Consider the following 58,836-nt stretch of genomic DNA (forward strand, 5'->3'; position numbering starts at 1 on the left):
ATACATCTCATCTTGTAAACAATTTGAACGCAACAAAACAACTTGTTTAGTAAATGGCCACAAAGGATTGCTGCAAATACGTCGAAAGAATTCCTCTGACAAAAACTGTACTTCACAAAGCTCAATATGTGGGGTGTTTACAGACAGGGAAAGTCACAAGTGGGCACTAATAGAAGCAAATTTGCTCTAAGTGGTGTGAAGAGAGGCTAAAAGATCCGGTGATTTGAAAGGGTTTCGTAACTTTGCTCTCCTCTTGGATCTTCATAAATTTATTCCATAAACATACAGAGGCAAAGGAAAGAAGGCGACTCTGGAGGGAAATAACAGACAGAAATTGAGTTAGTTCTGAGATCAGTCTGTCTCAGCTGAGCACAAACACACACACAGTTGGTGCACACATGGCTAGTTAGCTGCGGCTAATGTCTGCACAGCCGGCACGCTGGCTGTTTGGGGGGGAATAAACCCCGACTGCACAAAAGACTCCGTGCTCGAATAGCACAAGATAAAAATCAGCTTCCTGATCCGTCTGTGCAGCACAAATGTCAAAACTGTAGGATTGTTATCGGTCTTACTTTATGGTGGCACAACATCTGTGTCCACATCTGAAGTTACTTCGTGACATATCACTGTAGAGAAGCCAAAGGTGTAAATTCTACATGAGTGATGGCTGGATTCTATTTGGCTGCTTCAGTTTCAGGGTCCTGTTATAGTTCCTGCTGAGTCACTGTCACACCTCAGGACTCACTGGGACACTTGACGCTGGTCGGACAATAGCTGTCGGTCTTTAATTGCCGATGCCTCAGCTGCAGGGGGATGATTTTGGTTTGGCCTAGTTTCTGGTGGTTTACATCAGTGTAATTTATCTATTTGTGTCGACGTTACTTTTTAACATTACTGCATTTTTTTTTTTCTTAGGATGTTGGGTTTTTTTGTGCTTTAGATTCATGTCTGTGGAGAAATTTTATCAAAGACAGTGAGCATTAAGGAATGATTTGTTGTTTGATTTCTTTAGAAAAAATGCATATCATTAAACTTGACTGCGAGTCTCTTTTGACCGGTAGTGCATTTTTAAATATTATGGATAAACTTTGCAAAATAATTCACAAAAAAACCCCACAAAAACAACGTTTCATGTCCGTTTCACAGACATCTACATCGTCTGTGGTTTGTGTGGTTCCTGGCAAGTCTTCACACAACTTAGCGTCTCCAATTGTCGCTGTCCTTATTTGCACTCGCCGAGTAATGATGATGGCGAGCATGTCAGAGGATGTCCTCATGTGGCTTCTTTCACTGCTGCCTGTTTGAGCTTATTAGTCAGTGCCCGTCTGTACAGTCATTGATGCCAGTCCCCAGGACAGATGGTGGTAAGACAGGGTGAGTGAGAAAACCTGTGGCGCGCACACACTCACACATGTACCCAAATACACAAACTAGCTTCACTGTGCGTGAAAAAAAACAAAAACACACATACACCTAATTTCTGTTAAAAATTTGTCTTTACTGTATCTATTGTGTTTGTGAGCTGTAATTTTGACAAATAAATAAAACTGACTGTGGCCTTTATAACTGAGTTTTGTTTGCATCACAGGACATCATCAAAATTAATGGAGATAATGTTAAGCCTTAAATATTAGAGGGATACTCTGCTATAAATCTGTTCCTATAGGAATACTGCAGCAACAGTGAAGTCTAGATTGTAATGTAATGTACTCCGGTTAGACATGAGGGAGAGGGAGTGATTTTGTTGGGTTTCTTGTGTCCACGTGTTTAAAAGAATACAAAAGGTTAATATGAGGTTTGTGTGCTGACCAAAAAACTAAATCCCTCGGCACTGCTGTCCTCATGAGGTCATTGTGCACTCAACAGTGTTTAATAGGATGTGTTTTCTGCCCTGAGTTGTCTCTGCGGGACACTGCTAAAGCAGTGGGACAAACATCAACTGGCAGCATTTGTGATGCTGGACAGGAAGGTGAAGCAGAACATTAAAGGCTGCGATCTTTGGGCAAGCGGAGTAGGTTAACAAACGGAGAGATAACATTACTAAGATGTTAAACGTGATGAGCATGGATAGTTGTTTTTTTAATGAGGGGTTCCAAGATCCTGGTGATGTCTGGATCAGCAGGGTGAATGATTCCTTTCTCACATTGTGCTTGATTTGACAAATTGAACACCAACCATCTGGATTCTTTGAAGAATGGCACTCAGAGCATAAATCTCCGCCAAGGCCCAACAATCCTACACATGATTGTCTTATTTTAATGGTAGAAATACAAAAGAAAAAAGTGGTCTGTCAACCCATATATTTTATTTGTCATAATTAAATAAAGTGAAAAAAGCTATTTCTGGATCTGCCCCTTCATTTTTTTATTTTTATGTAATTGGTTCCTCCCCAGCCCAGGCCCTGATTCCTCAACCAAAATTAGTGAAGGCCTGCCGCACACTAGAGGATTTTCAACTCTTAACTGATTTTTTAAAAAAACGTGAGAGACCACATACATAATGAGAGATTTAACCGATCTTTAATAATAGAATTGTCAGAACACACACATTAGATGATTTGGCCAGAACGCAAGACCACACACTTTGTGGGAAACAATTTCACAGTGACCATCGCAGAGTCTTGGGATCTCACAGAAACTTGTCTGTTTTCTTACTGCGGTTGGCAAACAACTTTTAGGTGCATTACTGAACTGGAGTGCGAAAAACTTGCGTGATTATTATTATTATTATTATTATACATTTTGCAACTGGGGCTGAGTTGGAAATTTATTGTTGTTTTATAGTCACAGTTCTGTTAGTACACAACAATTGGTTGGTGACGCTTCCTGGTCAGCTTGCTCTCTTTGGCAATTGCGGGTTTCTAACGGAGCCGATTATCACAAGTATAAAATAAGTTTGTTATTCACAAGTCAAGAACAGTTAGGCTCCGACTCAATTGGTGGCATTAAGATTATTTTGTAAACCCCTCACACTTAATTGCCTGCGACTGGCTGCGACCCACAATTGTCAGAAGGGGCGAATTCGGGTCAAAAAAATGGATCCTGATAACAAATTAACAAACAAAAAGACATGGGTGAAAACATAACCTCCTCGGTGAAGTTAGCAAGTAATGAAAAGCTTTGCAACACTCCTCTCTGTCAATGTTATACCTTCAGGAATTGTTATACATTATATTTTTAAATAACATAATCCTATATTATTATTGCTTTGCTCAGCAATCCTCAGATTGTTTTTGATATAGTCGGGAACACTTAAATACCTATAACCTAAACTGAGGAGATCCAACTTGTTAAGACGTTTATACTTTAGTTTATCTTACTTGTGTTTGCACAAAATGATTTGAGAATCTATGGTGGCTGGTGAGCTGTATAGATGAGCTAGGTTGTTTCAAGGATAGAAACAAACCTCTAGACCTATGGACTTACACACATATTGTCATCTTTCAAGGAAACTGTACGAATTACATTTTAAGACTTTCTAATTATTTCCTTCAATCAATTCCTTTTTTTCCTGAATTGGCTTCCGTAGAATTTAAGTAATGTTAATCAGATTTTCTACAGTACATGAAAAAAAACAGAAAAGCACAAATTCCACATAAGTGATGTTCATGAGATTATAAACTCTGGGCATATTATTTCCAATGTAAGATGATGGATGTTTTTTTTGTGTGCTATAATTGCAATACATTTTTGGGGGCATTTATTAAAAAGAACGTCATTATGAAAAATATGCCCCCCAATTTCTATTAACTTTTGGGTCACATTTGAACATTGCCGAAATGTGCCATTATGTAACCAGACTTCTGTAGATGTCCTCAGTGACATATCTGAGATGGTTCTCCACTTTAGTCAGAGCCATGAACACATGACTGGAGGGCGTGTTGTTCCACGTTCCTTAATTATGTTATTAGTTTAAGATTGTCAGCTTATTCTCAGAGTTTGGGATCTGTGTGATCTCGCTTGTAGTGGAATCGTAATCAAGCAGGAGATAATTTGTTTTAAAGAAATAAGATATGTAGGTTTGTGTGTGTGTGTGTGTGTGTGTGTGTGTGTGTGTGTGTGTGTGTGTGTGTGTGTGTGTGTGTGTGTGTGTGTGTCCAGAGTTATATTTAAAGGGACATCAAAATAGAAATTAGGAAGGCAACATGGACCCAGATAATTTACTGTGACTCCACTTGCTTTTGAATTGTCTGAATCGTTTAATCAATATATTTAACCTGAAAGTAGATGGGGGAGGTTGTTTCCTCCAGAGTTACTTCAAACGATTTTAAATTTCTTTTAAAGGACTTAAAAAAAATAAAAAGCCAGGACTTACAAGGACTTTCACATTACTGACTGTTATTGCACTTTATTTCATTTACAGTCATCTGCGGCTCCGAGTGATGCCTTTCATTTTCTTCTCCATCTCCCTCCCCATTCGTTTCGTTTTCCTTATTTCCCCCTCTCTCTCACCAATCTGCAACTACACACCTCCTCCCTCCCCATAACTCTCCTCTTCATTATTGCCTTGGCTTTGTAAGACCCCCTGGTGAATCCTGGCATCACACTATACTCCCATTTCAAAGGAATGAAAATGCAGCACTGGTCTGTGCCATCAGTTTGCTCTGTCCCCCCTTTCATCTGCCTGGACATATTAAGACAAGAAATGCGAAGCTCTGCAGCAGCTCCCACATGAATCAGTCCAAGCCCCCCAGTGGGAACGTGTGCTGGTCATTTCAGGTCCCGATTCAGACGAGGGAGGGAGGGAGAGAGAGAGAGAGAGAGAGAGATTAAGTTAGAACAAGTATGAGTGACAGAGAAACAACTTAAAAAGAAACTGAAGGGGAGAGATAGACCACGTGGCACGTTTTTTTTGAGGACACTGCGTTTGTTACTTTGGTGTCCTTGTTTTCTAAGGACACTGTTTTATAATCAGGTGTCTGTGATCCACTGACCACCCAACTGAAGTAGGGGCATCCTAGCGCAAGATAAAGCTACAGTGTAACAATATTAAGGTTAATACAGAACTAATTTGTTTTCCCAATTACGTTGTGACGACAATCGTAATCCCTGCCTGGATTATGTTCACATAAAATGTTTTTTTTTGTGAGCAAAGTGCTACATTTGCAATCCCCTCCAGAACTATTGGAACAGCAAGTCAAATTCCCTGGAAATTCGGGTTTAAGACAAAAAGAAAAAAAAGAGTTCAAAGGTTTAAGCTTTTTAACAACCTTTTCTTTGAATCCAGTCATATTTCAAGTGAGTAAAGATGTTAGTGTCTAACAGGTTTTTTCGTTTAAACAAAATTGTTCTGAATGTTTACTCTTGGTTGTAAACTTTGCATACACCTGTGAGGACTGTAATTGTTGGATAATCCAACATGAAGAGCAGAGAGCTTTGTATGGGAGTAAAGCCATTCTGAAGCCGAGAAAAGAGGGAAAATTTATCAGAGCCAGTACAAAAACATTGGACACGGCCAATACAACAATTGGTAATATCCTGAAAAAGAACACGATGCTACAACAAGGGACAGCAGCAGTAGACGACAGACACATTGTTATGGTGGGAAGAGAAACCCAAAAAACAACAGTCAGTGTCATCACCACCTACCTCCACTGGGAAGCAGTGAAGGCATCACAACCCACCTCTCAAGAAAAAGACAAGAATTTAGAGGCCTTACCACTGATTTTAATTTATAAAGTTACAGTCCAGAGATGAGCCACAAATACGTTTTCTGGATGAGACCAACATTAACCTTGAACTCAAAAAAAATGATAGAAAGGCGATAGAAAGTGTGGGGGGGAAAAAAGGAGAAAACCCTCAGGCCCCATTTCAGCATGGGGCCCTGAACAAGTTAATCAGCTAAGCTTAGACAGATCTCTTCATCCAAAATGAAAGTGACCAGGGTGGGATTCTTCCAAAATTAAAACAGATAAAATAAAACAGCAAAACAGAACACTGTGGTTTAAGACACTGAGCTCCGGGAGAACATACTTAGTTTTTATAGTACCCTACCATTAAGGCAAAGGGCAAGGTGTTTTGGAGAAGGGTTTTGGAGCTGTAAAACGAAGGTTAAGAGGAGCCAAGTCTAGCTGAGGCTTTTAAAGTAGAGATAACTGGGGAAGAAAACAGGCAAGGAGTCTACAAAAAGATGCTTGTATGGGCAGGAGGGAAGGATGCCAATGGTGCTCACAACATCCAAAGAAAATTAGCAAGGGGCTCTTAAGAAGATAGTATCACTGGACACAGTTATGCAAGTAGGTCTATGGATAGTATTGAAGTATTGTACACATGAAGAAGTAGTAAAGAAAAGCACATTAAGGATTGAGACTTCATAATGGATTATGATGAAAGATCAGGATTAAAGGTGAAGTTGTTACACTATATGCTATGAACCATAGTACAAGCCACTCCCACCTTACACAAATAAAAAGTAAATTTTTTCTCTTTGATTTTAAATGTATCCCTTTCTCTCTCCACATTAGAGGATGATTTAAATTCAACTACTCTTCTAACCTAAAGTAAACAGGTAGATTTTCCAAATTACCCATGAAGCATTTGCTGATTTGTCGTCCAAATATTTAGATCGATATAATTTGTCAGAACCTTCCCAATTAATGATAAAATTATGTATTGGAGCATTTTCAGTCTCCCTCCATTTAGGGTTAAGGCTTGATTAAGTTTAGGCATCTAAAAACAACTTAATTCAATTTCATTTTAGTGAAAGGCGACCACATGGTTGAAACTGTGACTGCTGGGAGTAGTCTGGTATTGGAACAGTGGCAACAGTGAGCATCAAAGTCAGATGCTTGAGATTTTGCAGCACAATAACACAACACGACTTGATCTTCTGAGAGAAAACATTATTTACACACATAGGTCATAATAAAAAGGGGATTTCTAGGGGGTTATACAGCTGAAGTGTTTTCAGTCAAAATATCATGGATACGAATGTTGTGATCTTGCGCCAATGATGTAATTTGGAGCCAGGGTCGGAGGTGCTCCACTGTATCAAGGTCTATGCTCTCAGCTGCCAATCCTGATGTTTTATCCCGTTATTATACCATCAAATTACCAGTTTAACCAAATTTACCAGAAAAACGAACTCTAGAACAAAATCTAATTAAGTCTCTTGACTGTTTGCCTTTGCCCCATGTCCCATGTCTCATCCACTAACATGGAGGAGGCAGGGTTTATGACCTATACTGCAGCCAATCACTAGGGGGCAATCAAGACATTTTTGGCTTGACTTTTGGGAAGCTGTCATGTCGTCCATCTTTATGTGCAGTCTATGGCCTCGACTGTAAATGGCAAAGATGCAACTGACTCAACGAACAACAGTATTTTAGGAGCACAAAGTATGAAGCATCTCTCTGACAAGACTTCCCTTCACAGTATGTCTCACAAAAGAGAGAAAACAAACTTCTCCAAACATGAGTTTCAGTCTGGCAAAAGAGGTTGTCGATGTCCTCTGCCTCCTACACAGTCTACACAGAAACTTTTTGTTCAAACCATCACATCCTGACAGTCTGGTTGCATAAGGAGTCAAGACGAGTCCACTTTCAATTTGTGATTCCATATTTAATGTGTTTGTGGGGGAGGTGAGAGGTTTTTTTAAGGAGTAAACACCCACCTACGTACCAGCCAATGTGTTAGAGTTGTCTGGGAGGAAGAGAGCGGCATAAGAAAACATGCAAACTAAGAAGTTTGAACGGCAGACGATTGATCAACTGAGGCTTGTGAATTCACAGTAAAGGGACGACGATCAAACAGCTTTTTACAGAACTCATCGAGGCAATTAAGTTTAAAGCAGCAACCCAATTATCAAAACTTGATTACCTCTGCCAAGGAGGTAGTAGTTTTTCACTAGGATTATGCAAAATGTATAGAGCAGATTTCCATGAGACTTGGGCTCTTGGTGGATATCTTGGTGGAAAAAAAAGATTTATAGGACTGATATCTAATAACATGCACAATTTGGTGCAGCTTTATTGAATTTAAGCAGACTGTTTTGCCTTGGCTCTCTGTCACAGCTAAACATGGCAACAATTTGAATGTGCTTACCGGTATACGAGTCTATTGTGTCAGAAAGTTGTTAGGTCAGTGGTGGGAAGAGTATTAAGTTTCTTTGTGTGTGATTATACATTTCATACTCATGCATATTGTACATTTCCACAGTGGACTGTGTGTTGTTATTGTGCGTCAATGCACTGATTATGTATCACATTTCAACATCTGAAAAAAAAACATGTATCCTCCGTTTTGCCCCAAGCACATTGACAATGTATTGTAGGTTTCTTCTGAAACATAAAAACCAAAACAGATTTTATACTAAATCTGGTTTTCAAAAGACAAGACAAACCAAAGAGTAAGCCACATATGGTCTTGCCACAAACTAACCCTGACATGGTAAATCAAACGATGGATGAGAAGAAGAAAGGAAAATAAAAATAAAAACCACAGTTACACCTGGTATTAAAGTGCTGTTTGAAGACAGATTCAAAGTGTGATCCGAGTGTGATCAGGCCTGCCAGACCTCCAGAGGTAGTCTGGCTCACACTGACAAGATCTCACCCAGAGTCTGCCAGGTGTAATTTAATGCAATCCATTCAATGTGTTGCTCAGATTTGTAACAAAGCAAGTAGATAGGTCTTACAGTCTCTCATTTTGAGGCTTTTTTAATCCCCTCAGACTTTGCATTTCTTGAAGGAGCTGCAGGTACAAACACTGCTGTGGCACCAAATTATTTTTCATCACTTCTGTTGCCTCATGCGAGAGTCAACCTCCTTCCCTCTCATGGAAAGCAAATACATGCAAATACAAGCTATACAATAAAATGTCCAATCACCTCCTGGGGTCGCCGAGGCTGCCAGAGAACCTGTTTGATGGGTGGCAGTGTCGAGTCGCTCTTCAGTGGATTGGCAACCAAATGTGAGATGGCTCATTATGGCTCCAATATTTGGCAAATTCTGAGGTTGCAGCACTCGTTTATAAATAACACAACATTCTTAACAAGTTCAGATGCATAGGAAATGATGCATGTATGCCATGTACTTGGTTATATTTTCAAGCATGTCTAAGTGTTGGTTCATTACGCAAAAATGGAAAAACTAATCTTGATCAAACATCCTTGATGGATTGGGCCTGGATCCGTGAAGAAGTCATTACATTTTGGTGCAGATGTAGATCAAGGGAAGGATCAAGGAAATTTTTCCCCCTTTAGATATTTTTTAAGGACATATAACTCATTTAGGTTTTCAGCCCACTTCCTTTTTGTTCTTTTATATTTCTTCTATAAGAAAAAGACAATGTGTAGGATTGCTCAGCCTTGGCAGAGATATGCGTTCTGCTGAGCCCCGTTCTAAGTCACTATAACTACAAGCAGGCGATTCAGGACAAATCAATAATGTTAGCTGCCTAATTCAGATACCTTACAGAAGTGACACAGAGTAATATTTAACCACAAGAGCTCTTTTAAATGTCTTGAATGAGGGACCAAGGAAGTATTTTTTGGACACGGCCCATGTTTATTGTTATTGGCAGTGTCAGCCATTCTTGTGCTTTGCATAGTGTCCACAAACAAATGGCGAAGAAAAGGGGAAAAAACAGAAAGGCACTTCAACGTAATATTTCACTAACAGTATATTCCACCGTTTAGAGTGTTTGCCTTATTGTAGTGATTCATCCTGTTTGCAACAATCAGATAAAAGGTACTGTGAAGTCCTGATGAGTGTTTGACGTTGTGTTTAACAATATTAGTCATCACAACTGTGTGTTCAACACTGCTGATTATATAAACTCTTTTCATTTGGACTATCTGTCTATCCAAACAACATACACTAAACGTCAATTCATGGTTTCCATGATGTAATTATGTGAATAAGACATTTTAATCACCTGCCATTTAGTTTATTATATTGTCAACCTGGCCGTACCCCTCAATGTCTTGATCAACGAATATCTGGGGGCTAACAAATGTACCCACAGCCACAATCTCATGGTTACTTTCCATCTTGAGCTAATTACATCACGTGACCCAGCTAATTGCATGTTGCCAGGTTACACTTCTGGTGCCTATGGCCTTTTGCACTGAAAGGGTGTTGAACAGATTATTATGACTTTGCTGGAGCCTTATGAAGCTGCAGACAAAATTACTTTTGGGGAGCACTGGTATCATCAGCATCCTGGTTTTGCACTTCCTTCAGGAGCATTGTGAAGACGGCTGTGGCCATGCAAACACAAGTCACTGGGATTTAACGCTATGACGCAATGCAGTATTTTTGGTTTTCCTGCTCCTTCTGTTGCACCGGTTGCCACGGAAATAAAGCCCCTTTTTTACATCCATGTCATCAGTGCACTTTTCATTAGGAGTGAGATGACCGGATAACTTGCGACTGCCTACTGTTTATACAACATGGGTGTGCGTCAGTGTTTGTGTGTGTATGCATCTGCATGCATGTGTGTCTCTTGATTAGCCGTGTCCCTGTCTGCAGCCCGGCCTCTCTCCTTCCTCCTCCGTGAATTCCAAATGACATTTCTCTCACATATTTAGACCTGATACGAGTCCAACTTGACTCAGTCGCATCTCAGATCTTACTTGTTGACATGCTGTGAGCACGCGGGAGGCAACGGAGCAGAGCAAGCTAATGCTGAGTAGAGAGATACAGGGGGAGAGAAGGAGACGGAGAGAGAGGGAGGCTACGCAGCAGCAGGACTCAGCTGTGTATTTGCCATTTCATCCACCCAAAGTTCAGCCGAGGACAGACTCGTGCACTCGCTGCCTTGAGATTAGCCACAGTTTTTTTAGGACGCAGCAGACAGGAGAGGAGGGTGAATTTTAACCGCACAAAATGTCTCCCATTTTTAATATGAAAGAAAATTTGCTTGATAAAAAAAAAAAAAAGACAAAAACTACAGCTTAAGAACTTGCTAACAATTCTGTCCTGTAATTTAGTTAAGACTCACAATTAATAGGTAAGCGCCACAAGGGAGACCTTCAGGGCTCTCCAAGGATCACATATAGATCCATACAAATCAGAGCAGAAGAAAGGGCTACAGAGGGAGTATACGTTCATCGGAGACAGAGACGCTTCTCCGTGGTAATTCTGTTGACACATAAATGGCTAAAAGGCTATAGGAATGGGGGAAGGATGGCCTGGACATAGTGAGAAGCATGTAAGGGAGCATAATGAGAAGCAGAATGTATGTGGAGGGTACCTACGTGCTCTGCATGTGTGAGGCCCGGCATATTTGTTAAGTTGCTTATGTTGGACCCCGCTCTCCTCCTACTGATTGTGTTTGTTCATATTTTGTTCATTAGATGTGTCTCATCCTCCCAAATGTTGAAATTTAATACAAATTGACGGAAAAGTTTTCCATCTTTGCTCCAGCCAATGTCCTCTGTCATGTCCTTTACATTTACCATGAGCTGTTCCCTGAGGTTTCCATAAAGTATGCAGTGAGGCCCTCTTTCTATAGCCTACAGTATGGACCCCTCCAAGAATCCCCCAGGGGGTGCGTGTGTGTGTGTGTGCGCGGGGGGGATGTTAACCTAAAACAGCTTTCGTTTGCCAAAAAAGAACTTTTGAATGTCAGCCCAGCGGAGCCTGAGTGAATGAGAGTCCACGGTTGATTTCCACATTAGCCTTTCGCCCAAAAAAATGTTCAGGTTTTCATTTGTGAGGTGAGTTTAGAAAACGACAACAGTGTCGAATGGTCGCCGCTGCAGAATCACTTGTGTGAATGTGTTTTGATGGCTCTCCAGAAGGAGTTAGATGCTGTCAAATGAGAGGAAGAACAAACAAAGAACGATGCTAATCAATTTGCAACAGCCGGTGTGAGCCAAGAATACACTGACCTACTTGATAAAAAAAATGTACAGAGACATTAACCGTTTGTTAGTAAAAAAGCTGAATGGACATCTTTCTTTCATATTAAGAGTTCACTTGTGTGTCATAGGTCTCCTTCGTCTGGCTTTGTGAAGCACTTACAGTAAAATTCACATACAAGGCTAACTCATGACTAATCGTTTTAACTGTCTAGAGGAAATTGTCTGGATTTGCAAGAAGACGAGTTTTTTTTTTCGTGAAAATGGGCATGCTTTTGTGATTTGCTATTGCATCAGCCATGTCTCAGCTTACAATGTAGAAGAAGTGATGCATTTCCAGTAGAGGCTTGGGACCAGTCAAGATTCTTTTACTGGAAGAATCAAAGAATGGTTGACAACACAATGACTCACGAAAGTTCAGCTGAAGTAACACTGGGTCTGGTATAATACAACGTCTGTTTCACAGCCAAGTCTCCTCTGAAGAGGTATGTTACAGCTCAGTCTAAACTTTTTACTTCCTTTGCTTTGGGCCTTTTCAATTTACATTAATCCTTCTTAATTTTCATGGTGTGCGACTATCTGACAACTGATTCAGCTCTTACCATTCAACGCTTTTAAAAAATATAACCTTATTGAAATAAAATATGAAAGCCCTTTTATTTTCATGCCAAAATGAAAATTGGCAACATGTTATTCATTAAATTGACATTTCTTTTCTGAAAAGCAATTAGTTATGTCACTGAAAGCGGATGTCGGTTCATGTAACATGCTCGTCAGTCATTCGCTTTCTGGGTGCAGGATTAACACGGACAAAAAAGGAGCGGAATTGTGGTATTTTTCTATTCCAGTGACGGTATTTAAATTTCTATCAACCACACGTTTCTTTTTCTCCACTTGGATGCAGGAGGACAGGCAGAAAACATCGAGAACGCAGCTCTGTCAGTAACAATCTATTTGATTTCAAGTCTCTGCCTACTTGTCAATGTCCACAGGCTCATGGGTAAAATTAGAGTTGAGATTGAATAATCTATAGAGATTCACCAAATAAATAAAATGCTGATTATCATCTATTGATAGTCAGCTCCTTAAATTGGCTCCAGTATGGGAGTGCAAGATCTTATTGATCACAGTTACTACTGTAGCCTATAGCACCTTGGTATATTTATGACCCGTTATAGTCCCTTATGAGCGGTGGAATGACTTGCCTGAGGAAACAAGGCTAGAGATCTATATTTCACTTGAACTCTGGAATTTACTTTACTTATTCTTTATGGTCCCATTAATCTTTAGTGAGGTATCCATTTCTATTCCTAGCCACTAACAGATTAATTACACCAGTGTGTGAGTAAATTAATACATTGAGTATGTGGTGGTTTAAGATTCCCTATCAGCCCATTTGTATGTATTACAGTACATATACAAATATACTTAAATTTACCTAATTACCTAAAATTTGTCAATTTACATTTACTCATTCTGCCCATTTTAAAAAGTTATATGCAAATATTTTAAGTTCAAACGCTAAACTACAAGACACAAGATCACCTCTATACTGAAAGGTCCACTCTCAGTGTTTGTGCACTGGAGGCTTCAAGTTTAACTAGTTGTGATTTCACATAATCATGCTTATACTTACATGTCTTTACTGATTCAAAGTAACTACAAAGAAACATTTCCCCTGTAGCACCAGAACCAATTTTCAATAGCAAACTATGAACATGCACAGCGAATGTTTAAATGAAGCACAACATTTTTGAAAGGAGGGAGACCAGTTAATCTCGGGATCCATGAGGTGAAAATGTATGTGGTTGTACCAACATTGGCCGGTTGATGTCCTACATTCCTCAACTTTATTGCAAATAAGAATCATATTGTTTGAAAAATTATCGGAGCCAAGTCTGTTTATAGTTGTGGGACAAATGTACCTTCAGATGAGAGCTGTCAAATGGCTCTGTAATTTTTCCCTTTTACTACCAGTCAAACTCAAGCCAAGAAGGCATTAAGGCATTTGAAGTAACAGTGATCTTTTAAATTTCTAAGGGGAATAGCAAAATACTGAATTTGTAGGAAATCCAAAAGCTGTGAAAAATGATATAAATGTGTCACGTTTCAGAGTAAAATAAACTGTTGCGTTTGATAGTTTGAAACTTATCCAATATCAGGTTGGGTTTTTTCCCCTACAAACCAACATGAGCTCCAGATCATTTTTGAAACAAGCCAAACAAGGGAAAAGAAAATCCAAACAAATTAAAAAGAAAAAAAACCTGCAGAGGCACTGGCTTCACTCGGTTTGTGGAATGACATCATGCAACTGAAGTTGATTGTTTAGACAAGACAATGAGGCAACACCACACACAGTGAATGATGAGCACAAATTATTTTACTCTCGTCTAATTTGTTTCCTCTGGAGTTAGAATTTCATTGATTGATTACTGGCAATAAATGTTGACCCGAAAAGCTTAATCAAAATCAATACATTAAAAACACAATGATAATGTCTGGCGCATCGTCCCCAATTAATCCCAACCAAGTCCCAGCAGCACATATGGCATCGGGGTGTGATTTATGGACTGGTAGCTCAACTACCAAGTTAGGGAGCTGAGAGCCGAAAAATCTACCGTAAATGCTCCGTACCATGTGCTCACTGGGGCCTGAGTTCAAAGGGCTTACAGCTTAATGTAATTCTCTAGCACAACAGGATCTGTATTAGTTCCAAAGGGGTCAGTGGGGTTAAGAGCCGCTAAGTAGTAGTGTTTAAACCCTTCCTAAGCTCAGCTATGACAATGCAGGGCCCCCCACACCCCTCTGGACTCATTTCACCTCAGGGTGTGATTTGATGAAGGGGAGGTTTTACGGCAAATGCACGCGGTGGAAGCACATATTTCCTTTAGGATTTCCTGTACCCATTACAAGGCATATTACACACATCCACCATTGAGGGTGGTTGGTTTGGTATTGGTGCTTTGGTGGACAATATTTGGCAACATTTCAGATTCAACCAAAATGCCAAACTGGGAACATAGTGAGCCAATCTGTGAATTTTGTGTGATAAAGGTGGCAGCATTCAAAAGTAACACTTCGAACATGCAAAGGAACCTTCGAGTGCACCACAAGTATAAAGGTGCCCGCAGCAAAATCTAACGTTACAGATTAAAGTAAGGGCTCTACAGATATTGACCTTTTCTTCTTTTCTTGTAAAATGTCCAGTGTAATCGGTAACCGCTGGTGTCATTACCTGATGGGAAACCACACCATGTCATCCTGAGTGCTTTGGTTTTGGCTTTGTTGTGTAGCCAAGCTTGTTTATAGGAGCATGGTTCGAAGGGTCATGTGGATTTAAGGTGCCTGACACACTGTCAGAAATCTCGTAAGTTTATTGCAAGCCATAAAGGATTTAATAAACTTGGGTATGAGAATACATTTGATGTCTGTAGACTAAATGAATCGTAGGAAAAGACATTATGCAAGAAGAAAACATCATCAGCATGTGTCATCGATTTTGCGCAGCTGCAGTGGTAAACAATGAAGCTAATCAAGAATGGAATCCTTGCAATAATGGGAAAAGGCGCTAGACCTGGTGGCTATGCAAACAAGGCGTCATTCATTCAGTACATCTTTTCATGCTACATTCCAATTGGTTGGTTACTGGCCTACACATGTCTAACACTGTCGGAATTTTTATACAGGGTAACTTGACAATGGATTCTTCAAACCTCTCACAGAGTGAAGTAGAGCTACCATTTTGAAGCCATGACCAAAGGTATTGCCACATTTCATGTTGGTTTTTCTTTGTCTGGCACAACCAAAAATGACCAAGATTCTGGGGCCTAAAAACTATTTCTGCATCTATTTTTCAATCTACAATCCAACTGTTTGTCATCAATAGCTGAACTATTGTTGCCATTATTCCAGATCTAGAACATTGCCCATCATAAAAACAAAAGCTAACTAATGTCTGTTTGTTATTCAGAATTAGAACGGGGTGCCACATTACACAACAGATGTTTGTTGTAATTGTGGGCAGATTCACTAGAGATGCAAATCTCATCAGACTTTTGGCATCGGCCAAATGGGCATGATCACAGAGGTAGTGAGGATAGTGACCTGGTCACGGATCTGTGCCTTCAGGTCTGAGGACACGCCGCCACAGTGCATTAGTAGAATCACTTGGGGACGTGACATAGTGCCCTGTTAATACTGTCACAGCTGCAGGAGATGAGTCAGTAGTAAAGCTCTGCAAATACATACTATAATAAATGTAATCAATAGATTAATAGTCATACCAGCAGGGATTGTTCTATGACACACAATGTTTTGTGCACATTTTTAGAAAGCTAGCAGCAGTCTAACAAATGCCAGCCACTGGCTTATTTGGTCCAACAATCTGGTCCAGACGGAAATACTTTTATTATTAGATGGATAGCTGTGAAATTTGGTGCAGACATAGAAAATCTCTAAAGGATCAAGCCCTCAAAATGTATCCAGCATCACCAACTGGTCAAAGATGTTAGGTAAGCAACAAAAGGGTTCAGGAAACTAAAATGAATATTTAAATTCCAGTACCTTGAACTTAGACACTAGAATAGTATATTAAATTGACAGAGTGAGTTCTGAATACCACATAAATTGGGCGTTCAAACATTTCTCCTGAATAACATAAACAGAACCGCACTTTAAAGTACTTCCTGCTAAGGTTAAATGAGTACAACTTGAAATACATGAAAGTTGGAGACTTACATGCTCTTTAAAGTAAGTAGTAACTATGTCATTTAAGTATGTAGGGATGGCAAACTGTCTCGCCAGCTGTGTATATTTGGCTTTCTGGTGTTTTATGAGCATTACAGCCTTATCTTATATCTTTAGTAATAGCTGTAGCCAGCTGTATTTTACCTCAAAGGTTAGATATATTAAATATTTGATAACATATCCATCTTTGACAGGATGACAATTGTTCAGTCCGAAAGACTTTTTAGAATATTGGTCTAAAATGTATCCCCTATGAGGGTGATTGTTTATCCAGTGCAGATTTACCTTGGATGAACCAAAGCCTATTTGGCTGCGGGTAGATGTGGGCGAGCGAGCGAGAGACAGAGAGAGAGAGAGATCTGAGCAGGCTGAGCAGCAAGAGGTTGATTTATAATTAGAGTGAATGTCTGTTCAATACCCCTGCTGTTCTGGTGATGGCTCCATTGCATAGAGAGGCCGCTTTGCTGCTGTGAAATTAATTTGAATTCTGAAGCACCGCGCATCTTTCAGCATTTACAGATACCTTTGCATGTCTGGGATGAAGACTTTAAAAAATAAAATTGACTGATCCAGTCAAAAAACGAAATCCATACAGTTTTTAGTCATTACAGTGTACTGTACGGTTATCATCTGTGTGGTGGACTTTGGCGATTATGGTCAGACATGCTCTGCTGTAGAGAAATGTAAGACAGGTCACACCTGTTTAGAATGCTGATGTCATCTTTATATTGGCCTTATTATGCCTTTATGGTCTATGAGTGACATTTTCACTGTAGAGCTACAAAAATAAGGTGAAATGACACTTGCATATCTGAGTTAATAACCCCGTGCACCACTAGAAACATACTCATGTCCCCAAAGACAATGAAGTCTGTGTGCAATTGAGTTGCACACAAAGACACAACTATTATTATGACCTTTTGGCAACTCTTGACCTATTAAGATAGAAGTTCTGGATACAAGCTACAGGATACAGCTCAGAATAACAGAGGCAGAGATTTCGATGTATGCTGACATTTAAACTCACTGCGGAGAGGATGAGAATAAAGAATTAATTTGGAGTTTTCAAATGAGCTGAACATCTTACATCTTGGCATACAGTGGCTCGGAGCCAGAGGAAACATGCCGAGACGCAGGGAGACAAACACATCCAAACCCAGAATCCTCTTGTTGTGACAGTGCTAATATTGAACCACTATGATAAAAGTAATATTATGACATCCACTAAATAGGAAATACACACACCTCATAAATATCAAACACATCACAACAGGATTAGAAAAGCAACACACACAAGTAGCCTATTGTGTACTAACACATCAATGCCTGTCAACTCATTAGGATACACCACATCAACATGTGTAAACTCATTAGGGATATCCATCCTTGCAAAAAGGGGAGGTATAGAGGAATGACTACTCACACCTATGACCAATTTGGTCTCCAATTACCTAAGCTGCAGGTCTTTTTACTGTGAGAGGAAGCCAGAGGACCTGGAGAAAACCCACAAATAACTGGTGAGAACATGCAAACTGCACACAGAGAGACCCCAGCTGGCCATCAGGTTTGAACACAGAAACTTGCTGTGAGGCATCGGTGCTAACCATCTCTCTAAATTAAGACATCTAACTAACTCTACACTTCATGTCTGTTGCACACACTGCAGACGATGCAGTGGGGCAGTGCTCCCTCGTGCATTTCAGGGTGTCACACTTAAGAGAGCTAGAGCGACAATGATTCAGTGAATAAGAAAGAAAGTAAGAAAGAAAATTAATCAGCAACAATATTATTTCAGTCAGTTTTCTTTTTTTTCCCCAAGCAATATTGGTTGATTGGGAAGAGAGGATGTTAGGATAGGATGTTTATTCTTTAATATTTTCTGATGTGTAACATTTCAAACAACTGATTGATTGAGAAAATAACATAACATAAAATGCAAATGGACATCATTTCTGAATTGTTTATTCTGTAAAATAAAAGTCTTCATACTGCCGCACACCAGCATAAATAAACGCAGATACTATTTTGTCCATGAAAGGCTCATATCGGCCAATAATTATTTGCAAACCAATAAATCAGTCAGGCTCTACCAGATTCAACCTTGAGGGAACCGTTGCATACAGAATTTACTAATATTTTAGTCTGGATGGAACTAGTGTACTGACCAACATGTACTGTATGTTAGAATAATACCAATATATACAAACATTACGATTAAACAAACCAGATGTACAACATTTAAGATCTTATGCTTGATGATGCTTTCTACAACTGTATTCAACTTGCACATTCATACATAAGGTTTCAATGACTGCACCAGATGATGGTGTGAACCTTAAACATCCTCATCTGTGAGTCTGCGAGTACTTGATTGAAGCATCATGTTCAGCAGCTGTCCGAGAACGTGCTGGATTTTTTATAAGGAGATTACTGCCATTCGTTCTCATTACCCTGGCATCGATATACGAAACACCAATAACTACGTGGTGCAGAGCGGAGTCATTAATACTCCCAGTACCACCCATGATGTTTGTTTGTCTATTACCTGCAGTCATACATAAGTACTCATAATAGCTTTCTGCATGTTCCTGTTGGTGTTGGAACACACTGGAGATAAACTGTACATTCTCTGTTATTATGGACAAGAATGTGTGTATGTTAACTTTTGAATTCTTTTAAGAGATTCATAAACATTTAATAACTACACGCAGCACTAAAGACGGTTGGTGAAGTCGGATATTTCCGTCCTTCTCATCATTAGCTCCCTCAAATTTGATTCAAATCTCCAGGATATTTGGCTCATAAAAGGAAAATGGTACCCTATTACACCTCATAAAAAGACACAAATTCACCCACATGCTCATATTCCAGGAGAAAGTGAAGCTTTCACACTCAATCAGAAATTGTCAGGATGCCAAACCATGAAGGAAGTGTATGGTTATAATTCTGTCAACATGGTTATAATTGAAGAGCATCATGCCTTGTCATTAAAATGAAAAGTAAAGCTTACGCCATGAGGCTTCCATATTTAAACAATATTCATAAACCAGTGTGCAGTAACATTACACACCTTCAGACGTGTCACATTGATGTCTTGTAAAATGTACAGGCCTCTGTGTGACTACAGATTTAAACATTGTTGATCAGGGGGTGTCAGTAACTTTCTCTCCTTTAAGCTTCTGTTTATCTCTTACTGGAAATTGATGGAGATGGAGAGGTGTGAAATATTTGACGGGCTGAGTAACAGAACATGTGCAGGTACTCACATAAACCATATGAGAACCATATGGAGAGATCGGTGGGAGACATGAAGGCTATAAAAGAGGAAATGTCGGGAGAGAGAAAAGCAGCTTGTATGGGGTTGGTTAGCATACCAGACAATCATTAGTCAGCATGTTGGACATTTTCTCAATCACTGCTTCTTCAGCTACAGAAACTGCCAGCAAATAGGTTTATAATCTCTACTGGTATTGATAAAAAACTACGATGAGCTTTTGTCGTGCAGTTGATCAAATACATGCAGGAAGCTTCATCAGCATCATAATAGATTAAACACTGTTGACATGGCTGAATGGAATGTGGTCTGCAAACAATTTGCAACAAGCTCCTTATCTTTTCTGCCTTTTCCAGTTACATTTTAATGATAGAAGTATTTGAACTGACTGCAAAATATCTCAAGTTAAATAAAGTGCCATTTGCTATTAGTTCTCCTGGCGCTGCCGCAAACACTTTAAATCAATCGCCTGAATGGTTGTTAGGGCCTCTCAACAGGAAGCAGTCTCTGCAAGGAGTATTTATTTAAATGGTGTTGCATAATGTGTTAAAGATGTAGGTGTATCGTCAGTAAGAGCCATTTAAACTCCTAATCAAAAGGAATGTCCATACAAGGGCATATATGTTAAAGTCCACCATCATAGCACCGCACACCTACTCTAATGATTCAGCCGCATGGTTACACACAGCATCCATTAAAGGAAAAACAGCATTGAAATAATCTAAAGACAGCTCATGTACATTTCGTGAGGTCAACCTCCTCCTTCGTCCAATCAGTTTACTCTTCCAGGTTGTAAATCAAGAATAATTGAAAGACTGCAAAAGGCACAAAGAGGTTCAGCTTCCATTAAGGCAGGGTTTTCCCGACCATTATAAGTCTGAGGCACAGTGCCAGAGCATTTTTGCGTGGAACCTAAGCTGAATGAACAGGGGGGGGGACTACATCGAGAGTCCTCTACCACTCTGGAGACAGGACAACGTATTTGCCCTAAGAACAATTAGATGAAGATATTATTATATTTTAGGACTCAACAATTATCTGATATATTATTGCAAAATATATCCTTTTGAATGAAGAGAGTGATATTCTAATTACAGTCGTCGTGTTGTATTATGGGTTGTTTCTTGCTATCACCTCATCAGTGAGCACTGTATGTATGTATTAAGCACTGTATTATGTATTAAGCCTATATTGTGCTTTTATAAATGTCATAATGATAATGGTCCAAAGTGATGTGAAAATGCATATTTTCACAAAACATAATTATTGTTTTACCAAAAGACGAACAACTTTATAAGCACAGAGCTTTAGTTTAATTCAATTTTAGATTCTGGGTGAATTATGGAGGAACTTTTGTTCTCAACTGCAACAGCAAACACTTTTGAATTCACTTTGATTGACACCTCTGACCTGCTTTTTCCCCCAATAACAGTGGACAAGACTCATGGGTGTTATATTTTGAGCAGTACGCCATGATGATGAACAAAACATACCAACTTCAAAACTGGTGTTCACAGCATTCCCAAGAGCATTTTGTGAACATCAAGCATACTGTGTATCCGGTACGTTAGAATTATGTCATGAGAACACACAGTTTTACAACCAAAACACCAACGACAAAAGACTCCTACACTTTGTGGCCATTACTACCAGCTAAGGCACAGTAGCTTAACGTTACTGTCAGTTTAGTAAGTAAACAAGAGGTTAACATAATAAAGGAAATACAAGGCTGAGGGAATATCATGCATTTTACAATTGCCAGAAAAATCTACATGACCACAAATTAAAATAACTTATCATCAAACGAAGAGTTACTTTTAAAGGACTCTGCCATTCGTAGAAATGTCAGAGAACATGTTACAGCTCGTGGACTCAAAGCTTCCAAAATTCCAAGGCTGTGAATAGTACAAGAGGGGAGAGTTCAGTCTCTTTTCCCTAATTCCAGCAGCGTAAAGATGGATCCAAAAAGAAAACACTGATATAGGTTCAGTTCGGACCTAATTCGGGAAGCAGCTGAGTGCAAGAACTGAAATGACTGATTCCAGCATCTAATCGAAAAGTCTCAAAAGTAAAAGGTAAATTCTTTAACTCTCACTAACAAGATGTACAGAGAATTGTAGATGCTGAGGTCTCCTCCTGACATTGGGTGAAACATCTCGGCCGAACTTGATTTACTTGATTACTCTTGACTGCTCTGTCCTATGTGCTCGGAGTTACCCTCCATATTGCCCCAAGCTGCCACCCACACAAATTTTCTATTTCTGTTGAGGTTTCGTGGTGTGTGTCACATTCTAGTGAGTTAAAACCAATTTACATTCAAGATGCTTTTAAACACAATACGAAGACATTTACAAATATGCTTCTTATTTGTTCCGCCTCGAATTGAATGGTTGCTTCTACAGTACATGAACCCATGAAGCAGAATGTAAAAAAAATGTTCATTGAGGATTTAGTTTTGCTAAACCTTTTTTATTTCATATTTTATAAGGGGTCCATCACAGAGTTAATTTCATGCAGCTCTGTTGAGTTCATTAAATCTCTGTAAACGTATCAAACCCGATAATAAAACAGATGGTTTAAAACACATCTCATTGTTTTTTCATTTTAAACCATGTTCATATTTTTTACTTATCTTAACCTAATATTCTAACCCTCTGGTTATGAGGGCTTTTCAGAGCACTTTGCCTCAGATTGTGGTGATACAGATGCACTGCTGGGCCTCCACAACAGAGTGAAACATCTTTGACTGATCAGGGCCTGGTTTGTCATTATGCGGATAAAATCCAAAATAAGAATAAAACAAGTCCTTGAACACAAAAGTGCAAAAGTGCAGCAGCTTGATCAGGACCAAAACGTTTTAGGAATATACATTATACGTCAAATTTTCAGATACAAATCATTAATTTCTCTGATTTATAGTGGAAGCATGTTAAAATAGTTATGATTTTAGTTGAGACTAGCCTGAATATTACTAGAGAATAACCATGATCAATCGGCATCATAATTAAATTTTCATTGTGAAGAGAAAATATAATTAAAATCATTAAAAAGAACCAACTGTGGTTTGAGAGTCTGAGAATAAAGACAAACTTAAACGACTACAAATTAAAAGATTAATTGAGCCATTTGACATTAAACAGGAATTTGTATTGAGAACACTAAGACGTATATTTAAAGATTGACTGCAGACTTGACATGTCTGAAGATAGTTGATGCAATAAAAATTTGCTTTCAGAAAGATTTAATGACCTTGTGGTGTAAGACATGTCCTAACATCAAAGTTTCATTGCACGCTGAGAGGTTTCCCAATACTCCCGCATGTTTTGCCCCTGATATAAGCCAATCACAGTTTCAACATTATGCTCAATAGCCTTTACTTCAAAATAAGAGTATACGATTTTATAACATCATCCAAAACCAACAAATCAATCCTCAAGCTGCTTTCAGAGAATCACAATAGCTGGATGAGAACACACAGGATAACATCAGCCTAGTAACAGCACGAAAAATGTCATAACGATCAATTTCTACGGTGGCCGAGAGAGCTCAACGCACTGCAAACGATAACGACACTAGAACTGTTTCCAGGGGACCCAAAAAAAAGTGATGAACCTTGCTGTAGTTCTATGCTTTGTGAAGTTCCATCACCACTGACGAGTAGCAGACTTCAATAACTTCACAAAACATTGAACTACAGCCAAGGTTCATCACTTCTCTTGGGTCCCCTGGAAACATTTCCGGTGACGTTTGTACATGAGACACACACGAGTCCAGTACAACAGGGAGAAGATGATGTATTATTACCCTCTCTCTCCAGGAGCAAACAGGGAATCGACAGGAACACAGCAAAGTGCCCAGGCCAAGAACACGTCAGGCCACTACAGTTCAAAACACTGAACTGTCAAGGTAAACATGTCAACAACAACCCAACTGGAAAATACTGTCAGCCACAACAGGAAACCAGTTGACAGGCAAAGCAAACACACAAACAGCAGCTAAATTAATGTGACTGGGACATTAAGAGCAAACATCAACTCACAGCATCTGAGCAGTGGCGGCTAACACTTAGCTGGTTAGCAGCAGTAGCTCCAGGTCGGCGGGGGCCGTAGGGACGGGTTTCCGGGGTCTCACGCTGTCCACGGCCGGTCAGGACAGGTGCCACTCCCCGCTGGAAGTGGAGGTGAGTGGAGAGCCGACGTGAGGAGCTACCGCCGGACACACTCACATTACAACGACGTGAGGAAACTACATTGACCCACAAACCCAACCTGGAGCCAGGTGGTCGCGCAGGTGAGCTTCACGAGCCGGTGCGGTGGTAACCTAGCAACGCCAACGACTGAGCGGCGGTTTGAATAACCCGCCATTTTGGATCTACCCTCAGGTGTCACTTTATTAGGAACAGTGAGCTGACACGTTTTAACGCTAGCTCCGTGTTCAGCTGTTGTTGTGGGTTTTTGCAGAGAGGTGTCCACTGTCCACTGGTCAGTTTAGAGGCTGTAGTTTGTGCTGGCTTCACATATTCAGAGGTTTTTGCCCAAAGCCTCATAAATAATGGTTGGACAGAACAATAAAAACTAAATTAAACGTTATAACCAAACCCCGGTTTATATTTTTGCCGATTTTAGGGACTCAAATATTCCCAATACCGATATTTCAGCCGATATATATTGATGGCCATGTTAAGATGTTGTTATCAGCCATTATGATACAATGTATTTGAGGGTTTAACAGTATATCCATAAACTTTATTATAAAAACGAGAAAACTCATACAACCAAATATATAGAACTTAAAATTAGGGAAATTATTTTATTTTTGTGTTGAATTTAAAGATAAATGCACATCTTATCTGCATTGTTTATTCTGTAAAATAAAAGTTTTCATATTGTCGCATATCAGCAAACTGTGATACTGATATGTCTGTAAAAGGCTCATATCCGTCTGATTTTAATTATAGCCTGTGATGTAAAGTAATTATGTAGCAACAATAGCAAAGTGCAATTTTCATTTTACTTGAGTAATTCTATTTTATGACAATTTAAGTGTCTACACCACTACATCAGAAGGAACTGTTGTACTTTTTACTTACATTTTTTTACTATTCAGACCAATGATACAAAGTATAACCAAATAACCACCAGAATACTCATATACTATTAGTATGGGCAACAGGCGAAACAATTGAGCATTTTAAAGGAAATTATTTATTTTTATTTTTATCAGGTACAGACGTTTTGGGGGAAATGGTGTTCACAACCTTCTTAATGTATAATTAAAGATAAGTGTCCACGATCCAAACTGTAAATCCCAGGCTGTATTATACAGCGTTACTGACTTCATTGATCGCCAGGGGCAAAGAGAAGCCACTGCAGGAAAACAGTCAATATTAGCTTCACCTTTACCGGCGGCGAAATTAAAGTGATGTACCGTACACATTTAACTATCAGTGATTACAATCCAATGAATTCAGAATACATTATTCTAAACTGTGCCATTCTGCACCATGACTATATCTTGTCACTAATGTGTTTCTTCTCTGTAAAATATTGCTACTTCAGTGAAAGATCTTGATTGTAACCTGCATGAGGGTATGATTTAATGCAGGACTGTTGTATCAGAGGAGTAAACAGAGGTGGCGCTCTTTGACAGACACTGTTTCTGAATGACCTCAAATCTGTTCAGTTGTTTTCACCACTTCACAAACTTAATTCACGTAATAGCCGAGGGTTTAACGTTCAAAGATGGCCTCTGGCGTTGTCTTTGAACTTTCTCTGGCACTGTCCACCAACTCCTGGATGGTGACCTCTGACCCACTTCCGGTCCAGAGGTTCAAGTTCAGGTCCAGTTTCTTGCCATTTTATCGACTCACCCTTACTTTTAGTTATTGCATCTGATTTTAGGTAACTCCAAGTTTTTGTGTCACTTTATATCTCATGCAAGATTTTCCTCTGACACATTTACCAGTGTCCATTCTGCGTCAACGTTAGTTGAAGCAGGAAGTGGATTGTGTGTTGTTTGCCAAACACAAATACTCCTTTCCAGTGTGATGGAGGGATTAAGTGACTGGTTTGGAAAGTTGCATGACCAGAGGACATAAGCTGTTTTTGTTGCCGTGCAGCTTAGTCAGTACAGATGCTTCTAAAATTAACTGAGTTAAAACGAGACATTTGTGGTAAATATTTGAGATTTTGCTATTTAATTGACTCATTGTTGGCAAGTCAAAGCTGCTTATAAAAAAACCCCTCTTATATCCACTCTTAAGCTTGCTTCTCTGGCTGCATTATTGTTCATCTATAGTGGATTTCCGGTGGCTCTGCAATGTTTTTCCTCTGGTTTACTCTCCTCTTTTGATGAGAGGATGATATTATATCAACCGTAAGTGCTGGCCAGTTGTGTAACTGACATTTCTGAAAGTACGGAGGATTTAACCTTGTGTGTGTTTCCATTTTCTATAAAGTAGCCCCCCGCTGTTCATCGTAACTGAAAGACTGGAGCCAAAGATATTGCCTGAAAATCAAGTAAGGTGCAAAAGCGAATGCATCTAGAGTAAATCTCGCCAGAAAGAAGTGCAACTTTAAAATAAAATGCACACAAACACTAAAGTCATTCACTTTGCACTAAAGTGGTTCATAAGCAAGAGGAGACGTTTTATTAGAAAACAGCTGTGTAATAAAAACATCTGAAGGAGCCAGAATACCCACAAGGCAAACAAAGATTGAATTCAACCACAAACTAAATGCAACAAAACCACATCAACGTACAGGGAAAAACCCCACCTGTGTTCATCAGTTGTTTTGTAACTTCTTCATACCTGATTGAAGATAATGAGATGAGGCACATCACTCCAAAATGAGGCATGAGCTTCCTCCATTCCCAGAAAGTGAGCCAGAGAGAGATGCAGGGCCCAGAAACAGCTGATTAGATTACCCTGCTGGGGCTGTGGTGAGGCTTTACTCTGTGGCTGCCACCCAGTCACTCACCTCAGCTGCCCTCTTCCCTCAGCTCTCATCCTCCCTCTGGCCCAGACTTGAGCCGCAGTCTCGGCAGAGTAACACCTCCCCCTGTAGGATCAAGGCAGGATTTCAGAAGCCTCAAATATCTGGAGTAAAGATGTCACCAGGAGAGAAATAATTGTGGTCTCTGCAGCGGGTTAAAGACAAATCACGAGAGACCTGTAAAATGTTGGTGCAGATCCAAGATCGACTTTGTTATTGCTTTTTGTAATACTGCAAGATTTTTTTTTACATTTGCACTGTTTTAATTCTTGAAATCCATCTTATTTAGGGGACAGATGTCTAATTTGGTGCAGCTCGATTGAAGTTGAAGTCTGTTGGGCCTTGTTGGAGATATACACTCTACTGATATATGCCAAGTTTTATATGTGTTACAAGCACCTCGTGTCAGTTATTGACTCAATATTGTCCCATTTGAGAGTTGATCTAATTCTACTTTGCACCTCAGAGGAAGTTTGACAGTGGGTTCCAAAACTCTGCCTGTCAATTGCTGTCAGGAAAAGAAATTTGACAAGATTGAATGACAGGGAGTGTGTGTGTGTGCCTGTGTGCGTGCATGTGTGAGCGTGTGTGTGTGTGTGCGTGTGTGTGTGTGTGTGTGTGCACCTGATCAGGTTAAAGTTACTTTAGAATTATGCCACGATCTCAAAAAGTCTTCCAGACAGACTCGCGGACTAATTAAATATGTCAGAACACAGCCCAGATATGTCAGTGGAATCCAAAGATGGTTACTTGCTACTAAACTAAACTATATGGACGTTTAAAGGTAAATTATTAATAAATCTCCATGAAAACATCAGTCTCTCTATCAGTCATACACTTCATGTATTTTTTAAGTATAGAATCTGAAGGAATATGAGTCACATACATCACTGGCTCTCCTTTAAAATATAGAGTTCAACACAACCTCAGACAGAGTGGACTGTGAAATGAAAAACTAAGATTTGTCAATCCTCCAAATGTTATGTTATCTAAGCTTAAAACCATCCTCCATTAAGGGCTTACCATAGCTCTATAATGTCGGTACAGAGAACAGTATACATACATTTTAAAAAACTGTATATGCAGCCACAGGTTCTTGAAATTGGTGAGAGAAAATGCTGGAACCAATCAGGTATGTTCAGCACTGCAAGCCCCACCCCAAAGGTCGCAGTGCTCTCTTAAGGTACAACCCCCCCGAAAAATGACTTTTTCATTGGTAAAAAGATTTACCCGGAACTCTTATTTAGACGTTGGTCCATGCGGTGAAATGGGTTAGTGAGTTCCAACAAAGGTTCATAGTCCTGGAGGAAAGTTCCTGCGATTAAAACAAGGCTATAACACTTTAAATCATTCCTAAATCAAAGAGAATGACAGAGACAATACAGCTCCTGTCTCCATTTACATTTATAAACTTAGTATGAGACTTTAAGAGCAGTGGTAGAACAGTGATGTGGGGCACATTTCATTTCATCGGGCCGCGTTGTCCCTTAAACAACTTTTTCTCTTTGCTGTCACCCTTTGAAATAACGTGCCTCACCCCCTCTCAGGACAAAATAGTGTAAGATGAACAAATTCAATGGAAATGCTCACCGACAAAATGGAGCTATAAACCTAAAAAAACATTTATGTGCTCAGGAGAGCTCTTCCATAAAACCAAACACAGAGATTGAACAAGATAATAATACACTGAAAACAAAAATTGTAAACCGAACCTAAACCATCATGACCTATATAAAATAAAAAGCTTATTTTTATACTTCAGGCAGCTGGAGCTCAGGAGGTAGTAGAGCGGGACTTCCACTATTCAGGAGGCCTTTGTGATGCCAGTGTGTGAATGACAGACATTAAGGTGGTAGTTCTGTATAGAGGTTTGTATTGAAAAGTGAATGTAAGCTGTAATGTAAATCACTGTTAAGACCAGAGAAGTGCTTTATAAATGCAGTTCCATTTACCATTGGCCTGTGGCCTGATTCTCCTCCTTCCCGCTGTGTTTCCTTTAAATTTAAATTTATATTATTTTCAATCCCTTTTCTCTGAACATGAGTTATCGATATTCATATTAACTATGCAGCTCATATCTGAGATCACTGGGATTTCTGTGGAATAAAGGTCAATTCACATGGACCAAGTTTTTTCTCCACTACACTTCTCTTTCACATTATACACTAATGTTCTGCATAGTTGCTGTTGCATATTTCTTGTTACTCATGTTACTCATCAGAATATTAACGAACCACCAGCTTATCAAACCTAACTTTTTCTTGTCTTATCATTATTGTAAATGCAGAATCTCTGGGTTTGGGTCTGGTTGGCAGGAAGGAAATCGACATTTGCAGGTGTTGATAATGAAAAGAGTCATTAGCTGCAACTCTAAACCTTATTGTAAACGTTACAATAAACCTCACAGGCTCCAGGCTGCCGTTCCTGTTTGTTAGGATGGGCGTCTGGTACAGTGCTGAGATATAAATATATATATAGAGAGAGAGAGAGGGAGAAAAAGAATGAGATACTGATTGATTTATAGACCACATAAAGATGTTAAGCGGGAGTTGTTGTAATCTCTCTCGTGAACCACAAATCAAAATCTTTTTTGCTCTTTGTTGGGAAGGTGGGAAATGTCATTTTTGCAGCAGACACGATCTCTACACGGTCTCCAGACAGAAGGCCGGGGACGTAGCATTTTGTCAGTGAGTCGGTCCTGGCTGTTACCTGCAGCCTGCGATGCTCCAGATGGTGACAGGTTTCCCCTCCAGTAGCCTGCCGGCCTTGGCTCCCAGCCACCTGTGAGTCGGGTAGGGCAGGTGAGGACAGCTTGGCAACCACACACTGACTGCGGCACACAAGCCCAGGTGAGGCTGTGCGATTTGAGCGAGCAGGCTGATCTCTGACCCGGATCAGCGAGAATTAATGTCGGTATCGTCAGTTTGTGTAATGTTACAGTGTAGATGTAAGGTTATATAATAGCATCTTTATTTGTGTCCCTCCGTGATACTGCGTGTGTCCTTCCAGCATATTAATAAGTATACATTTACGACACCTTCTCATACTTTATATCACTTCACTTTACAGGAGGATTTAGCTGTCATAAAAAGTGGCGTCTTCCGTTTTTTTGCCTGCTTTAGTGCTTTTAATTATAGACCTTTACTCGCTGGTAAAGTGAACACCTGGGCCTGAACGCTCGTGCTGGCAGATCTCCAAGAACATCAACAGTTCCCTGCCAGTCACGTCCTGATGAGCGCACATCGCGGCACCGTGGTTCACTCTGGGTCAGGGATAATGTGCATAAAGTGAGAGAGGCAGAAATCACTGTGATAATCTTTCAATATTACAGAGGTCACGGCACATTAAAGCATTCTACTGGGAGCAGATAGACAGCTGCTCTATAAACAGTCATTGTCACACTAGCTTTTATATCATTTCATGCCATTATGTTGGCGTACATACAGTATATGCATACTGTGTATATGCATCTCACGGCACTTTAAATCCCCACATTTAGGCTCTCAACTTGTATACGATCTGGTTATAATCTCTTTGCATTATTTTTGCGTAATGGTTTCACTGCTGTGGGTGTTTTCATACATACATCGTTCTTGCTGTATGAACATACAGATTGCATGTGGTCTTAGTTTGTTTGTTTGACCTATTCTAATTGTACACTAATCTGAATTTGTCTTACTTTTTGTTGTTGCTTGTTTCGGTTCTCTCTCGCAACCTGAAAGGGACTTAAAGATATAACATGTAGCAATTCTTCATTAAAATGTCTAAGAACGACGAGATCTATGTTGTATATTTTGTTGACTTTTGAATTTAATGTTTCCAACAATGTTCAAATCCAGAGAAATCGACTATTTTATATAAGGAAAGGGGATGTTTTGTTAGGGTCGTCTATGAATTGCATCACTTCTGCTTTACCTTTGGTAAAATAATGTCGGACTAAGAAAACTCACACTGCTGGCCTGTGAGCCTGTGAGCCTGTTAGCCTGTTAGCCTGTTAGCCTGTAGTCATAATAGATCAAGATTATTATCATTATTGTTACCGTTTTGCTGTGTAATGTGAAAAAAACTTTAATACATGAGCTCATCCATGAACATGGTTCGTGCCAGGTAGCTTTTCATCAACAATGGTGGTGAAGACAACAACTCCCATGATCCCACGCTCCTTCACAACATCGATGAGGCTGTGTTCAGAAAAAACTTGTTTGCATACCTCCACAGTCTTGTCCTCTTTGTACCGTACATACTTTTTTTTTTTTAATGGATTGAAGTTTACTACACTGGGACTTCGAGCCAACTGTGGATTCCACGCTTGATTTCCGTCACCAGTGTCAGCTCAGGACAGACCAACAGATCTCGCCGAAATCTCCAAACAACAAATGTCTGGTTTCGTGGAAATCGTTCCCCTTTCACAAAACAAACAACACTTGTTTACAGTGTTCCTTGGTGACTCACGGCTTCGCCTTCACCTTGTGTAACATCAAGATTTAATACTCTCTGTGCACCGGGAGATAAGCTACTACAGCCAACTGTTACTAGGAGTACAAGGCCAACCACATCAAAACAAACGCACCCATCACTCAAACAGGAAGTAATCCATAAAGCACGTGTATTTTTTAGGTTGACCCTTAATTCTGCGTCTCTGCCCACAAAGGAGCTTTGCACTCTCGTATCACTTTCTCAGATGTAATCGGCTCAATGCCGAATAATGAGAATAAAGTCACAATTAATGAAATGAGACTCCATGATCTTTTTGAAATACAGTCTTAGGGCCAACTAAAGGTAAAACAAAAAATAAAAGATTTCGAAATTAGGTCTTAATATTATGAGAATAAAATTGAAATATTATGAGAAAAAAGTCATACATTTATAAAAATGAAGTCATAATATTAACAAGAAAAAGTCATACATTTTTAAGAACAAAGTCATAATATTATTGTTGTGATTTTTTTTTACAACAATTAAAACTTTACTCTCGTAAATTTACAAATCTTTGTCGCAATCTCAGAATTTGGGCCCTAATACATGTAGTTGTATAAAGAAGCTTGTGATGATATGAATAATGAAATGCGCAAAATTCTGCCTTACACGTTTTTAAAGTGTCAATGCATTTCTACTCTATTCTGCAGTACATGTATGAACAGTTTTTGCTGTTTTCATCTGGTAAATGACTCATAGTTCAAGTTACAAAAGTATATATTTGGTTATCGAATGTTTATCAAACTCAGTTTCCTAGATAATGTTTGTATTTTTGTATTTTCTTGTTGTGCTCAGCAGTACAATTATCTACAGCAATATAAATACAGTATATATTGATAAAATGATTATTAAAAACCATAACCTTCACTCAGGAGTAAAAATAATTTTTAAAACAGACGTTTAAAAACATTTTTTGTGATAATTATTGATATTGACTGATACAAAATGTATCTCGATATAGTGTATAGACATTTCACCCTGTCCTAGTTTCTGGTAGGAAATCAATAGTCACTGATAACAAATGTGTTTTGATCCAGAGAAGAATCTCACCATATTGGACCTGTTCAACTCATTTCACTGTAGCTTCACATCAGTTTGCTGCTGGGGAAACCTGGGCAATGAATATTTCCTGTAGATCTGCATTAACAGTTAAAGTTACAGATGTTTTATTCTGAATGTCCTAACACATGACTGTTGGTAAATGTCCACTCACAACTATCTGGCCCCCTCTTGTGTTGAAAACAGTGCACTGCCGAAAGCTGCTGCTCACCACTGAATCGAAAACCAAATTAGTTTGTCACAGAACTCTGAGTTCCCCCTTGTGTTTGATTAAAATTGGCTTTACTTCATTTCAGGGCTTAACTTCACAAACCCAATGTTTATAAATAATATTTCAAAATGTTTACTTTTTCCCTTCAAATACATTCTTGCCTTTATTCTTACTTACCCCCAAATATGTGGTTTTAATAGAGAAGAGTAATGAGATAATAATTTTTTTTATATATAAAATATGAAAAAGTAATAAGTAGTTTTATTAGACCAAATAATGATTTTCTTATTTGATGTGGTATAAGGTCACAGGTGCATTAACAAAAATCTATTTATATTTGAATGTCTACTACACTGACATAACATACATATAAACAGTCTAACTCATATATACATGTATTCCCATTACAGATGACCAGTTATTGAGCACATTTACTCAGTTCTTAACTTTAGTTTTCTTAGTTAAAAATTGTGCATAGTAATTCTGTTTGTCATTTGTTTTGATTCTTGTTTTATTGCTGACTACATTTCCTCTTACATTGTGCTGCTGTTCCTGAAACAAAGTTCTCCTATGAAGAACAAATAAAGCTACATCTTATCTACCTTTTTCTGGCACCAAGTTATTCACAGACAAAGAATGAACAGTCAGCAAACTATGTTTAAGACAATAAGACCTCAACAAGGGCGTTGCAACAGGGTTAGACAAAGCAGGCAATTCCCTGGTGCCTCAATTGTATGCATGTACTTAACAATTTTGATAATAGAATTTAAGATGAGAATAATGTGGTTTGGTATATGTTTGGTGAAAGTGGGTGTTCAGTTTGGTTTGATGTACGGCCCCCGGGTCCCTTTTACCTGAGTCCCTTGAAAGAGTCCCTCCTGTTTGGTGTTTGTGAATGTCCTGGTGCACAAGTCAATTCTACAGCACTCACCGACATACCGTCCATGTAACCACGACTGGATGCATTATTTTGTACCAGGCCCCCTGAGACCACACACAGAAGATCATTAGGCAACTGTAGAAGTAATAAAGCCCAGTTAGGGTAGAGATGAAACAATCTTCTCTTTCTAATCTGTTAACAAGAACATGGTTTCCAGGAGATCAAACATGAGTTTGCACCACCAGCATCTTTGGCCTTGTTCCTTTATTGTCCGTGTCATTTCAGATGTGTGCCCTTTCGGTTAATTAAAGCCAAAATGGATGCATGGTTGAAAATATATATTCAAATAGTCTCTTTATTCGTTCTACATAGTTGTACACCACTAAAGACAGTGATAGGAGCACACAACGGGCTTGAACATTTGTCAGTTACTTTGAGGATGGAGGAAACTTTGCAGATTTTTATTTTTAAGAAAAATAAGAACATTTTCTAAACTGTGTCACTGAGAGTATCCGGCCGAAACAGGAGAAATCAGACGGTATGTGCCAGATTTACTTCTTTAACTTGCTATTGATGTTTTTTTATTCTGTACAGAGGGACAATTTGTACAAAATTAATCTAGATATATATATTTATATATAACACTACATGAAACAAGGTAAATCATATATACAATATTAAATGAATCATATAGTACAGGTCACATACAAAAGGACACTTTAAGTTATCATGTTTTGGAAATAATGTGTTAAAATTAAAAGATCTGCAAAGATCCTGCAGGGTGACAACAAGCCACCAAATCATCTTGAAATCATCTCGTTATTTGTGGACGACTTGTCATTTTTTAAAATAAACCTCTAACATCTTAAACTCATAAAATCCATAAAACATCTTCTCCCAGCAAGCAGGACTGTTTCATAAACGCAATGACAGAAATCCGTTTGGTGAATGGCATTCCTCCAGGGTAAAAGGTACATGTTTAACATGGTAGTTTTAATTTACATATTTTTGCATTCAAGCAAATACAGTATTAATACAGTTAACAAGCCAAGTCACAATGTCAGTTTATTTTCAGCATCTATCTGGCATTTTGTGGCCATTATTTGATACCAGTCTGTTTCAGCGTCGGGCATTCTGAATGGCCAGAGGAAGGAAAACAAAACAAAAAGAAAAAGAATCCAACACCTGACATCCACGCTACTAACCTCCAGAGACAAGACAAAGAAATACACCACGTCAAATATGAAGAAATCTAGCAGACCTCCTCAGTTTAAACAATGGTACTGACTGGAAGATACTTTCCAACTTTCAAACAACCTCCTCACTGAGAAGTGTCCGAAACACGGAGCCCACGAACCAGGCAACTGAATTTATGAATGGTAGCAACACAAACATGCCACACGTCTTTTATATTGGTTGCTCTCAGCAAGTAATTTCACTGATCATCTAACGTCAGTATGTTCACAGCTACTATCTGCTCATATGTTTGTTAATAAATTAATTTATTTTTAATTAATGAGGATTTTAAAATCTTTATCCCATACAATACTAATACACCTTCATGCTCTTTAGAAGGAGACAATGAGCAGAGGTTCTAACTCAGTAACGGCTGCTTAAAACCATCAGTGAGTGAAAAAAACACACGACGCTGTGTGACAGTACAGATCTGTGCCCCTCTCCCACCCAACAACAAGATTATATCTCCTTTACACAGACAATCATCTCTATTCGTTTTTACAGGAAACATTTTTATAAAACCCAACACTCACCTTAAACATGGCCATGCTCTCAGTCTTTCTGCTCAAGTGCATGTTTTATAAAACCAGAACATTATTACTGCAACTTAGGTAGCAAATGCAGCTTTTCATCCAGGCTTACCCTCATCAGCTCAACTCAAAACACAGCGAGTACCATTGTTTGAACCGTCTCGGCATCACTATGATCTGGTTCTCAAACATCGCCAGTGAACGGAAGGAAGCAAGCATATAAAAAGAGCGGCATATGGCACAAAACAATAAAGTGGAAAAGTGTCAGATGTCCACAGGACAACTTCCCCATTTCCTCGCCATCTTTCCTGGACGTTGCAAGGCTAAGGACAGGCCTCAGTTTGGTCTTAAATGTGCTAAACTAAAAAAACAAAAACTTTCAAACACCAGTGACCAGAAAACAAAGGCAGGTGTCCCAGATAAAAACATGAAACAAAACCAACAAAAAACACAAACGTCTTGGCACTGATAAGATGTCCATCAGATTGAGCAAAAAACAACAAACAAAACTGAAAACGTACAACAGATGGCAGGAAAGTCTTGTCTTTCATTTGACCAACAGGTTGTTTTTGTTCCCTTTGACAGAAAAGAAAACCAAGCAGAGACCAAGAGACGATCCTTAGACAGTGAGTCAGTCGCTTATTATTAAACCACGTCTCATCCTCAGTGAACACGTTTGCAAAAAGGAATGAAGGAACCAGGTGAGAGGAACCGAAAAGGGAAAACAAAAGTAGAACACACCGATTGTGGCGAGGGCTTAAAGACACACAAACACACACACCCACTCCTCTTCCTAAACTGAAAAACAAAAACCTGAGAAAGCAGAACTCTGAAGGAGGTGAATATACAGCTTCTGCACTGGGGCAGCAGGGAATGAAGGAGAACTAAGGATTCTGGGTAAACAGATGGTGGGGACGGGGATGAGAGCCCAGCGCGGGGGTCATAAGTGTTGTTCTGGCGAACGGGCCGAGTGGATGTCCATGGCTGTCGAGGGTAGAAGGGGCAGTTGAACCAAGAGCCGGCAGGTGGCGGGACCTAGAGTCCATCGTGGGTGGTCAACATGTCTTCAGCTCTGCGGTGGGACTCCAAGGCTTTTGTGGTGTAAAGATCCTGAGGCAACTCAGATTTACGTCGCACCATGGGTCGCTCTTTCCGCTGTTCATGCTGCAACTGTCAGAGAAGGAAGACGAGAGAAGGACGTTTCATTCATTTATTTATTTCACATATTTGTGGTCAAGCACAACAACAACAAGTTAGTCACATCCAACAAAATGTAATAAACAGAAACAAGAAGGACTGCGTCAGTAAATCAAAAGATAACGTAACATTAAAACAAGATTAAATCAAATTAAATTAACACATCAGACCTGTGCTACATGTGTGGAGCCTCCATGTGTTCAATATTAAATAAATGAGACTTAATGAAATAAACAATCTAATTAATGACTGTGTGATACATATGAACTATGCAACTTTAATAATCCAGGAAATTATTTTATGAATTAAAAGAATTAACTCCAATAAAACTTTGAAGACAATTAACTTTGATTTCATGTGCCAGTGACAGTTTCCCTGTCAGTGATGTCACCAGTAATAACTGAGATAATTTAAAGAAATGCAGAAAAGATAACAGCATCTGAAAGGACTGATACGGCTGAAAATGCCAGATCAGCCATTGGCAAGTATGCAAATCGATGTAAATCGAAGAAAATTGTTTCACTTGGGTAAAACTGTCATTTTCTCTTCACCAGTCCAAAACAGCAGTTATGCCGTACTCCGACTGGCGAGTACTGTTTTTAGAGCGGCGGAGAAGAAGTGATTTCCAGTCGTGCGTCAACCAGAGTTTGCTAAAAATGTCAGCAATTTGGCAAAATTTCACGCTGGAAAGTCCCACAAGTTCGACGGCTTCATGTGCCGTATACAAGACTTTAATTTTGAGGGGCTTACAATGAGTGCACTAGTAATCTCATCAGGCATTTGAAATACGAGGAGTTCAAGTTGTGACCATTTGAATTTGTTTAACCTGAGCGTGGACATACAACAATGATATCAATCAGCACTTCCATACAGGGTGAGTAACACAGCTGTTAAAATGTGCCATATAAGTTGCATAGTTTTTAAAATGCACTGGTATCTGTATGGGAAAAAGTTATTGAAATATCTAAAATGTTAAATCTATTATCGTTTATTTCATAATTTCTTATTTATGTATAATACTGAACACTTTGGGCTCTAACCACTGAGACATCAGGCTGGGGACATAAAACAGAAAGCTCTTGATTCCAGTGTTCAGTCTAGATTATTTTATACTTGCTTTTAGAAAAAATCTATAACAAAGTCTATATGTTATACACACAGTACATAGTGATAACTATTGTTGTACAAATAGACTTTGAGTTTTGGTCAATAACAGATCTATCAATGTAAAGGGTTTCATTAGAAGAGGAAAGATAACAGAGAAAGTCAGGTTTACCTGAGTCGCGCCCTCCTCAACTGTCTCTTTTAACCTCTGAACATCTTCTATCAAAGGGACATCCGTCTCCATTGCTACAGGACTATTGAGGTCAGAGGAATCAACATACATAGAGAACTATGTTGAAAAGAAAGGGAAAACAAAAACAAAAACAAAAAAAACACAAAAGGATGGAGAAAAGACTTTCAGTCGCATGCAAGAAGAATGAATCTAGAGGCTCTGGATGAATTAAATCAAGCAGCTCTAATCTATGGCAGTTGTAAGTGTGATGTGCTTTAGTTGTGGTGTAGAAATAGAAACGACTAAGACATTGTATGATTACATTATTTGGAATTTATTGATTGTGAAACACACACCTTGTGTTAAATGATATTAAGTGGATGTCAATTGCCGGGACAGTAGAGCTGTTTTCAGACATTAACTTTTGAAAATGTCATTTTCCTCAGTTTGTGTTTCACGCAGTAGAATATTGTCCTCGACATTTCCAGAACATTCAGGCGAGGAGTGGGGAGGGTGGAGCATGCAGGGGGCAGGAAATGTCGTTTAATTTCTACTGCGGAAATTACATTTTCTTTTTTTCACAGCACATCAACACCGGCATCGGTCCATTTCTCCAAAAAATATTGTTTTCTTGTCTTTCAAATTTAACTTCTACGTTTATGGCTCTTCTTTTTAATCCTGAGATATCTGTATTCTTTGTTTGTTTTTTTTAGAAGTGCCATTGAGATTTTATTTGCGTTGAAAATATATTTAAAAAATGTGTTTGACATTTTGCCACTTGGACAGAGTCGGGTCAATCATTTCCTTTGCTGAAGCTTCATATTTACTGTAAAGACAGTGACATGAAGCTGGTCATCAAACAGTGAACAAGGAAGTGATTAAGTGCACTTCTTAAAATGTTAAACTAGTCTTTAAAAAAAACTTTAAATAATGTCTGACCCAGAATTAAGATGTGAGGGGACAGAACCATCACAGCAGGATTTGAACCCGTGTGTTGCTGCTCTTGAGGGATGTCGTCACATCACTGATTCCTTTCACCACAACTAAGCACAGTCTTAGAAAGAACTTCTTTCCACATGAACTAGGGACAAACAGTGTGAGCAAAACCTACATGGGATAGGATGGAAAGGGAGCCACAACTCAGCCACACAACTGGATTACAGGAAACACAAGACACGTCATGCATTTCTTCTATAGTCCTACACACACACACAGAGAGACATGCACATTGGTAGGAAGGGAAAAACAGATGTGTTCCAGAGACCGCACACACTGCTCACCTGTGGATTTGACTTGGCGAGGTTTTCAATCTTGATCCAAGCCTCCTCACGTTCTTTTGACTTTGCCTTCTCTCTGTTAAACGAAGCACCAGACCTCCACTCATTAGTCTGCTACACTGATGAATGTGAAAACCAACACAACTATTCAGTCGCAGTCTTACAGCCGATTGAAACAATGTGTCACTCAGACGTTGTGTGTTAAAAAAAAGGATTAATCGAGTGGGAGAAGAGTGTCTGTGCTGCTGCCTACTTGTTTTTCTCAGCCCTGAACTGCTGCGTGCAGTCGTCAAAGAGCTTCTGATTCATCTCCATGAAGAGCTTCAGAGCGTTGTAGATGAGGCCGTGGATGGTCCTGTGAGCAGACACACACACAGTCAGGATTATCACAAATTATCACAGACAATAAAGTAAAAAAAAAAAACGAGGTTTGACACTTCACAATAACTCACTGACAAAACTATGACTAAAGCTTTGAACTGTTCATTGAGACACATTTACTTCCACCGAGGAGGTCATGTCTTCACCCCTGACAAAAAAAAACTACTAGTTGGATTTACGCAAAATTTTAAGTAAGGATGAAAGAACCAATAATATTTTGGGGCAGATGTGGACAAAGAGGTGGATTCAGGAAATAGTTTTTCACATTTTCCAGGGAACTACAAAGGTACTCAGAGCACAAACCTCCACGAAGTCCCATTATGAAACAACATGTTAATTAAATCCAGATTTTTTAAATTGGACCAATACTAAAGTAAACACTCTCCCAAAGAGGACAGATTTGTATTTTACTTTTTTAAATCAATATATAATATACATACACAATATCAATAAATGTTTGTAATTTGGTACGGATGGATATAAAAATCCAGATCCAGCAGATGTAAAAGTGGTTTCATGAGTGGCAGGTGTTTGTTAGTTGCTGTATGTTATTATATTTTGGCATGGATCCAGACAAAGAGGCAGATCCAGAAATGTGATCACACTCTTTAACACTATGAGATAAGGCCCTTGGTGGAAGTATGCACTAAGAGCCATTGAAGTTTACTTTATTTTTACCGAAAGCACCTTAAGTTGAAAGGTTCTACTATCCAAGTCTTTTATTAGGCACCAAAACCAATAAACTTTAAATCACACATTAAAGGTTTATCTGGAGCAATAGGTGCAATAATAAAAGGAATCGCTGATGATTTAAATGATAAGCATGAGTACATTCTGTGACCAAACCCTATCTATATATAAATCTACATACACACTTCAGAGATCGGTATGTGAGCTATTTGGTCAGCGGTTGTGTCAGACGGGTGTTACATGCAGCGTGAGGTACATACAGGGCGTTTCAGGACACGAGTACACGTGGAGCTTGACAACTCGAGTGTCTTACTTGTTCCAGTGGGTTTTCGAGTTGCGGTACAGAGCCGGGAACATAATAGGCAGAATCTTTGCTGCGTTGTCGCTGATCAGACTCATGATGTACTCGTTGTTCCAGTAGTACAGAGCTCTCTCTGCCACCTACAGGAAACAATATACAACACCTCAGTCAGACACCTGAATAACTCTTTGTAGTAACAGTGTTTTCAAACTAAAACGATCTCTGTCAACAGCGTTTTGGCACCGTATAAATTTTAATGCCCATCCAGACTGAAACGCCTGAAAACGCATTCATCACATGACCACTCATGGGCATGCGTGTGCCAGTGTAAACAGGAAGCATTTGGTAATAAGTTGCAGATTGCTCTATAACTTAAGAGCAATCTGCAACTCCTACGCATGAAAGCAGTTGTATAATTGTAAAATGTGGAATTTGCCTGCACACCAGCTGTAAGCAAAGACAACAGGGTCAGCAATACTTGTAATAGATTATTCATGATGCGTTCTACTTCGGTAGCCGAGACTAATGCCAGTTGTTTTTTTCTGGAAGCAGGTCATGTGATAGGAGCCTGACGGATCAGCGAAGGCTAATTCATGACCGAACAGAACTAATCAGCAAGCGGTTGTGAGTGTTAACGTCTGCCTGATTCCGCCTGTCCGGACTAAAACGCTTCCCTGGAGTTTTCAAACAGCAGCGTTTCTACACTTCTCAGTTTTAGCGGCTCTTAAACTTCTGAGGAGTGTGGACAACAGGCGTATCCCGTGGTCTGAGTTATGAAGGAAATGTTGTCAAAAACCCATCAGTTACCTGGAAGTGCGGACTGGACACACACTTGGCGAGCTGTCGGAACAGAGGCTCCTGCACCTTCACAAACTCAGACGGCTCAATGACATCCAGGATCTCCTCCAGCTCGTTGAGGAACATCACTTCCTTGGGACTGTGAGTCTTTGGCCAGTACTTTAGTAGAGCCATTACCACCTGTTGTGATGGAAGAGAGAGAGAACATTGTGCTGAATAACCGTCCAGGTAGGAGAAAAGGGGGAGAAGGGCTATTGGGCTGAAAAGAAAAGTTTAATATCCGACAAAGAATGAGCCAAATGATTAATTCATGAACTTGTGACCTTGCAAGAAAAACCAATGAAGGATTAAACCCGAGCTTCAATTTTTTACATCAATTTTAAGCCTCAAATTAGAAGTTTCAGCAAGAATTAGAATGGGACGTACCGGCTCAGTTAGAGTGCTGTCCTTTTCCAAAAACTGCACCACACAGTAAGCCAGCTACAAAACACACACAAATACAAATCCTTACACTGTGAAGGCATCTGAATTTATCCACAAGCAAACTAAAGGTAACATGACAGAGCAACCGACGGGCCCGAGGCTCCGACTGGCTGAAACATGCAATCCCAGTTTTTTTTAACAAAAGCTGCAGAATGACCTGCTGCTCTCGTGAAGAAAAAGAGGTGCGTTCTTAAAGCAGGTTTGGGCATGAATAATCAAATACATTTTTTAAAAGAATGTCACCTGTAAATAATATATCTCACATTTCAAACTGCTTTAAATAAGAATTTTAAATCCAGCTCCTCAGGGTTTATTTTCTTCTCAACTTACCTGTGGATGGTAGACACTAAGTGATTTGACTTTGTGCAGAGGCAATAAAACCTTCAACAGGAATATTTTGTGCTCTTCTTTTAGTGGTAAGGCAAATCCATTGATTATGCTGGAAAATAAAAAAGACAAGAATTATCAGAAAACCTAAAACACAAACTTTCAAAAACACTTATATTCACCTAAAGAAGACCTATTGTGCTGATTTTTACATTTGATTTACAGGACTACACTGGAGCAGCTTTGCACGATTGACAGTTTAAAAAAACTAAACTGCTTATTTATCTCTTCTGCAGCCTCTCAGTTGATCCTCTGACTGAAACAGTGCGCCCAGCACTTGTAAGCACCATCTCATCCTCTTAACAGTGTGAAGGCTTGATCGATGATCTCAATTAATTCTTAGAAATGCATCTCACTGTGCTGCAACATCCTGCAAAGCCAACCTGCTGACTACTACGTCCATCACTCTGCCCTGTTGCTAAAACAGGAAACCGTTCTGAGCAGTGTGACACCAGAGCTCGTCTCGCAGGGATTATTACTTTCACATATGTTTACTTCGTTATTTGAAACCTTGTCCGTGTTGAACATGAACTTCTCACATTGTAACATCTTTCTAATAATTCTAAGTCTGTATGTGGCTTGTATATATCTAGTTAAATGTTCATCTTATCGGCTTCACACTTGACATGTGAATTGTAAAGGGTTAAAGAAAGTGCAGTGTCAAATTTGGTGCGATTTGTAATACGTTCAACTTTTGTTCAGGCTCATACCTTCCAAGTATTTCCAGTAGTTCAGCTATACCATTGTGGTGCTCTGTCTCATAGATAAACCTGTGGGAACAAACAGGAACTGGATTCAGTGGCTAAACGCAGATTCTATATTTGATGATTCATAGGTTGACCATTCATCTTGGTATACATGATTAAAACAAACAGCAGTGGGAAGGCTGCACTGACCTATAGAAAATGTTATTGATCTGTTTTCTGATGTACGCTCTCAGCCCCAGGAACTTTCCATAGATCCTGTGGAGGGTTGTTTTGAGGAAGTCTCGCTCTCTGGGATCCTCGCTGTCAAATAGATCTAGGAGCTGCGACGTCAAAGAAGTGAAATGTTACCACAATGAAAAGTCACAATGAAAGATTCAATTTTGCCAACATGTTGCTTTCTTACCTGCATAACAAATTTCTGGTCGATGTATTTCTTTGCTATGTTGGGCTGAAAGTCGGGCGATTCTAAAAACCTAAGGAAAAATTCATAGACGAGCTGCAATAGAAACAAGACAAAACAACAAATGAGTGAATGCTTTAAAAATACTATAAAATCAGGTATATCAAGCTGTTCTGTTCTTTCAGTTCTGGGTCTGCATTAACGTGGTTATTTTTGTCTGTTAATTCTCCTATTTTTATACGTACATAAAATGAATTCATACACTAAACTAAAGCAGCCTAACTGCAAGCTTCAGCTACGCTTGGAGGCTTTTCTACACTGAGATTCATTTATAAATCTCTCAGTTTGGCAGACGATTAAATCATTTAAAAAAATGTCAACCTGGAGGTGTGGCCACGCTGCTTCAAGTGTTGGCTCGTCCTCTTCTGGATCAAACTCCGCTCCGGTGGGGTTGGATGATGGAGGCAATGTTCTGAACATATTCACCGCAAACTGGAAGAGGAGAAATGAAAATGAGTCGCTGAATGTTTACGACCCAGGACAGAAAACCATTCAAGTCAACTTCCTTTTGTTTCGATAACCTAAAGCCACCGTTCCTGCTTCAATCAGAGCAAATATCCATTTAAAGTTTGAGAAACAATACAGCGGCTCTGCCCAGGTTGTGTTAGGATACAAAAGACTTTTTCATCAAACAACCAGGCCAGAACTTTCCCCACTCGTGAATGATTGTTTACCGTCATGAAATGAGGTTAAACCAACAGTTAAACCACATCAAACTGGGGTGAGGGTTGCTTCTTTGATTTGGTGATTGTTTCTAAGAACAATGCAGTGTTTCAAAACTAAAATAAAAGTAACAGCAGCATCTCTGTAACCAGTTCAGCACACAGAGCGAGTTCAGCGCCAGATGCCAACATTTTGCAGATGCACTTGCTTGTGGTGAGTTTGCCTGAAGAGGTTGTTAGAAATGCTGACATCATATGAGGAGTACAGATAATTAATTCATACCCTTGGCCTCGTGTTAAATGATCAGGAGCCCATGTTAGTGTCACATTACACAATTTAGTTTTTCAATTTTCTGCCACTATTTAAATGGTCCGTGCTAAAAAATCTGCAAGGAAATTAAAAGAAAGACAACTATCATTAAAAAAAGGTCTCTAGAATTCTAGAATAAATTAAAAAAGCTTAATCACAACTCAAAATGCATAAGAAATGTCCCATCTTGGGTATACTAAAATCACTTTTCTTTATAGGTTGGTGTTAAGTTTGCAAACTAGCCTCAGAGCGAATGGCCCACAATAATCTGAGTGTGTTGCGTTAATGGTCTCTCACAGTGTCAACTGACTCCCCTGTGGGCTGCTGCTCCATGCTAGGCAGATCATGGGACACTGCAGGTGGCCTACTAAAACAGCAAGGGCCTTGTTTGAAAAGACAAGCTACAAGGTAGGCCGAGATAAGACCGTCAGGGCCGAGACGCACTTCATCACAGAACAGGCTGCAAAAGGAAACGTCATAACAGTGATTAGGACAATTCTGCTCTAGGCTTTGGGGATGAGAAGATAATGACAATGGAGGACGAGAATCTTTCTAAAACTCCTGTTTTCATTATGTTTACGGCACCGCTTCTGTTTCCTGATCTTCTGAATCTTTATAATCTCCTTGTTTAGTCTCTGTAAATTAAAATTAAAGCAATTCTTTCATTAATTCCAAACAAAACAATGTAGCCTGTGATGAAAATTGTACCATAGTAAAGTTCTTCGCTCTGGGAAAAAAAAACATACTAGCTTTCAAGTTACAGTGTTAGGCAGGAACGTTTTACATTATGTTTTCACATAAAACCCGACAGATTCTTTTAATGAGCTTTTGAAATTAATAACTTTTTTCATAGCCCCCCAGTGGCTTTAATCAGAAGACGAGAATGTTCACACACCAGTTGATGCTCCCATAACCTTATTTATAATAATTTCCAGGTAAAAAGTAAATGATGAAGTTTATGGGAGCAACAACTGGTGTGCGGACATATTGGTCTTCTGATTTTCGCCCACTTCTGTCCGGCCCCTCATGTTTATCACGTTTGGATGCTTGTGCGTTTGTATACTTTCTGAAAGTGGATTGGTTCAAGTTTACAGCTGCAACCAACTACTTTGATCATTGATTAATCTGGTGATTATTTTCTGGATCCATTCATCCATTAGATACAGTGCATTAGTTGATACAGCTTCACTTTTCTCACATGTTGTCGTGTTGCTGCCTTATTCTAAAATTGTTCAAATCAATTTTCTCTCAATTATTTAAACTTTATATCCTGTAATGACAAGTTTTATATTTCTTTTTATTTTAGATGAGGAAATGTGTAACAACCAGAGCTTTTTCTAGAGATGTGAAAGAAGAAAGTGACCAAAAACTACCAGAGGGACGGCCATTGCTGCAGCACTGCACTGATGGTGGCTATATGGTAGAGACAGAAGCCTCAGTGAAAGACACGTGAAAGCACCTACAGGACTCACAGACTGTGAGAAACAAGATTCTTTGGTCTGATGAAACCAAGATTAAATTGTTTGGCCTACATTCTAATCTCCATGTTTGGAGGAAACCAGACAGCTCGTCACCTGCTCGTCACCACCCCGACGACAGTGAAGCGTGGTGGTGAAAGCATCAAGCTGTGGTTGGGTTTTTTAGCAGCAGGGGAAGTAAGACAGGTTAAGGCTGGGCAAAAGCCTAACAGAGAATCGCTTAATGAAAGTCTCTCACAGAGCACCCAGCACCTCAGACCAGGCACAATGTTCACCTTCAAATGACCCTGAGCGCACAGCCAATACAAAGCAGGAGGGATGGGGACAACTCTGAATGTTACCGAGAGTCACAGTCCTGACTAGCAGTAATAATAGCTGACCTCCCACAGTCACCATCCAACCTGACAGAGGAACTGCTGAGAAGAATGGCATATCCATCATATCTGTTATACCCGTGGTGTTTTGCATCTCTGCTAGAACTTACAGGTCAAACAACGTAATGATGAGAAAAATAACTTAGACTAACACCAGTTGGCTGTTTTTCCTTCCACTGTTTGTATTGGTCAATCGTAATGGATACTGATTATTCATTTGCGGTGTGTTCTGTCACCTAAGCTCTTCCAGTAAAGCCCAAACACACAAGGAAACCAAGCAACTCAGAGAGATTATGGGACAAACAATGGTCGTGAAGACAACAACTCCCATGATGCCAAGCTTCTTTATGACATCATCAAAAAGGTGTTTTGTCATTGTTTTGATGTAATAGCTCTAGTGGCCCTTTTTTTCTTCGGGCTCATTTGTCTTTCAATTGTCAGATAAAGGCAAGAAAAACACCCATAATATTTTTCCAAAGCCCAGGGCAAAATCTTCACTTTTTTTTTTTGCCCAACTATCAGATCAAAACTCAGAAAATGTAACAAAAATCTGCAAATTTGTGAAGCTACATCCAGAATATACTTTTTCCCCTTCACAAAAAAGGCTGAAACAATCAAGTAATCATTTCTTTAATTTTAAAACTAGTTTGATCCTTCGTATCTATGACTCTAACCAACTTCTCTCCAAAAAGTGACGGGTTGTGACGAAACCTGATCACAATCCTCAGCTGGGACACAAACCAATAGTTGAATCATAAAATCAACTCTTTTTCTTATTTACCCTCCAAACAGCTCTGCCCTGCAGCTACAGCTGGCCCCTGCTCTCAGCCAGAGTTTCACCCTCATCTCCAGCTTTCATCGTAAACTTAACTCCCTCCAGCTCCACTCACCATGTGCACCACCTCCGGGTAGATGGGCTCTGTGATGACATTCCTGTTGTGGGTGATGTACTCCACCATCTCGCTCAGCGCCGCCCGCTTCACTTCCTTCCATTTTAGGTCGCTCAGCGGGTCGGACAGGAAGTCGAATAGAACACAGCACTGCCGTAGCTTCTGGATGAAGAGCTTCTCCTGCTCAGCGGGGGCCACATCTTAAGACAGACAGAAAGAGGAAAAAAACGTTAGGTGGACAAGTGAGACAAAGTCCAGTGGCAAAATGAGAGTTGCAAGTGTAACAAGGCTAAACAGTGGTAATGAAAAGATATGCCAGAGAATATCCGATAAAGGAGCCATGGCCAAAGCCTGATGGGTCACAAAGAGGAAGTCGGTTCAGCTGTGAAGGATAACAGTTTAAACAGCAATGGAAACAGAAGGTAGCAGGAGAATGATGAGGAGTGGCAAATGAGTCATGAAGACTGAAGTGCATTGAGAGAGAGGCAGAGATGGTGAGAGCCCAGGGGGAGGATAACGACAGAGCGGAGAGGAGGAGAGAGCGCAGCACAGGGAGGGGATGAAGGATGAAGGATTTGGGAACTAGGTGAACGGTCACAGATCTATTCATAAATAAAACCAAGCTATTTAAGCCTGTCATTGTATTTGACCATGGTGGTTTTAGGATTTCCTTATTCTCCTGATAAAGGCTGATAAACTAAATAACAGAGAGTGATTCCAAAGTGTCGTCGTTATGTGACACAACTTTGATGTTGCTCGTTTGACTTAATGTCTGATGTTTGATTTTATCTTTGCTTGGAAATCTTCACTGTCCCTCAGCTACCCAAAATAATCACTATTAGATAGGTGTTTGCAACCGTGTCCATTTCTTTTCTTTCTTTGTCAGACCGATTACGGAGAAACCACTAAACGGATTTCCACGAAACTTTGTAGAAGGATGGAACATGGGCGGAGAAACAACCCATTAATCCAGGAATTCAATTTCACATTTAACATTATGAGATATGGCATTTTTTGTGATTTTCACCAAATTTCTCTGAAATAACTCATTGATCTTGATGTAAAAGAAAGGTACATTTGAGCGACATATCTATGAGTGAGTGCAATAACGATCTGAACGGACAACTCTGATTGTATTTGCACAGTTATAAAAACTGTTTAAGCAGAAGTTACTTCTGCCAAGGAGGTTACACTTTCCCCCCTGTCCCTTTGTTTGTTTGTTTATAAACAGGATTATGGAGAAATTAAAGGATGGATTACCAGGAAATTTAGTGGAATGATGCTGTGTGAGTCAGAGTCAGAAGAACTCATTAAATCTTGGTTTGGATTCGGATCGGGGACGGATCCAAGAATCTCTACAAAGTTGTGCATGCTCGATGCAGTTACAATAAAATGTGGAGGGCACGGCAGTGAGAGAAAGTGCATCATCCTTACATCAAAACCATAAAGAGTTACAGCAAATCCTAAATCACAGGTTTATAAACCTCTGCAAGTCATGTCTGTACAGTAAAGACCTCTGCTTCATAATTACTTGTCCATGAAGGGTGTGGCTTTAACAATAGGCTGGCACTGAGGCTCGAAGCTGTCTGCACACGAGTAGGATGCTGATGCCATGGGTGAGATAAATTAGATCAGATGTATACAGTACAGTGTGTAAACATCAGAAGGACAGAAGGAGATGGATGAATCCCACTCACCCTCCATGATTCTACTGTAACCTTTGGGCAGAATGCTTCCAATTACTGAGATAAGCAAATTAGGCTGGGAGACAAATTGTGATTTATGAATTTGGCACAGGGTTCTAATAGAGAAAATGCATAAATAATACCCAACCGATAAGGGCAACGAAAACATGATATATGAATGCAGAAATATTATTCACATGATTCTAGGATAAATTAATTAATTCTTTCTTGCTGTCTTCCATCTCGTTTAAATTAGACTGAAAGTAATGAGGAAATAAACAGGCATCGAATTCCGCCGATTGAATCGTGCAGGTGTTCGAAAGGAAGGAAAGCACTAGAGGAAAAGCTTGGTATAGACACAGAGAAGGAAGTAACAGGCAGCTAAAACTATTTGGTCATGCCCTAATTTCAGTGAATGTACTGAGAGAGTTACAGAGGCCATAGCACGGAGGAGAGGGGCGCCACACACACACACACACACACACACACACACACACACACACACACACACACACACACACACACACACACACACACACACACACACAGAGTGTCAGTTTCAAGTCGGCCAATTTATCTTGATGACAGTGAGAGGTTGGGAATTCCAGAGGAGAGAGGGTAAGTGTGTAAGCTGCCATTATCGCACATTTCCATAAATGATTTGGCAGCCAATTGGGCTGTGACCGTCACAACAGGAAAATGAGTGCCCTTTACTCCTGATTAAAAACACATAAGGTTATTATCATTGTTATTACGTCGTCAAAATCCGCTTAGAATTACTTTTCACATCCATAGCACCTTCCAGAAAGAGGCTCAGTGGGGCAACAACAGTGAGAAACAGCAGCAAGGATTAAACTAAAAAGTAAATTATGTGGTTGTTTACTTTCTAATTTGCAATCGGTTGCCCTGTCTGGGACATGAAGCTGGCCCCTGTAACGTGTTGCCTAGCCTTGCACCCCTGACCGTGTCAGACTTAGCTCGCTGCTATTACATAAGTCTGTCTGCCCATGTCATAAAGTTTCTGTGCGCTCCCAAAATACCCAGCAGGTTGTTGTGTAACAGAGAAAGGCCCAGTGTTGTGATCCCAAAACCGATGTTAAGCACAATGTGACTTCTATTAATGCTCAAAACAGACGCCCGAGGAGAGCAAGTATGCGCACGCACTCACACTCCCGGGTATCATGTCTTATGGAGAACAAAACGCGATTTATCTTGATGCCCCCTATTCAAAACAAAAATAATAAAGTGTAGTCACATTGGAAAAACCGTCAGCACTGCAGCAGCTGCAGGTCTGAGGTTTGAACTGGTTTGGCAATCTGCTTCATCACCAGCATATTATGCTCAATGTAAACACTGACATACTTACAGATATGTAGCGGAACAGCGTGTTACAGTTTGGTTTGAGAGGTATGACTCTGGCCACATTGATCAATTAAAACTGATCTGGCTGCATTGTAAGCATCAGCAGAAAATACTTCCTGCATATAACAAGTTCTACATCATTGACACAAATGAGACACACTCATAGTTGCACTTTGGAGGCTGCCATGATACTGATGGCAAGAAATGTTTTGCACGGCTGGAAATTGAAATGTAGTCTTGTGTCTTGAAGAAAGATTATCTCCTGAAATATCTGATGAATGTGGACATGAAATATGGGCATGAATTGAACCATTAGATCATGAGAAGATGTTGAGAGCGATTTAGAGACGATCAAGGATTTCGGAGAGCTCATGCAAGGACACTAAAATCTATTCATTTTTGTGAAGATGTAAAAAATATTAACCGAAACTAAGCAAATTTGCATGAAATAAACAGGCACCATGATTGTTTTCAGGTTTATATCTTGAGTGAGACACCACAGTCCTGCAAACATCTAGGCACAAATGTACCATATTTTGTATAGTTCATGCAAATCACCTTTGTTTCTGACATTATTTGTTTTAGATCTTTGGAGTCAGAAACACTTATTAATGACCACACAAGCAAGCTGGAGGAACTTGAACATGAAAAAAAACCTATCTCAACATGAAAAATAACCTATTGACAAAGACAGTGTTGACACACGAGTAGACAATATCCGGACAGGACAATATCACATACAGTAACATTAGTGCAGAGTAGACTTCATATGCACTACAATAAATAGATAGTTTTAAGGAATGGATTTGCATGAACTAAACAACATTATGGACAATTGAGCAAGGCGTCTCCCTCCAGATACAAACCACAAAACACAATCAAAGTCTGTGATTGTTTGACAGTTAATTTACATGAACTAAACAACTATGGACTGTGATTGTTTTCAGGTTTACATTTGGAGTGAACCACCACTGTCCCGTACACATCCATGCACAAAATGTACATTATTCTGCGTAGTAGCAGTTTAGTTTCCCCAACAAGGAAACGCACAACACTGAATCAAGACATGGGTATGAAGTGCAATCTGTCTCAACTTGATCTCGAGTCAATCCGGATGCAGTACATTCGATGTAAACAACAGAGAGGCCCAATGGGAGGAGGGAAAGAGACCAGTGTCCAGCTCGTTCTCCCCCAACACTGAGTTGTCATTCACGGCAGTCGCCTCTGTGGTTTAACAGAGTGTGATCAATAATCGCCTGGGGCTTCATCTAACGCTGGGCTGCACCCGAGTACAGTGGTAACAGGCTGGGGCCTTTCAAACATGACTGAATGCATTGTGCACATATTAAATAGGCCGAGTCCCGCTTGTTGTAATCCTGAAACATTGCTGCTGCTGCTGTGACACGGCCGGCTGGGGGTCACATATTGACGGTGTGTTGACACAGATCCGCTGCACTTGAGGAGGAGAGACGTTCATTCAAGACTTCACGAACATGAGGGGTGGTGGTGGTGGGGGGGGTAACAAGGGGGGGAGATGGACGAGGGAGGGGGCTGCTGCAGAGCTGTGTCCGTCTGCTGTGACCAGTTTGCACCCAGGGGAACTGGAGTGTGGCAAAAAAAATCGCTGGGACCGAGCAGAGCAGCAGGGGGTGGGAGGGTGAGCAGGACTGGCCATGTTGGAGTCAGCTTTTAGCATTAGCCTTTAGCTCCCGGGGGCTACGGCTAATTACTGCACACACATACACACACGAATGGAGAAACGCGCAATTCCCAGCGAAACGTAAATGTAAAGCCGAGGACAGGACCCTTCCCTGGGCTATGACCTCACTTCCTTTGACATCACTAGCTCGGCGGGGGGATGGGCAGAGAGCAGCTAGCTAGTAAAACCTGATTTTTTTTAACACAGCGTCTCGCAGCGAAGCACACGAACCGTCCCCCCCCCACACCCACCCGCCCGCCCGCCCCTGTGGTTCCTCCAGCGAGCCGAGACGGTGAACTCGTTCTCTCGGCGTCCGGACGCGGTGGGAACCGAGCGGTCGCCGGCGGAGGAGAACCGGGGCACAGCGACACACACACACACACGGCTCCCTCTCCCCGTAATTCCCCGGGACAATGCAGGCGGAACAATTCGTCCTTACGTACCTCTGAAGTGCATAAGAGCCAGCGGCTGAAAGGGCCCGTTGGAATTAGGCGCGTCCACGACCATCCTGTCTCCGGATTTATTGCATGTCAACATCTAAACCTCAACCAGGAAGGCGCATCGACTCAGGGCGAGAGGCCAGCCTCCATTTTAGCACAAAAGCGGATCAGAAAATGAAGCTCTCCGCCGCTGGAGGGAACTGGCTGCTCGGTGACGTAGGCAGCGGGGGAGGCGGCTGATTGGTTGAGCGCGGGCAGCTTCGGCGCAATCAGGGTGTGACGGGCTGTGGACGAGGGACGGGGATTTGCTGAGGGGCCGCACAGGGGGCGGGACGTGTGCTGGAATTTTGGCCCCGGTTCCTCCTCCTCCTCTGGTGACGCTGTTCACATCTGATCCAGATCTGAGATCAGATTCATCCAGATCAGCTGCACAGTGGAACCATCAGCAGGGTTCATAAGAGAATCTGATTTAGGATGAGTGTCAGTTCCTGGATGAATCTTCAGAGGCCCCTCCTGTCATCTCTGGGTCTTTATGAGAAGGAGGTGGAGGCCAGGGTCATGAGGGGCCTCGAATCTTCTGATTCAGTGAGGAAGGGAAGGAGATGAGAAGAAACCACACGAGGAGCAAAGGATGGGATGACATCCAAAAAGAATAGCCCCCAAAAAGTTCCACTGGAAGCTGCAGTGGACTTAGATCATATCAGATAATCCTTTATTGATCGCTGTGGGGGAACTTTAGTTAATTCAGCAGCCCAGAATAGTACAGAATACATACAGATAAGAAGAATAGATTAAAAATAGAGTAGAACTACAATGGCACTTAGTTAAGTGCACACCTCCACCAACAGCCCCCTTCAATGCATTCTAGCTACATCAAGTTACAAACACTCATAGATATCAGTCGACTTAATGTGCCTGGTTGTTTTCATCAAGAGACATTCATTATTCCCTGGGAAATCAGGTAAAATGTAAAAATGAAAAAAACACCCTGGGAAAATTCCTGGATCCGCCCTCTGATATGGATCCATATTTAATGGGTTCTTCTCAGATACATATTGTGTCCTTTCACCAAGTTTTTTGATAATCCATCCAATAGTTATCCTGTAATACTGCTTACAGATAAACAAACGTAGATGCAAACATAACCTCCTTGGCAGAGGTAATAAAAGAAAGAACTATATAAAAACAAGGAGGGCTTGGCCGGGGCCTCTCTGTGTGGAGGCGGAGTGAGCGTGAATGGTTGTTTGTCTCCGTATGTTGATGCCCTGCGATTAGCTGGTGACCTGTTCAGGATGTACCCCTCTGATTGCCCAATGTCAGCTGGGATTGGATAAGCATAATAGATGGCTGGCTGGCTGGATGGATGGATGCATGGAAGAACGATTAGAGGCAGTACACAAAAAGTAACGGCAGTAGCAGTGCAGCCACTGGTAAAGTGCTGTAAAACCATCTCAAAGTGACACAGTGATGTGGAAAGTAGCAGTGGGTCAGCAAGTATGTTAAGTAGAATGTTACTGTAAGCAGTGGCAGTGCACAGCAGACATGATCATGGAATTAAACTCTATTCTATTGAGATAGTAGAGCAAATGCAATAAACAATACATGATGTACAGTGTATGATTATTCACTACACAATATGAAAGATCTCATCAATGCATTGTGTTGATTAGGTCTAGTCGTGTGGGACAGTTTTAATAGACGACTTTGTTTTCATCAATTGGAACAAAATCAAATGACAGTCTATCACCTCTGGTCGTCTCCTCTTCTGTTTTGTGAGAGGATTTTATGAGTCAAAAACGTTTCGGGGGGGAAGGCAGAGTTTGCTGAGTTGTGTTTTTCTGAGTGATGTGCATGTGCTTAGCAAAATTAGCTGTAAACGGGAAATGAAAGCAAGAGGATGTAATATTAAACGCATGGGCACACGACATCCACGGCCTGTCTGAAGGTTTATCTGATGAATCCTACTCTGTTTGGTTAAAGCAGATTAGGTGTTAAAGTTAGCTGTCATGTATGTATGGTGCTGTAAATTGCATTTTAAATGATATAGGTTATTTTGGAAATAGTGTCTCTAACCCTCCGAAAAGACAAAATGAATCAGCATTTTAATCTTTACATAACCGAGTAGCTTCTCCGTGTTTCATGTGATTTATCAGAGGACACGCTGAGTGAAACCACATTCACGCCACAAGGCCGAGTGGAGTTTTCATAACAGTGGGACTCATCATTTCATCACAGTCCCTCCACAGTCTTTTAATAAACAGAGGGAGCAGGCTGTCCTCCAGCAACGGACACAGCCAGACAATTAAATACAATTTAATTAAGAGAGTTCACCAGGGAGGCTGTGATGTACAGTATGTCCTTATACAGTCTGGAATTACCCAATAAACATCACATCTAAGGGAAATTGTTGAGGTCTGACTAATTTGATTAAATGAAACGATCATCCTGGTGCACAAAATAGGTAAAGTTTTAAGATATATGATGCAAAAAATGTATTTCTTACATGTGCAAGTAAAATTTCTTCTTGGTTGGTAACTTTAGACTCGATAGCCTATGTGTTAATAATTGATCTAGAGAGAAAAAGAGAGGAGAGGAGAAGAGGAGAAGAGGAGAAGAGGAAGGTCGGGCAGTTCTCTCTGTCAGTCTCAACCTTTACATTCCACAACCATGACAACGGGCAGTATTTGCAGAAAGTAGCCACTTACTTCCTACAAGCGGAACAGGCGGGTAGACAGAAAAAAACGTGAGTCATTGGCAATATTCCAGATTTATTCATTGTTAACGCTGATGAAAATATCAAATCTGACAATGATCCTATCCTGTATTATCTGTGCAGCCTGACCTATTACAGCAGTACAGAGCTCAGAGGTAAAAGACCCCCAACAAATCGTATGTTCGATCCCACAGAGTCCATCCATCCATTAGAGTTATTCCTCTGTGACACAGAGCTCACATTGTTGTCCAAGAACTATTTTAAAAAAACATTCGAGCTGACACACTCCTTCATCACCATGAACAGTAGTTTATTTTAAGTGACCCCCACACACACACACACAAACACACACACTCGTCTCTCTATAGTTGTGAGGACACTGTGGATATTGTGACATAATTCATTCCCTAGCCCCTAACCCAATTCTAACCCTGAAACCAATAAGTCTTAACCTTCAAACAACCCTTTGAGTTTGTGAGGATCAGCCAAAATGTCCTCACAAAGTCAAAATTTCCTCACAATGATGGTATTGAAATAAAATTGCCCCTCGTAACTATAGAAACACACACACACACACACACACACAAAAAATTGAATTAAACTTTTGCCTGCAGGTTTTTTAAAACATCTCCAGTAGTGATGGATGAACTTGAGGCTGAGTGCTACAGATATCAGACAATCCACTGCTGGTTTTCATCTTTTCATGAAAATTCTTATTTTTTAAATCCAATAACTCAAGTGTTACTCTTTAAATAGTCTGACATACAGTATATGAAAGCATTACATCATATATATTATACATTTTTTTAAGGCTGACTGAAATGACTGAGGATACTGCACCACTCCCGTCTTGAACCAGAAGATGGCAGCGCAGTCAAGTGCCCTCAGCGACACTCTTCACTAAATGTTTCATGGAAACAACCCACTGTTTATTCTTCTTCATCAGACACACAGTGTAGCTCTGCTGTCACGTCAAGTAAACAATGACGTTCTGTGGCCATGTTTTCGACTGGGCCCGTTTATTTGTTTGTTTCTTTATTTTATTTAGTTTGTTATATAACAAGATTACAGAATAAATACCAAACCAGCTTTCATAAAACTTGGTGGACGGATGGAGTCTGGGCAGGGAAATTCAGTGAGGAGAATTCAGGTTAACGGGACGGATCAGGGATTTTTTTTCACTTTCTTTAACATCGCAATGTTTCAACATTTTGTAAATTTTCCAGGGAGTAACGCACAGATCTATATTTTATTTCATATTTCTCCGATAAGAACTAGACCATCGTGAGTAGGATTGTTCAGCCATGGTGGAGACATGTGCTCCACTGAGTGTTATTCTAGTTAAAGATTAAAACTTAGATTAAATGTGTCCCATTTGTTCCTCAATTAAAATATTCATTACTTTTGTCAAGCAAAGCCATGTTTCCTTCTCTCTCTCTCATACACAAACACACACACACACACACACACACACACACACACACACACACACACACACACACACACACACACACACACACACACACACACACACAAACAAACACACACACAAAATATATATAAAAGATAACTTGAAAGACTGTGCTACTGAACAGCCATTTTGTAAATTCTGCACAAAATAAAACTCTTATACTACAAATAATCACCTTTCTGAACTCTGATCCTAGTCTTCAATGACTACTCAATGAGATGCTCTATATTGGGTTTTGGTCGTTTTCCCTGCAGCTGTATTTTGATGAACTGCAGTTGTGAGGATAAGACAACGTAACATCTCACATGTGACATAATATTGCAAACAGAAGTCTCTACTAATAAAATCTGCCTCAAAACATTCTCCATTTAACACAACTCCCCCTTTATAATCATCCAAGCAACTTTCACTAAAATGAACAGCCAGTAAATAATATCATCACTTCAGCGTCACATAAATCACAGAACAAACTGATTCTTTCATGGAGACGATTAAAGTTTATGGAAACTAAAGGTCCTGCAACTGAATATAACAGTTTGTAACAGTGCAAATATCTGTTTTATAAAAAGAATGATCACACAGAATAAAGTTCTCTCCAGTTCAGGGATGTAAGTAGGAGGTTAACGATCATTTTTTTGTCATCAATTAGTCCAGACGGTTATTTGTCCAGTAGTCAATCAACTGTTTGGTGTATAAAACGTCAGAAAATGTATAAAGAGCCATAACAGGAGAAGCTGTTACTCTGTGACATTTGGCATTAATCAATTATTAAAATAGTAACTAAAATACACTACACAACATATTACACACTATACACTATAACGTCCAATGTAAGTGGGTGACTGAGCAGGTAGTTATCTTCACTGTATCTGAACTTTAGAGTCTAAAATATCTACAGGTCGGTCCACAGACTGTCAGGAGAGTAATTTATGATCAGATTCAAGGCCACTTGTTCATTCATGTTTCTGCAGGTCAACTTCAACTGAGGGGTCAGGGAGACCATGTTCGTATCTCTCTACACTCGGAGCTCTACAAACCTTCACCATACCCGGTATATAAAGATGGACGACGCATGTCCACTTCCTCCCACTATCCAGAAATGAGGTTAAAATATCCTAGATGCCCTCTTGTGCATTTGGAGTCACAGCCTGCTCAGTAGCACTCAGGACGATGAATCCCGAGTCAGTCTCAGCATCAGTGTGATAAAAAACTACCTAAAGTGACAGAAACCATCTTTGAGAAAAGATGTGCACGTGCTTTGGCTTCACTTTTGGGGAGCTGTCATGTCGTCATCTTTATATACAGTCTATGACCTCGAGGAAACACATGCAGATACACAAAAAGCTGCACATGCACACAAGACAACCACGTGCACGTATCTGCTCTTAATCTAGCTTGGCCCTATGCCTGTCCCAGTCGGGCTCATCACTTATTTGTGTCCCCTGGAAACATTTCTGTTCTCGTTTACGCTACTTGTTTCTGTATTGAGTTGTGTTGTGATTATTTGCAGTGTGTGTGTGTGTGTGTGTGTGTGTGTGTGTGTGTGTGTGTGTGTGTGTGTGTGTGTGTGTGTGTGTGTGTGTGTCGTCAAATTATTTGCTTGTGCTTTGACTCTTAGCAAATTGCAGTGCATTGATCTCTCTACATTGCCCCTCGGCTTCTTCTCAAAAATCATTTGATTAGAGCATGTTTGTAAATACACAAGTGAAAAATGAAAACTTGTGATACACGGTGGCCGCCATCAAACTTGCAAATCCTCCATGCATGACCATGCACCTCCATTGTTGCTCCGTCATGTCACCTCATGCAGGTACCTGAACAAAGCATGGCTGGGTGTACTTTACAGGAAACCACTTAGGCCTGATCCCGTCTGTAACGCTGTGTGTAAACAAAGAAGCCATGAAAGATTGATGTGAACCGCAACCTCACTATCTTGCCGAAGAATTTGGCGTCAGTGTGGTAGAATCAATCATTACGGTAAATAAAAAATCTGACAGCGGGGGCCGGTGTGACCTGATTGTTATTTCAGTGGTGAGTTCAAATCTCTTGTTGCAGTTATTCATTCGTCTCGGTCAGTATGTATTATTTAACAATTACAACATAGTGTTAGTTGATGACAGAGAGCAGCACATGCTGAGGTGTTTTTAGGAGTCAGAGACGTCTCCTACTCCAAATTCAGGTTTACAGTTTAAGTTTGATGTGCACTAATGTTTTGAGTTATTAATGGCTTGGCCCAGATTCTTCCATGTTCTGCTCCAGGCAGTCTGAGTTAGGGTCATATCTGTTTCCTCCAGTCACGGCTGGAGATGCAGGTGATTGCACAGCATTTGCATTCAAGATTAAGTCTGCTTAGCGATAAATTATGTAGTGAGCAAAGACATAAAGGTTAAAAAGGCAGTTATAAGGATCCACCAAGGCTATGAATAGTTCATATGATTCCCCTTCATACATAAAGGCCAAACATGCAATCGTGAATAAAGGTCGTCTGGTGTCTTCCAGGAGGAAGTGTACACATGAGCCGCTTTTGAAGAAAACGTAAAGAAAAGGGTGACAGCTCCTATAGAGATACTGAGGAGGCATACC

The 58,836-nt window shown here is 40.0% G+C and overlaps 1 protein-coding gene and 1 long non-coding RNA gene across 4 annotated transcripts; both read right to left on the reverse strand.

The window, feature by feature from the left end:
• Nucleotides 1-4,178: 4,178 nt before the first annotated feature.
• On the reverse strand, nucleotides 4,179-24,154 carry LOC124852594. Its single transcript, XR_007033005.1, has 2 exons — nucleotides 23,865-24,154; nucleotides 4,179-4,705 (listed from the first exon to the last, which is right to left on the reverse strand). It is a non-coding gene; the product is annotated as an uncharacterized LOC124852594 (long non-coding RNA).
• Nucleotides 24,155-33,783: 9,629 nt separating this feature from the next.
• ppp2r5ca (protein phosphatase 2, regulatory subunit B', gamma a) lies at nucleotides 33,784-52,292 on the reverse strand. Of its 3 annotated transcripts, none has more exons than XM_035167876.2 (14): nucleotides 52,073-52,292; nucleotides 46,884-47,083; nucleotides 43,491-43,601; nucleotides 43,113-43,205; nucleotides 42,899-43,029; nucleotides 42,713-42,772; nucleotides 41,946-42,054; nucleotides 41,559-41,612; nucleotides 41,142-41,312; nucleotides 40,347-40,474; nucleotides 39,216-39,317; nucleotides 38,966-39,038; nucleotides 37,686-37,802; nucleotides 33,784-36,382 (listed from the first exon to the last, which is right to left on the reverse strand). In XM_035167876.2, the coding sequence occupies exons 1-14, from the start codon at nucleotides 52,164-52,166 to the stop codon at nucleotides 36,248-36,250; spliced, it is 1,578 nt and encodes a 525-aa protein (XP_035023767.1). In that variant the 5' UTR covers nucleotides 52,167-52,292; the 3' UTR covers nucleotides 33,784-36,247. The 3 variants fall into 3 exon arrangements, with proteins under 3 accessions (XP_035023767.1, XP_035023768.1, XP_035023769.1); XM_035167878.1 differs by having other exon boundaries at nucleotides 36,246-36,382; nucleotides 37,686-37,767; XM_035167877.2 differs by lacking the exon at nucleotides 37,686-37,802.
• Nucleotides 52,293-58,836: the final 6,544 nt, after the last annotated feature.

This window comes from Hippoglossus stenolepis, chromosome 10 (assembly GCF_022539355.2).
Source record: "Hippoglossus stenolepis isolate QCI-W04-F060 chromosome 10, HSTE1.2, whole genome shotgun sequence".
Classification (NCBI taxonomy): Eukaryota; Metazoa; Chordata; class Actinopteri; order Pleuronectiformes; family Pleuronectidae; genus Hippoglossus; species Hippoglossus stenolepis.

Excerpts from the sequence above, each read along its gene's own strand:
- ppp2r5ca (XM_035167876.2), bottom strand. The coding sequence starts at position 52,166 with ATGTTGACATGCAATAAATCCGGAGACAGGATGGTCGTGGACGCGCCT. Across the intron at positions 43,030-43,112 it reads ACCAGAAATTTGTTATGCAG|CTCCTAGATCTATTTGACAG; the intron begins GTAAGAAAGCAA and ends TTGACGTCGCAG. Across the intron at positions 42,773-42,898 it reads ATCAATAACATTTTCTATAG|GTTTATCTATGAGACAGAGC; the intron begins GTCAGTGCAGCC and ends TTGTTCCCACAG.